Below are 55,477 nucleotides of genomic sequence, written 5' to 3'. Positions count from 1 at the left end.
TCCTACTACTCTGGGAGGCTGAAGAAGGGGTGTAGCAAGATGGTGTGATCATCTATTTGTTTCTAAGTCTCTCTGGCTTCTGTGTGGAGAGTGAACTTAGGAGGGAAGAACTGATGTAGGAGAGAGGACAGAATCCTTTGTGTAGTCGGGAGCCCTATGATGATGGACCAGCCCAGGATGGTGGCATTGGAGATGGTGAGGACAGGATGACCTGGGACACATTAGTAGGAGGCAGAGTTGGCAGGACATGTGCATAATTGAGATGATGGGGTGAGTCCCAGAGAATGATTTTTTTCCCTTCAGTCCTCGAGAGCGAGCTGTTGCATCTGTGGGCCTGAGAGGCTTAGCTTGTTCTGTTAGATTTCTGGATCAGCTGTCAGCTATGTGGAGTAACTGCAGCCAAAGTTTCCAATGCCTGGCACAAAAAATAGGCAGGACTGCTCCCTGACAGTTATTTGGGTAGATGAGTTTTATGTGGCCTTGCTTTCCTTGGGCCTGCCAGGGTTAGATGAGGCTGGATAGGAAAACTTTTGTGGTGGTGGTGTGTATCTGTAGCATCTGTAGCTGTATGTGTTTGAGCCTGCCAGGGAACATTAGTTATTCTTTGAATAGAAATTCAAAACTTGCCCTCGAACTTCACTTGATGAAAATTAAATCCCTTGCTAAGGAAGTCTAGGGCCATCCAAAAGTACTGACAGCTACTTTGAATGTTTATTTCAAGCCATTTAATGTAATTGTTGATATATTTGGGTTGAAATATATCCTTTTATTTTGTGGATTTCTTCCCCTGCCCCTTGTTCTTTATCTTGGTCTTTAAAAAAATTTTAACCCTCTATTTATTAGTTATTTGTAATTCAATTTTCTTTACTTCTAGCTTTGAAAATATATACCTTTATTCTATTTATTGTTTAAGCCCAAAATCACTTATTTAACACATTAGAGCACAGAGTTATAAATACATTTTTTTTCTTCGTTCTGCATATTAAAAGGGGTTTAAAACATTAATTTTTCCCATAGGAATATATGTTTTTCAAGGTATGCATAGGGATTCTATCATTCTAAATCTGTAAGGAAATATTACTCAGTGCTTTACACAATTAGTGACATGTATGTCAATCAACACATGCATTTCTCTCTTCAGTTATCATTCCTTCTGTCATCACTGATCTTTCAACTGGAATTACAATCCATTGTTCATTGTCCTTGAATAGAACTTTTAATGTTCATTATTCTGGGTTAATTGTGCATTAATTTTCTCATTTCAAATCGTTTTGTTTCATCCATTCTTGAAGGACATATTTGCTGTATATAGAAATCTCGGTTGGCAATTTTCTCTTCAGCAGTAGGGGGAGGTCATAGTGACCTTTCTGCTTCTGTGGTTTTCTTAATCTCCTTGAGCTTAAGATATTCTGTATGCCAAGATGCGCTATTTTGATGTACTTTACTCTGAACCTATCAAGATCAAAAGGAAATAGGGAATGACTCCCCTCCCCCGCCCCACCTCCTTAGTAGCACAGCGAGTCCCCCTATGGGTTTATTCTTACAGGAGATGCAGAAACACAACCAGTTCCCTTGTAAGGGGTTCTAACCTTCTGCACTCTAGTCCAAGTGATTTTCATCTGTCCCATTCTGTAATTGTTGATTGTTGGTCTCCAGCAGCTATTTACCTTCATGGATTTCACCACTTCTGGGTGCTGCTTTTCCAGACACCCTGAATTGGGAAGACGCTGGGGGTTCCGGGGTTACTGAGTTCATGCCAGTTCTTGTGGTTTCTCAGAAGGACTCAGGCCCAGGAGTGCAGGGTGGAGGGTCCTATGGGCGCCCCACAAGGGCTGGTTCGCTCGTGTCTCTTCCTGCTCCCGTGTACTAGAGGGAACCTGTTGAGGCTTTTTCCTCTGTGGACCCATGTGCACCAAGTCCAGGGGCGCCACGTGTGATCTGAGATAACCTATCAGAGGAGACAGTGATAAAGGAAGAGAGCTAGGTGGTCTCCAGGGTGGGGGATAGGGGAACCACAGACTCCCAGAGGAGGGCGGGGTGGCCTGGGGACACGGGGGAAACTTGGAGATGGTGGCGCCACACGAAGGTGGGCCATATGAAAGACCCCTGGGCTGGGACTCCTCCCTGGTCCCACAGGCTGTGTTCCCTATGCTCCCTCAGGCTTGGTTCAAGACACGAAATCCAGAATGTTTGCCCAAAGGCTGAGTCCTTCCTTTTCACTGCCGTGGCCCGGCTCCCTCACAAAAGTGCACCCCTGAGTGGCGGTGACCAATCTCCCTCCTCCTGGCTGAATCCTCCTTCAGGGCCCAGAGGCCACGTGCGCTTTGATGAAGAAATAAAAGAAGCTTTGCGGCACCTGGGCCCACGCTCTAGGGTCTTGGTCCACTCCAGGACCCCCCTGCCCTCTGCGGTCCCGATGTGGGGTTTCAGCCTCGGAGCCATCACTTCCACACTCCCGTCTGGACAGCCTTAAGACAGTCTCCCAGGACAGGAAGCATCCTTGACACTGGCCTCAAGACACCTCCCCATCCCCCCTCAGTCAGCCACAGGAACTGATATTTGTCCTGAGGCTGAGGAGGTAGAAATGCGGCCTGACCAGCAGAGATGGACCCCTGGGCATCTGCATGCAGTTTCTGTGCCTTGAAGGAGTGACTCTGCAGGGAATGAGGGGCCTTTGGTTGCTCAGAGCCAGACTCTGGTGTATACAGACAAGGGACAATAATGCAGGCCCTGAAGGAAGGGGGCCGTTTTTAAATAGACAGGTGGTCTTCCTAAGGAGCTGTCAGGTGCAAGATGTATTGCTAAATGAGTGACAGAGACATCAATGGTTTAATGGATATTGGATCTAAATCATCCAAAGCAAGGTCCTGGAGAGACAGCCCATCTTGGTAGGCAGGCAGCAGGCAGGATGTTTCAGCAGTTTTAGCTTCTGGAGAAGGAGGTTACCAGCTTTAGCGGGAATTGACATCATGCTGGCTCATTGGTTATCAAGGAAAGCAGCAGAGGAGCATGCTCCTCACATCCCCTCTGGTAACACTATCAAAGTGGAGAGTTTCTGATCTAAAGATTAATCACTAGCTGAGGCCTGGGCAGGTACCCAGGTGTTTGCTGATTAGGCTTTATGTTTAAGAGGGAAGGTCAGCCATGTGAGTAGGGTGCAGGTGAATCAGACTGCTGGACCAGGGGATGTACAAAGAGCAAGAGGACAGCCATGGTGGGTGGCCTGATCATCCGTCTCTTGCTGAGTTGTGCAAGTCATTGACTATGCAGACAGGAGAGCCATTTCTGACGTGACCAGAACCAGCTCTCTCGCTCTTGTCCAGCTGCTTCAGGGCTGCCCAATATCTCCTTTCCATATTCCTGGTCAGTGTCCTGTCTTTTCTCTTGTCCCTTACCAAAGCTTACAAGATGACTAACGCTTCAGACCGCATGCGTTTCAAGAGCAATAGGATAATGTTTATTTGCTTCCTGTTACCAGTGGATGTCAACTTGGGTTGGCTTCGTGGAGTCTGAGATAACATCCAAACACTTCAGCAATCAGTAGCATTATAGAGCCTTAAATGCTCAACACTCACCGGAAAGTTTCCCCGCCCCCATAAGAAGAATGGAGCTTCCTACCCCCACCCCCGCCCTAGAAGTCGTTTCCCAGCGCTCCTTAGGGGCTGCTTGGCTGTTTTCAAAGTGATTCAGGTGTGGGGCCCCGTGCTTCCTTGAAGTCTTTGCACTACATTACCCAGGACAACTTGCGTTAAGGCAGCAACGTTGATCCAATGAAAATCCAGAAAGGGTGCATTTCCGGGAGGGCGAACCTCCGGGAGAGGGCCGTCTTCGTGGCGGACATTTTGATTGCTGTGGAGTCTGAGGAGTTCGTCAGAAAGTCGAGGTGTGCGGTGTTGGGGGTCAGTTGACGGGGCAAGAAGGCATAGAAGGAGGTCTTGTGAGCACTGCACAGGGGCGGGTCTCGGGGCCGGGGAGACCGCGGTCTGCGTGGAGTATCCACGCCGAGTCCGACCTGGTCACTGGGCTGTGGCCTCTCCGCTTGGGGACTCGGTGGCGGCGGCCGTGCTGAGGGACCCGGCTAAGGTAAACGCTGCGTGCTCCGGGTTCTCCCCTGCCCGTTTCCCCACCCAAATACGAACGGCCGGCGTGATAGGCGCCTGTTTACGTCTGGTCCAAGACAGTGAGGCCTTCAGGTGTCGTGTCCCTATTTCTGACCACCAGTGTAATGTGGTCTGGGTGAGCCTTGTAGACGCAACTAAAGGAGGAACATTCGGAGCCTGGAGTCCATCCTGTTTCTGGGAGGAACAAAGTTTGAGACCAGGCTGCACCTGGAGTGGTAGATGAGAGTTGTACTTTTCTCTTTGGGCCCTGGGAGTGGTGGAGAGTTGTTTTTTTAAAATAAATAAATTTATTTATTTATTCATTCATTCGTTTATTCATTCATTTAGATTGATTGCTGAGTTGGGTCTTCGTTGCTGCGCGCAGGCCTTCTCTAGTTGCGGCGAGCCGGGGCTACTCTTCCTTGCGGTGCTTGGGCTTCTCATTGCGGTGGCTTCTCTTGTTGAGGAGCCACGGGCTCTAGCCACGTGGGCTTCAGTAGTTGTGGCTCGCGGGCTCTAGAACGCAGGCTCAGTAGTTGTGGCGCACGGGCTTAGTTGCTCCGCGGCATGTGGGATCTTCCTGGACCAGGGATCGAAGTGTGTCCCCTGCATTGGCAGGCGGATTCTCAACCACTGCACCACCAGGGAAGTCCCTGTGGAAAGTTTTGAGCATAGGAAGGACATGATTTGAGTTAGGGTTTTAAAAATACTCCAAAGCCTGCTCAATGGAAGAACATAATGTAGGGGGGTGATGAGGACAGTGAGGCAGAGGGAAGCTGTGGCTTTTCCAAGGTCCCAACTGGTAAGCGGTAGCACTGTGGACTGAGGCACAGAGGAGAGGTTTGCTAGTCAACCTGAGGTTACCTCGTTCTGGTACTGCCAGGGGGCCAGGGAAGGCCTGTGCCCCTGGAGCACCGCCCTGGTCACTTTTCCTCCGTCGCCTGCCTTTTCCCACAGATTCCAAGGGCCAGAGAAGCACCTTCGTTAAATGGAGGTTGTCCCAGTCCCTCACATGTTGTGACCCCACGCACACATTCTCTGTATTTGAGAAGGGTCTTGGGGTTATTCACTAGTCATTTTCCCAGCCCTTTGGTTTGGGAACCCTGGAGAACCCCATGTTCAGGGTCCTGAGTGTAGGCCGGTTTCTATGGAGGGGGTCCCATTCCCCACCTCAAATGGAAGGAGTTGTGTAAGGTTACTTCTTGATTCGATACCAGTTGTGGAAGTGCGTCAAGGTGAGGCTGAGCTGGTTTAGGTAAGTGCAGGTCTCTCTCTTTTTTTTTTTTTTTCTAGTGGAAATAAACAACACAGAAAAGCAGGATTTCTGCTTTAAACGTCTGCCTGTGTATTCTGGAGGCAGTGGGAGCTTCAGATTAGAGGAGGGAGGTTTTCCTCCCAAGGTCTCAAGAGTCTCCATCTGGTCGGGCAGTAGGGGAAATGTGTGGGAAGATGGATTGTGGGTTTTCAGGAGTGAGACTGTTCATGGTTTTATTTGTCCCTGTTTACCAGGGCAGTGTGACCTTTGAGGATGTGGCCGTGTACTTCTCCTGTGAGGAATGGTGTCTTCTTAATGAGGTTCAGATACACCTGTACCTTGATGTCATGCTGGAGAACTTTGCACTTGTCAGCATGCTGGGCAAGGCTCTCACACCCACCTCCATCCTCTGACCTAGGCTCTGCTTTTCTTTTCTTACCCAAGGACAGCTCTGTTTCTCACATCTGGACCCGGGCACACCTTGTTAAATTCCTTGGTTATGTGCTGCGGTTACTACAGCTAGGTTAGTGCCTCCCTACTCCTTAGTGCCTGGACACCTGTAGCCCCAAAGTCTTGCAGGTGATGCTTCAGGGTCAGTAGTGTTGCAGTCAGCCTGGTAGCTCTCTCCTTGCTTGCCCTCTCTGACCAGGCGAATGTCAAAATCCATGGTACCGAAGTTTTGCTTCATTCCTGAACCTGATATTTATTTGTGCCTGACTGTACAACAGTCACTGACTTGGTCACTACTGAAACAGACCATGAACCTTTTTCCAAGTTTCCAATTTCTCTCCATTCACACCAGCATGTGTTATTTTGTTTTTTTCATAATAGCCGTCCTAATGGATGTGAACTTGTGTATCTTTTCCATTTCGATTGCATTTCCATAATGGTGTGCTCATTGGTGTGTTTATTGGTATATCTTTAGAAAAATTCAGGTCTTTTTTCCATTTTTTAATCAGGTTGGTTCTTTGGCAGTTGTTGAGTTCAAGGCATTATCCATGTATTCTGGATATTAATCCCTTGTTGTATACCTGATTTGGAAATATTTTCTCTCATTCTGTGGTTGCTCTTTTACTGTGTTCATAGTGTCCTTTGATGTACAAAAGTTTGTCTCTTTTTTCGCTTTCCCCCCCGCCCCCAGCTTTATTGAGGTATAATTGACACATAATGTTGTGTAACTTAAAGGCATCCAACAAAAATTGTTCATTTTTATTAGGTGCAGTTTTTGTATTTTTTCTTTTGTTGCTTGTGCCTTTGTTGTCATAGTCAGGAAATCATAACTGAATCGAACATTTTGAAGCTTTTCCCCTTTGCTTTTTCTAAGAATTTTATAGTTTTAGCTCTTATATTTAGGCTTTTGATATATGTATATTTAAAACTTATTATTTATTTATTTGGTTGCACTGGGTCTTATTTGTGGCAGCTGGGCTCCTTACTTGTGGCTCACAAACTCTTAGTTGTGGCACGCATGTGGGATCTAGTTCCTCGACCAGGGATTGAACCCGGGTCCCCTGCATTGGGAGTGCGGAGTGTTAACCACTGCACCACCAGAGAAGTCCCAAGGCTTTTGATATATTTTGAGTGAATTTTTCTATGTGGTATTAGGTGAGTTCCCAACTTCATTCTTGTGTATGCAGGTATCCAGTTTTCCCAGCACCATTTATTGAAAAGGCTGCCCTTATTGAATAGTAATGGTCCTTTGGTCAAAAGTTATTTGATCATAAATATGAGGGTTTACTTTTAGACTACTCCCTGTTCTATTCCATTGCTGTGTATATCTGTCTTTATGCCAGTAGCATAGTATTTTGCTTACTGTAGCTTTGTAGTAATGTTTGAAATCAGGTGGTATGAGTCCTTCAACTTTGTTCTTTTTCATAATTGCTTTGGCTATATGGAATCCCTTGAGAGTCCATCTGAATTTTTGGAAGAGTTTTTCTATTTTTTGAATATGTCATTGGGAATTTAGTAGGTATTGTATTGACTCAGGAATCCCCCAAGCAAGTATTAAAATTGATGCGTCTATACTGACACATTATTATCACTCAAAATCTGAAATTTACATTAGGGTTGACTCTTGGTATTGTACATTCTATGGGCTTTGATAAATGTTTAGTGATTCGCATTCCCCATTATAGAGTGGTTTCAATGGTTTTCAGTGTTTCAATCCTTTGTGCTCCACCTGTTCATCCTTTCTTCCCCTGTACTCCTTGGTAAGCATTGATTTTTTTTTTTTTTTTTTTACTGTCTCTATGTGTTTTCCCTTTTCTAGAGTGTCATATAGTTAGAATCATACATTATGCAGCCTTTTCATCTTGGTTTCCTTCACTTAGTAACATGCATTTAAGTTTTCTGTTTCTCTTTTCTTTTTAACCCCCCGCCACGTGCCTTACAGGATTTTAGTTCCAGAACCCGGGCCATGGCAGTGAAAGTGCCGAGTGCTAACCGCTGGACCGTGAAGGAACTCCCTTGCATGTCTTTTCATGACTCGATAGCTCATTCCATTTCAGCTCTAAATAATGTTCCCGGTATCTTGATATATCTTGATTGTCCATTTGTCTGCTGAAGGAGTTCTTAACTACTTCTAAGTTTTGGCAGTTATGAATACAACTACTGTGAATATCTGTGTGAAGGTTTTTGTGTGGATGTAAGTTTTCAACTCCTTTTTTATAATACGAAGGAATACAATTCCTATATGATGTGTAAGAGTTTAGTTTTGTAGAAAACTGCCACACTCTTTCAAAGTGGGCTGTACCATTAAGCATTTCAATGGGCAATGAATGAAATTACTGTTCCTCCACACCCTTAGCAGCATTTGTGTCAGTGTTTGGATTTGGGCCATTCTTTTTTTTTTTTTAATAAATTTATTTCATTTATTTTATTTTTGGCTGTGTTGGGTCTTTGTTGCTGCATGCAGGATTTCTCTAGTTGTGGCGAGTGGGGGCTACTCTTCGTTACAGTGCATGGGCTTCTCATTGTGGTGGCTTCTCTTGTTGCAGTGCACAGGCTCTAGGCGCGTCGGCCTCAGTAGTTGTGGCACGTGGGCCCAGTAGTTGTGGCTCATGGGCTTAGTTGCTCCGAGGCATGTGGGATCTTCCCAGACCAGGGCTCGAACCCGTGTCCCCTGCATTGGCAGGCGGATTCTTAACCACTGTGTCACCAGGGAAGCCCAACGTGGGCCATTCTTATAGGTATGTAATGGTATCTCTTGAGTTTAATTTGCATTTCTTTGCCTCTTTGTATACGCACGTACATTTTCTTTTAATGAGGCTTGTCTATTAAGGTGTTTGGCTCATTCTGTATTTGGGTTTTTACTTGCTGAGTTTTAAGTTTTTTTGTATTTAACATCTATGTCTATGATCCATTTTGAGATAATTTTTTTGTGAAGGGTGTAAGGTTTGTGTTTAGATTTTTTTGTGTGTGTGGTATATGATGTTCAGTTGTTCCAGTACTGTTTATTAAAAAGACTTCCTTTTTCTCCATTGTATTTCCTTTGCTCATCTGTTAAAGTATATTTAACAGATGAGTATATTTCAAATATTTGAGTATATTTCTATGGGTATATTTCTGGATTCCAAATACTGCTCATTGATCAGTTTTTCTATCCCTTCAACAATAGCAAACAGGCTTGATTACTGGACATACGAAGTCTGGAAGTTGAGTAGTGTGAGTCTGCAAGCTTTGTTCTTCTGCAGTATCCTGTTGGCTATATTTGGGACTTTTGCCTCTCTATATGAACTTTAGGATCTGTGTATTTATATCCACAAAATAACTCACTGGGATTTTGATTTTGATTTCATTGAATCTATAGATGAGTTTCGGAAGAACTGACATCTTGAGAATAGTGAGTCTTCCTATTTTAGAATGTCAAATATTTTTCCATTTATTTAGTCCTTTGAATTTGTTCATCAGAGTTTTATAGTTTCCCTCATGTAGATCTTGTACATGTCTTGGTAGAGTTATAACTAAATATTTCTTTCCTTTCTCTCTCTCTCTCTTTTTTTTTCTTTTTTGATGCTATTGTGCATGATAGTGTGTTTTTAATTTCAAATTCACTTGTTCATTTCTGGTTTATAGGAAAGTGATTGACTTTTGTATATTAACCTTGTGTCCTGAAACCTTGGTATAATTGCTTTTTGGTTCCATGATTTTGTTCGTTTGGTCTATTTTTCAGGTTTTTTACATAGCTGATCATATCATCTGAGAATGAAGACAGTTTTATTCCTTCCTTCCCAAGCAGTATACCTTCTCTATAACCTTGTCATCTCATTGCATTAGTTATGACTTCCAAAATAAAGGCAAAAAGGAGTGGTAAGAGGGAACATTTTTGCCTTGTTTTTCATCTTAGTGAGAAATCTTGTTGCTATTCTGTAGTAAGTATGATGATAGTCATAGAATTTTATTTGGATTAACAAGTTGAAGTTTTCCTCTTTTTAGTTAACTAGATGTTGGAGATTTTTATCATGAATGGGTATGGGATATTGTCAGATCCTTTTTCTCTATCTATTGAGGAGATCATGTGCTGTTTTTTAACCTGTCGAGAACGTGGATGATATTTATTTTCAAATGTGAAACCACCCTTGTATACCTTGCATCAGTCCCACTTGGTCATGGTGTATGATTCTTTCTGTATAGTTTTTGCATAAATTTCCTAATATTTTGTGAGGATTTTTGCATCTGTGTTCATGAGAGGTATTGGTTTACAGTTTTCTTGTAATGTCTTTGGTTTGGTATTAAGAGAATAATACTGGCCTCTTAGAATGATTTAGGAAGTATTCCTCTGTTTCTGTCTTCTGAAAGAGATTGTAGATAATTGTATAATATCTTCCTTAAATGTTCATCAGAATTGACCAGTGAACCAATCTAAGCCAGTTGCATTCTGTTTTAGAAGGTTATTATTTATTGATTCAATTTCTTAAAGACATGTAGACCTATTCAGATTTTCTATTTTTTCTTGTGTGGGTTTTGGTAGACTGCGTCTTTCAGGCAATTGATCCATTTCATCTAGTTATCAAATTTATGGTTTTGTTTGTTGTCATATATTTTATTGTTGTCCTTTTAATGTCTATGGTATCTGTAGTGATGTTTCTTCTTTCATTTTGATGTTAGTAATTTGTGTTCTCTCTCCTCTTTTTCTTCAGTAGCAATAATAGAATGTTTTTGATTTTATTGGTCATTTTAAAGAACCAGCTTTTCTTGGCTTTGTTGATTTTTCTCTATTGGTTTAAATTCTTTCTTTCTTTCTTCCTCTGGATTTAATTTTCTCCTAGTTTTGTAAGGTGGAAGCACAGATGATTGATTTAAAATTTTTCTTTTTTGTTAATATAAGCATTCAATGCTATAAATTTTCCTATAAACACTGCTTTCACTTCATCTGCATATTTTGAAAAGTGGTATGCTTGTTTCTTTCAAAATACTTAAAAATTTATCTTGAGATTTCCTCTTTGATCCATGTATTATTTGTAAGTGTATTCTTTAATTTCTCAGTATTTTGGAATTTTTCCAACTATCTTTCTGTTACTGGTTTCTAGTGTAATTCTGTTGTGGTCTGAGAACAGATGTATGATTTCTGTTCTTTTTTACAATACTTATTTATTATTTATTTATTTTTATCTTTGACTGTGTTGGGTCTTAGTTGCTGCACACGGAATTCTCTCCAGTTGTGGTGTGCAAGTTTTCTCTCTCTAGTTGTAGCGCGTGAGCTCCAGAAAGCACGGGCTCTGTAGTTTGCGGCCCTCAGGCTCTCTAGTTGAGGGTGTGGGCTCAGCAGTTGCAGCTCATGGGCTCAGTTACCTTGCAGCATGTGGGATCTTAGTTCCCCGACCAGGGATCGAACCCGCCTCCTTTGCATTGGAAGGCAGATTCTTAACCACTGGACCACCAGGGAAGTCTCAATGATTTCTGTTCTTAAATTAAATTTGTTAAGGTGTGTCTTTTGGCCCCAGATGTGGTCTATCTGGTGAATGTTCTATGTCAGCTTGAGAAGACTGTCTCTTCTGCTGTTGTTGGATGGAGTAGCCTAGTAGTCTGTAGGTGTCATTTTATCCAGTGCATTGATGATGGTGCTCCTGAGTTCAACAAATCCTTATGAATTTTCAGTTTGCTGGATCTGTTCATTTCTGGTAGAGGGGTGATAAATGAAGTCTCCAAATATTATAACAGATTCATCTCTTTCTACTTGTAGTTCTGCTTTGCCTCATATTTTGACATTCTGGTTTTAGGTGCAGATATGTTAAGGATTGTTGTGGATTCTGGTGAATTGGCGTCTTTATCCCTGATAACTTTGCTTCCTTTAAATCTGCTCTGAGATTAATATAGTTAATACCACTTTTTTTTTTTTTGCCCCCCTCCCGACTACCACTTTTTTAAAAAATTAGTGTTAATCTATCTTTCTCTATCCATTTACCTTTAATCTACATGCATCTTTATGTTGAAAGTGGGTTTCTTGGACGCAACATATGTTACCTGTTTTTTGATTCACCCTGGTAATCTTTTAATTGGTGCATTGAGACTATTGAGGTTTCATACATTGATATAGTTGGATAAATGTTTAACATATTTGTTAACATGTTCAATTCATTCTCCTCCTTCTTTGTTCCTGTTTTAATATTCCACTCTTCTTTTTGTGTTTTTTATTGCATATTTTGTGTGATTTCATTTTCTCTCCTTTGTTAGCATATCAGACATACTTGTTTCTTTCCATTTTTTTTTAATGTAGTTGCCCTAGAGTTTGTGGTATGTATTTACAACTAATTGAAGTCCACTTTCAAATAACAGTATATGGCTTCATTGGTAGTTTGAATACCTCATAATTTTAAAAAATCCTAATTGCTTTCACTCCTCCATTGTATGATTACTGTTATTTGTTTTAATATTACATAAACCTACCTAAGTGTGTTGTATAAAAATGTATAATGGAGTGCACTGTTGCTATTGTTGTTTTGAACAAACTGTTATCTGTTAGATCTGAGTAGACATTTTTGTAAAGAAGACATGCAAATTGTGAAGATACTTGAAAAGATGCTGACTATCACTAATTTTCAGGGAAGTGCACATCAAAACCACAATAAGATACCACCTTACACCTGTTTTAATGTCTGTTATCAGAGAAGAAATACGTGTTGGTGAAGATGTGAAGAATAGTGACCCCTTGTGCACTGTAGGTGGGAATGTACATTGTTGCAACCACTGTGGAAAAGAGTACGGAGAATCCTTAAAAAATTAAAGAAGGAACTACATTATGATATAGCAATTCCACCTCTGTGTACTTCTCCAAAGGGAGTAAAATCATTATGTCAGAAAGATATCTGGACCCTGTGTTTATTGCAACATTATTTACAATATCCAGGACATGGAAACAAGCTAAGTGTCCATTGGCGGATGAATGGCTACCCAAAATGTGGTTTGTGTGGAATACTATTCAGTGTTTTCAACCATAAAAAAGAAGGAAATCCTGCCGTTTGCAACAGCATGGATGGAGCTTCGGCAAATTATGCTAAGTGAAATAAGTCAGACAGGGAAAGACAAATACTGTTGTCCCTCCGTTTCTGCTGAGGGTTTGTTCCAGGAGCCACTGAATATACTGAAATTGCAGATTCTAAAGTCCCATAGTCAGTCCTCTGATTCTGAAGTTTTACATTTTTGGATTCATCCAGCTACAGATCATTTACTGCTGTGTGTGTTTATTGAAAAATATGAGTGGACCCTCGCAGTTCTAACCCATTTTGTTCAAGGTTCAACTGTACTACATGATTACACTTAAATGTGGAATCTTTAAAACAAACAAACAAAAAGCCAAACTCAGATACAGACAACAGATTAGTGGTTGCCACAGTGGGGGAAAAGGAGGGGGTGGATAAAATGGGTGTAGTGTGTCAGAAGTGAGAGAATTCTAGTTATAAGATGAATAAGTCCTGGTGATTTAAGCACAGCATAGTGACTCTAGTTAGCAATACTGTGTTGTATATTTGAAGTTTGATAAGAGAGTAGATCTTAAAAATTCTCATCAGAAAAAAAATTGTAACTATGTTCACTAATTGTAGTAATCATTGCACAATGTATGCACATGTCAAATCTCCTTATACAGCTTAAACAAATACAGTGTTCCATGTCAATTGTAAGAAAATGAAATTCTTTAAATTCTCTGATGTTCTCCCCTTCTCTATGAAACCCAAATTTCTGATCTATATCTTTTTTCATCTCTCTGTAAAACTTCTTTTTATAAATTCCTGCAATTTTTTTGTGTCACAGGAAGTCTTTATTTGAACATAAGTTTTGAAGGGTAATTTGGCTGGATACTGAATTCTAGGTTGGTGATGTGTGTGTGTCATCTCCACTCCACCCCCACATTTCAAATGTTTCACTCAATTCCCTTATTGTCTGGGTGAGTTCTGAGGAGAATTCAAATGTAATTCTTTTTGTTGCTCTTCTGTGGTTAAGGGGTTTATTCCTCTGGCTCTTTCAGGATTTTTTTTCTACATTTGAATGTGATATGCCAAGGTGTAGGGGTTTTTTTTGGTTTTGTTTATTAGTTTTTGTTTTTTTGGTTTTTTTGCATTAAACCTGCTTGTTGTTTTCTGAGCTTCCTGGATCTGTGGGTTAGTACCTGACATTAATTTGGTGCAAATTCTGTACCATTATTTCTTCAAATATTTCTTCTGTTCCTTTGTCTCTTTCTCATTGTGATGTTTCCGTGTGTGTGTATTTTTTTAAATATTTATTTATTTATTTATGTGGCTGTGCTGGGTCTTAGTTGCTAGATGCGGGATCTTTGTTGTTGCATGCAGGATCTTTAGTTGTGGCATGTGGGATCTAGTTCCCTGACCAGGGCTCTAACCGAGGCCCCTGTTTTGGGAGCACAGAGTCTTATCCACTGAACCACAAGGGAGGTCTCTCCATATGTATGTGTTAAACCTTTTGTAGTTGTCCCACAGTTCTTGGATATTGTGTTTAATTTTTTTTTTTTTTTTTTTTAGTCCTTTCTCTTTTTTATTTTTTCCCAATTTTGGAAGTTTCTCCTAAGAGGACATCAAGGTCAGAGATTCTTTCCTCAGCTGTGTCCTATCTTTCTTTATCCATTCACATATAATCTGTAAGCATCTATGGGTTTAAAGTGGGTTTCTTGGAGACAACATATGATTGAGTCATGTTTTTAGATCCACTCTGGTAATCTCTCTTTGAATTGGTGCACTGAGACTATTTATGTTTAATTTATTGATATAGTGAAATAAGTATCTAATGTATTTGTTACCATTTCCTATTCATTGCCTTTGTTCCTGTTTTAATCTTCCACTCTTCTTTTTATGATTCTAATTGAGTATTATGTACGATTTCATTCTTTCTGCTTTGTTAGCATATCAGTTGTACTTCTTATCTTTTTTTATGTAGTTGCCCTGGCATTTACAATATGTTTTTACAGCTAATTGAAGTCCACTTTCGAATAACACTGTATGGTTTGACAGGTAATTTGAGTACGTTCTAATTTTTAAAAATCCTCATTACTTTCCTCCATTGTATCATTGTTGTCATTCATTTCACTTTTACAGAAGAATACATACTGTGTGTGTGTATAAAAATGCATAATGGAGTACACTGTTGCTAGTGTTATTTTGAACAGTGTTATCTGTTAGATTTGAATAGGCTTTTTCCAGAGAAGACATGCAAAAGGCAAACAGCTACATGAAAAGATGCTCAATATAACTAATGGTTGGGGAAATGCAAATTAGAACCACAATGAGATACCACATCACATATCATGTCTGTTATGAAAAAGACAAGAAATAAGTGTTGGTGAAGATGTGGAAAAAAGGGACCCCTTGTACACTGTTGGTGGGAATGTACATTGTTGCAGCCACTATGGAAAAGAGCATGGAGAATCCTTACAAAATTAAATAAGGAACTACCATATGGTCTGGCAGTTCCACCGGTGTGTTTATCCAAAGGGGCTGAAGTCATCATCTCAAAAAGATATTTGGGGCTTCCCTGGTGGCGCAGTGGTTAGGAATCCGCCTGCCAATGCAGGGGACACGGGTTCGTGCCCCGGTCCGGGAAGATCCCACATGCCACGGAGCGGCTGGGCCCGTGAGCCACAACTACTGAGCCTGCGCGTCTGGAGCCTGTGCTCCGCAACAAGAGAGGCCACGATAGTGAGAGGCCCACGCACCGCGATGAAGAGTGGCCCCCACTTGCCGCAACTAGAGAAAGCCCTCGCACAGAAACGAAGACCCAACACAGCCATAAAAATTAATTAATTAATTAATTAATTAAAAAAAAAAAAAAGATATTTGTACCCCATGGTTATTGCTGCATTATTTACAATATCCAAGAGGTGGAAACAACCTAAGTGTCCACTGATGGATGAATGGATAACAAACACGTATATATGGAATACAACTCAATATTATTCAAACATAAAATAAGGAAATCTTATCATTTGCAACAACATGGTTGGACTTTGAGGGCATTCTGCTAAGTGAAATAAGTCAGACAGGGGAAGACAAAGTTGTCCCTCCATTTCTGCAGAGTATTGATTCCAGGAGCCTCTGCACATCCTGAAATTTGTGGATGCTTAAGTCCCATAGTCATCTCTCTGATTCTGAAGTTTCACATTTGTGAATTCATCCAACCACAGATCATGTAATGCTGTGTGTATTTATTGAAAAGTATCCATATGTGAGTGGACCCATGCAGTTCTAACCCATGTTGTTCAAGGGTCAGCTCGACTACCTGATTACACTTACATGTGGAATCGTTAAAAACAAACCCCACCAAACTCAGATACAGATAACAGATTAGTTGTTGCCAGAGCTGAGGAAGTGGATTGGGTGAAATGGGTGAAGGGTGCCAGAAGCTACAGAGTTTTATTTATAAGATGAATAAGTTATAAGGTTATAAGTTTATATATGGATAAGTTATAGTATGAATAAACCTTTTGCAGTTGTTCCAGAGTTTTTGGGTATTCTGTTTTTTTGTTTTTGTTTCTGTTTAATGGAAGTATACTTGATTTACAGTGTTGTGTTAATTTCTGCTGTACATCAAAGTGATTCAATTATATATACATTATTATTTATGTATTATTTCCACCATGGTTTATTACAGGATATTAATTATAGTTCCCTGTGCTTATACAGTTGACCTTGTTGTCTATCCATTCTATATATAATTGTTTGCATCTGCTAAACCCAAACTCCCACTCCTACCCCCCCACAACCCTCCCCCTCCCCATTGGCAACCACATGTCTGTTCTCTGTGTCTGTGAGTCTGTTTCTGTTTTGTAGATAAGTTCATTTGTGTCATATTTTAGATTCCACATATAGGTGATATCACATGGTATTCATCTTTCTCTTTTTGACTTCAACTAGAGTATGATAATCTCCAGTTTCACCTATGTTGCTGCAAATGGGATTTTTTTTTTAATGGCTGAGTAGTATTCCATTGTATATATGTACCAGATCGTCTTTATCCATTCATCTGTCGGTGGACATTTAGGCTGTTTCTATGTCTTGGATATTGTGAATAGTGCTGCTATGAACATAGGGGTGCATGTATCGTTTGTCTTTTTTAAATCTTTAAAATTTTTATTGGTCGATGTTTAATTACGATATCAGGTGACTAATTTAGTAGATTATCTTTTTTTTTTAATTTTTGAATTTTATTTATTTTTTTATACATATATACACTAACATGTATAAAATGGATAACTAATAAGAACCTGCATGTATCTTTTTGAATTATAGTTTTTTCTGGATATATGCCCCAGAGTGGGATTGCTGGATCATATGGCAACACTGTCTTTAGCTTTTTGAGGAACATCCATACTGTTTTCCATAGTGGCTGCACCAGCTCACATTCCCACCAACAGTTCAGTTGGGTTCCCTTTTCTACACATCCTCTCCGTCATGTTATTTGTAGACTTTTTAATGATGGCCATTCTGCCCTGTGTGAGGTGGTACCTCATTGTAGTTTTGATTTGCATTTCTTTTTCTTTCCTTCCTTCCTTCCTTCCTTTCTTCCTTCTTTTAGTTCTTTTCCCCTTTGTTTTCCAGTTTTGAAAGTTTCTACTATGAGAACATCAAGCTCAGAGATCTTTCCTCAGCTGTGTCCAATCTATGAATAAGCCCATCACAGTCATTCTTCATTTCTGTTCTGGTGTTTTTGATCTCTGGAATTTCTTTTTGGTTCTTTCTTAGAATTTCCATCTCTCTGCTTACATTGCCCTTCTGGTCTTGTATGCTGTCTGCTTTATCCACTAGCAGATACTAATTAGGAAGTTAATTGTAATTCTTTTATATTCCCAATATGATCATTCCAACATCACTGTGTTATCTAATTCTGGTTCGGAAGCTTCCTTTGTCTCTTCAAACTTTGTTTTTTGGGGCACTGCAAATGTTCAGTAGAATCCAGGGTTGTAAAATAGTTACCTCAGTTATATTCTGCCCGTACAATTGTTGCTTAGGTGAGGAGATGGATTCCTAACACTTGGTTCTCGATCTGCTGTACATCCTTCTCTCTGGCTGTACTGGAGGTTCTTTTTGGAACACTTAAATATCATTTCTTTGTTGTGCGATGAATTCCTCTGGGCCAGTGTTGGCCACTCACCTGTCCTTACTTTCCATTAGGACTTGTATCATTTGCATCCCATGTAGTTTTTCAGCTGGGGGTGAAGAGTGCTTGATGCTTCATGGGATGGACATGACTCTGGTCTCAGGTTAAAGAGTTCAGAGGTAGCCTGGATAAGATGAATGGCAGCTAGAAGAGGGCTTGACATCAAGTCTGTGTTCAAGTCATATCAGGAACGTTATCTTGTGTGACTAGTGTTTTAGTGCCATTGCCAGTAGCCCCAAATCACTTCTCTACTCCTTTCTCCTTTCTTGACACTTTGCCAATTTGTTATTTCTATTACTCCCATTTTCAGTCTGACGCTAAGCTAGAATCTATTCCCTGCCACCTCTCTAAACCACTTACCTCGTGTGGTCTTCACACTGTTTTCCCTGTAGTACTTACTGACATTGTTATGTTCTCAAACACGCAGGTATCCTTTAATATTTCTTGGACACCAGCTATCTGTTCCAGTCAGATTTTCTTGGGGCTGGACATACACTTCTGCACAGTATTGTAGGTCACCAGGAGATGTGGTCCTGGTAAAAGCAACTGACAAAGGAGTGAATTGTAGAACTCGCTTTTTGTCTTGGGCCTCATCCAGTCCTTGTGCCCTGTACTTGGTGAGAGCAGCTGCTTCCTCAGTGTGACCCCAACTTCATTTCCTGAACACGATCCCTTGGACTGTTTCCTTCACGTGTCAGACATACAATTGTGATGGTGTCACTACCCCCAGTGGAGTCAACAAGAACTTCACCATCACTTCTTTGTTTTCAGGTTCTTGGTGTGGAGTCAAGCATGAATAGAACATATCTGAATAGAACATATCTGAGGATGGAGTGTCAACAGGTGAGGACTCCCAGGGCAGGTTCATCTCCTGAGAAGGCCCAGCCCTGTAAGATGTGTGTCCTAGTCTTGAGAGACATTTTGCACTTTGCTGAAGAGCAAGGAATAAATAGGGGCCAGAAAGCATACACATGTGGGGCATGTGGGAGAGAATTCTATTTCACTGCAAACCTTCAACAGCACCAGAGGCAGCACATTAGAGAGAAACCCTTCTGATGTGATGTGGGGAGACCTTCGTTTTTGAAGAGCTGCACAGTCTATGCATCAGGGAATCTCTCTACCTACATGGAGATTGGGAAGGACTTCATGGCCAACATGGGATTTCAGCAAGAGGCCACTAATACCAGGAAGCAACAAAACAACAGTAAGGAGTGTGAAGCTGTTTTTCACAGTGGAAAAGGTCATCACAGCTGGGGAAAAGGCAAGAAAGCCTCCAGCCAGACAGAAATACTTGTTGAGGATGAGAGAGTCCTCACTAGTGAAGGGTTTTGTGAGTTCAGCAAATGTGGGACAGCCTGCACCCGAAGAACTAACATTATTCAACACCAGAAAGTTCACACTGGAGAAAAGCCTTATGTGTGCAGTGAATGTGGGAAATCTTTTATCTAAAGGTTCCTCTCATTCTACATCAGAGAGTTCACACTGGCAAAAAGGGCCGTATGAATGCAGTGATTCAGGAAAATCTTTTATCTGCCAGTACGGTCTCCTTACACATCAGAGAGTTCACACTGGAAAAAGGCCTTATGAGTGCAGTGAATGTGGGAAATTCCTTTAGTTGAAGCTATGACCTCAGTAACCATAGGAAAATCTACACTGGAGAAATGCCTGGTAAGTCCAAAGAACGTGGAGAATCTTTCAGCCAAAGTTCAACCTCATTTATCATCAGCGTTCCCACTGAAGAAAGGCCTTATAAATGCAGCAAATATGGGAAACTGTTTAGCTGGAACTTCAGCCTCATGCAATGCCAGAGAGTTTACAGTCATGAGAGGCCATAGAAATGTCGTGAGTATGGGAAATCCTTCAAGCATAACTCGAGCTGCTTAGCTCATCAGAAAGTCCACACTTGGTAAAGGCCTATGAGTGTGCTGAGTTTGGGAAATCCAGCCTCATTCAACACTAGGAAGTTCATACTGGAGATAAGCCATTTAAGTCCAAAGAATGTGAAAATCTTTTAGCCGGAGGTTCACGCTCATTCAGGACTGAAGAGTTCACAGTGGAGAAAGACCTTATGAGTATGTGGGAAATCTTTTATTTGAAGCTTCAGCTTCAACCAATACCAGAGTGTTCACACTAGGGAAAGGACTGAGATGTACAGGGATGCACAATTTCTTTAATAGAATTACACTGGAAGAGAATCCCTGTGATGGGGATGTCTACTTGAATTGCCTTTCATATACCTGGAGGTGTGTCTACGGTGGGGAGATTCCTCATACATCCCAGGTATATGGGGAGCTGTAAGGATCTGAGTTGCACTTTCTAACCTGCCCAGGTCTCTTAGCAGATTTATATTGGTGCCAGTTTCTGTGGCTACAGCGATTTCACCTCTGCCACCTGGCATATCTAAACAGTGTGCGTTCGTCATCACCCCATCATGTTTAGGGAAGCCGATCTCTGCCCCCTCCCCATTTGTTGGAGGAAAGCATCAGTAGTCTTAGCTGTTCTGGGATTCTTATTCCCTTCTCTCTGATGATATTGGGCGGGACCTGACCCAGATTTGGACGAGATGCCGCAATTTCAGTTCTGTTCGTGGCTTGCTGAGAAAGACTGCCTTTTCAGGGAAATGTTTCATGTGATACTTCCAGCTTCCAAATCACCAACCTGAGAATTTTCTGTCTCACAGTGCCTTGGGGTTTGCAGTAAAATAGATATTGTTCAAGCTGCCTTTGATCTTGGTGTTCTATTCGCTGTGTGAGGTGGTTTCAAAATAGAATTTGGCTCTGCCAGTGTTAAGGGATGAACAGCTTTTGGGGGAATTCCATACTTTTTCTCAGAGGTGAGATAATGATGGAAGAATATAGCTGTCTTTCCAGTTTTGGCCTAGATCCAAAAGCTGCTCCCTTGGGCCGCATTGTTGCCCAAGGCTTCCTAGGAAGGACTGTAGGATTTTGTGTTTCTACTTCTGGGCTGGATGCCAGGATTATTTTGTGGGCTCAGAAAACATTTTGAGGAGGTGGGAAGATGTTGTGACAATGAGTGCTTCTGGGAGCAACATGAATCGTTTTTCTTGTTCACATAATGCCCATTACTGCTGCTGGGAATCCCTACCCCAAATACTGCAAAGGAAGCATGTATCCTGATACCCAGAATTCAGTAGGCTAGTGTCACTGTAAAAGTACAGAGGTAAGGGGGCGCAATCATTGGTACAGAAACACTTGATTAATAGAGAGTGGAGGAAACTGCAGCCCCGTAGATGGTATGTGTCGCTTATAAAAGTGTATCCACAAATGTTCCAGTGATTGTGACTGCAGGATCAATGTGCACAGAAGCTATTAGGACCTCTAGGCATGTTCATCTTTTTTATTTATTGTCAGAGAAGTTTTTGTGGATTCCTGTAGCTTCTGTGGGATGTTCACGTCAAGGCCATTGATGCACAAGGAAGAAAACAGGCTTAGATAAAAGGGAGATCCCTTAACCCAGCCGTGTGGATTTGGGATGCAGCCATCATTCCTGGTGACTGAGATGGAAAAGAACTTCATTGCTCACCAATATTTGCTGCTACTGAGGCAAGTCTCCCCCTCTTTAGTTTATCAGGAACGAGAGTCAATACAGGGTTGCCCAAGCTGATTTTATGAAGAGAGTGGAGGTCTCAATGTTATTTTGAACCCTGAAAAGCTTTTTTCAATATAGGTGGTGTGTAATGAACTGCAGTTGTTTAAAGTGTAAAAATTTTTTGGACATACATATGAACCCATGAAATCATCATCATGGTAATGAATATAGCTGTCACCCCTAATTTACCTCATGTCCTTTGGAAACCTCTCCTTCCCCTCCTCAGCCCTCTAGGCAACTATTAGTTTGCCTTCATTTATAATAGACTAATCTGTATTTCTAGAATTTTATATGAATTAATTAATAAAATGTTTTCTTATTTTCTGAGTTCGGTCATTGTATATAATTATTTTGAGATTTCTTCAGTGATGCTTATGAGCAGTTCTTTCTTTTTTTTCCTGAGTAGTACCTTTTCTGTGGATAACCATTTGTTTATCCATTCACCAATTTATGGGCATTTGGGTTATTTCCAGCATTTTGGCTATTGCAAATGATGCTGCTATGGACATTTGTGTTTAATTCTTTATATGTATATACGTTTCACTTCTCTTGAGCCAATAGTTCAAAGTATCCGGAGTCACAGGATAGATGAAGGCTTACTTGTGACTGCTAGACAGTGGTCTAAAATGGTTGTTCGATTTTACATACCTATTAAGAATGTATGACAGTTTCAGTTCTTCCCTATTGTTACCAATACTTATTATGGTCAGTCTTTTGAAATTACCCTTTTAATAAGTGTGCAATAGTTTCATTTCCTTAAGGATTCATGATGTTGAGCATTTTTTCATGTGTTTATTTGCCACCTGTATGTCTTTTTTAAAATATCTGTTTATGTTTTTTCTCTATTTACTTTTTTGTGGATTGTGGCTATTTCTCTCTTCATTAGCAAAGAAACAGGTCATATTTTCCTCATGCTATGCACAGTGTAATGCTCACATACACTGTACACTTTTATTTATTTTTTAAAAAATATTTATTTGGCTGTGCTGGGTTTTAGTTGTGGCATACGGGATGTTCATTGCTCCATGCAGGATCTTTGTTGCGGCATGCGAACTCTTAGTTCTGGCATGTGTGATCTAGTTCCCTAACCAGGGATCGAACCCAGGCCCCCTGCATTGGGAGTACGAAGTCTTAGCCACTGGACCACCAGGGAAGTCCCACTTTTAAGTTAAATCTGTATGATTCACATATTCTCCATCATGTTCCTGACTTAAGACATTAAATAATACAGTACATTAAATCCTGGTTTGTAGTGTTTGCCAATTTCCCTGGTGTAAATACTCCCACCATGACCAATTTCAAACTGCCAGTGTGGCATCACTGAACATGGAGTTGGGTAAAGTTGCCAGTAGCCCACCATTATACTTTTTTAAAACTTTATTTATTTATTTATTTTATTTTTCACTGTGTTGCATCTTCGTTGCTGTGCATGGGTTTTCTCTAGTTGTGGAGAGTGGGGGTTACTCTTTGTTGCCGTGTGCAGGCTTCTCATTGTGGTGGCCTCTCTTGTTGCAGAGCACGGGCTTCAGTAGTTGTGGCTCGTGGGCTCTAGAGCGCAGGCTCAGTAGTTGTGGCCCGCAGGCTTAGTTGCTCCGTGGTATGTGGGATCTTCCTGGACCAGGGCTCGAACCTGTATCCCATGCATTGGCAGGCAGATTCTTAACCACTGCGCCACCAGGGAAGTCCCTTGAATATTTGTTTTTAAAACAATTTAGTGGAAGTGTAATTGACTTAACATATAAACTGCACATATTTAAGGTGTACATTTGATATTTGATACATACTTACACTCTGAAACCAAAAATTTCCTCCTGCCTTTAAAAATTCATCTTTATTAACATAAAATGATGATAAAAGGACATTCTACCATTTTTAATGACTATTTTCAAATAAATACAAAAAGTGGAAAAAAATTATGAAGTCTTGTTAATCCTTCCCCCAATACTCCATCTTTATTTATTATATCTTTATCTCTGTTTTTTAAACTTTATTTATTTATTTTATTTATTTATTTTTTGGCTGCATTGGATCTAGTTGCAGCGAGCGGGGGCTACTCTTCATTGTGGTGCATGGGCTTCTCATTGCGTTGGCTTCTCTTGTTGTGGAGCATGGGCTCTAGGTGCACGGGCTTCAGTAGTTGTGGTGCTCAGGCTCAGTAGTTGTGGCACTCGGGCTTAGTTGCTCTGCAGCATGTGGGATCTTCCTGGACCAGGGCTCGAACCCATGTCCCCTGCATTGGCAGGCGGATTCTTAACCACTGTGCCACAGGGGAAACACCTTTATTTTTTACTAATGATTATTTCATTAGTTCATTCGTTCATTTTTCATCTGTCTCCATGCAGAGTGATTATTTTATTTTTTGTTGCTTTTTTGTTTTTGTTTTGGCCACACCGAGGGGCATGTGGGATCTTAGTTCCCTGCCCAGAGATTGAACCCATGCCCCCTGCAGTGGAAGTGCAGAGTCCTAATCACTGGACTACCAGGGAAGTCCCTTATTTTTAATCCTAGACATCATGTGATTGCCTCTCCATAGTGCATTTCTAAAATATAAGGCATCTTTCATAACTTCAATAACATCTACAGAAACTTAAAAATATTTTCAAATATAATCCCCCAGGTGATATGTTGCATATATCCTATTCCCTGTAAATTCTGTTTAGTGGTTAAAGATGAAAGCTATAGCAATATGCACTGACCATTTGATCGGGTTTTTGCCTTCAGTGAGGTTTACCAGAAGTGATAGTAGATTGTTATAATTGATAGGGAAGGATGCCAATATTTGTAAAGGTGTACATTCTTCTCAGTATTTGACATTTATTATTTCATTGATAAGCAAGAGTTGTTATTTTATGTCATAATCCCAAAGTGTTTTCTGGTACTGGTTCTGTGTGAATTTAATCTTGATTTGCTTGCACAGACATGGGCATCTTGATTATGATATTAGATGCACATTATGTCTGGGCATTCTTTATTTTAAAAAAATTTTTTAACAATTAAAAAAATTGGAGTGTAGTTAATTTACAATGTTGTGTTAGGTTCTGGTATACAGCAAAGTGATTCTGTTATATATGTGTATGTGTGTGTTGTGTGTATTCTTTTTCAGATTCTTTTACATTATAGGCTTTTACAAGGTATTGAATATAGTTCCTGTACTGTACAGTAAGTTCTTGTTTATCTGTTTCATATGTAGTAGTGTGAATATGTTAATCCCAAACTCCTAATTTATCCCTCTCCCCTCACCCCCACTGTCCCCTTTGGTAACCATAGGTTTGTTTTCTATGTCTGTGAGTCTGTTTCTGTTTTATAAATAAGTTCATTTGTATCTTTTTTTTTTTTTTTTTTTTTTTTAGATTCCACATATAAGTGATATGGTATGATCATTGTTTTTCTGGTGGTTAGGACTGCACCTTCCAATGCAGGGGGTGCGGGTTTGATCCCTGGTTGGGGACCTAAGATCCCACATGCCTCACGGCCAAAAAACCAAAACATAAAACAGAAGGAATATTGTAAGAAAGCTAATAAAGACTTTAAAAATGGTCCACATTAAAAAAATATATATGATAATCTCTAGGTCCATTCACGTTGCTGTATTGGACCTTTTTTTTTTTTTTTTTTTTTTGGTTGCACTATGCAGCTTGAGGATACTAGTTCCCTGACCAGGGATCAAACCCAGGCCATGGCAGTGAAAGCGTGGAGTCCCAACCACCAGACTGCCAGGGAAGTCCCTGTATGGGCAGTCTTTAAATGAGATTCCATAGGTACTGAATCTTTACTTGTTTGATGGAATTGGTTGGTAATATTGTGTTTAATCTCATTTGAAACAAGATTTCACCCATGGTAGTATGGAGACATGTGTGGCCTATAGGCAGTATCATGGAGGCTGACTTTGGTAGAAGAGGAGTTATTAGTGGCAATAGAGATAGGAAGTGTACTGGCCTCAGTGTTGATATCTATCATTGTGGTTGGTGGGAGTGATCAAGCCAAATAGCCAACAACATGGTTCCCATTGATCCTAATCTGACGCTTGTGTGGTTCCCTGTGGTGTGTATGAAGAGAGTGTAGCTTACCATGGATCGGTTAGTCCACCAGTGGATGTGTAGTCCACACAGGGTTGGAATTTCTCGGATAAGGAAGGGGTATAGCAACAGAGTAAGGATTAAAGTAGGGGGTCATCCAGAGGCCAGTAGTAGGGCATTTGTTTGTCCCTTGGGTATCACCCAAATGGTGTCACTTGTTTTGGGGGTGATTAGTTCCACTTCTTGATGTTGAAATCAGATCCAGGTTGTTCCACAATGCCTTTAGTGGAGCAAAGTACATGCTTGGCAGATTAGGTTGCCTCTTCAGAGAGTAGTGGTGGGGTGTTTTTGGCTTGCACTGGATGATAAGTGAACACAGGCTGAGGATGGTCCCAGAGCTAGTGGTGCACTTAAGGTCCTCACTGGGATCCAGGGAGAAGCGACTGGGCTCTGGACTCTCTATGAGGGAAACGTGAAAGTACGAGGTGGATGTTCCCTTGCTGGGGGTAGCAATATCAGGGCTCTCATGTCTGGGAAAACTGGAAACTGCATTTTATGGCGTGGATGTGTGCATCAGCAAAGGTCCCCATGGCTCAATTGGTGGTCTCCTCATTTCCCATGCATTTAAATATAGTATAATTATGTGATAGGTGTCTGGATTTAATGTAGTGACAATTATGGACAGTATTCTTGACCAACTGGGGGATGGTCTTCCAAGTTCTCTCAGCAGCCCTGTTTTAAATGCCCATTATATCATTCTGTGATACCAGCTGCTGTACAATGATAGGGTAACTGAAGAACACAGGAGTATTTTTTTATTGAGGTGTAATAGACATATAGATGTGTATTAGTTTCAGGTGTAACATAATGATTTGATATTTGTATATGTTTATTGCAAAATGATCACCACACAAAGTCTAGTTAACATCTGTCACCATACATAGTTAGAAAATTCTTTTTCTGTGATAACTTTTCAAAATTCTCTTAGAAACTTTCAAATATTCAATACAGTATTTTTTAATAAAGTTTTTGTTTTGTTTTGTTTTGTTTTTTTAAAAATAAATTTATTTATTTATTTTTGGCTGTGTTGGGTCTTCGTTTCTGTGCGAGGGCTTTCTCTAGTTGCAGCGAGCAGGGGCCACTCTTCATCACAGTGCACGGGCCTCTCACTGTCGCGGCCTCTCTTGTTGTGGAGCACAGGCTCCAGACGCGCAGGCTCAGTAGTTGTGGCTCACGGGCCCAGTTGCTCCGCGTCATGTGGGATCTTCCCAGACCAGGGCTCGAACCCGTGTCCCCTGCATTGGCAGGCAGATTCTCAACCACTGCACCACCAGGGAAGCCCTCAATACAGTATTATTAACTACAGTAACCATGCTGTACGTTATATCCCCATGACTTATTTATAAGTGGAAATTTGTACATTTTGATCCATTTTACCCACCCTCCACCTCCTGCCAGTGGCAACCACTGATCTATTCTCTGTATCTATGAGTTTGGTTCTTATTTTTGATGTCTTTATTTCTTTAGATTCTGCATATAAGTGATATTATATGATGTTTTTCTTTCTCTATCTGACTTATTTCACTTATCATAATACTCTCAAGGTCCATTTGTGTTGCCCGAAATGGCAAGATTTCCTTCTTTTTTGATGGCTGAATAATATTCTGTTGTGTACGTGTCTGTGTGTCTGTGTTTGTGTATGTATCACATTAAAAAAAAAACATTTATTATTTGTTTATTTGGCTGCATTGGGTCTTAGTTGCGGCACGCGGGATCTTCTTTGTGGCCCACCGGCTTCTCTCTAGTTGTGGTGCAGGGGCTCTAGAGTGCTCGGGCTTTGCCGTGCATGGGCTTAGTTGCCCCACGGTATGTGGGATCTTACTTCCCTGACCAGGGATTAAACCTGCATCCCTGCATTGGAAGCGTGGAGTCTTAACCACTGGACCACCAAGTAAGTCCCCTGTATCACATTTTCTTTATCCATTCATCCACCAGTGGACACTTAGACGTTTTCCATGTCTTGGCTACCGTAAGTAATGCTGCACTGAACATGGAGGTGCATATATCTTTTTTCATTTTTTTTTCCAAATAAATACCCAGAAATGGAATTGCTAGATCATATGGTAATTCTATTAATTTTTTGGTGGAACTCCATACTGTTTTCCAATTTACATTCCCACCAACAGTGCACAAGTGTTCCCTTTCTCCACACTCTCACCAACGCTTATTTGTTTTATTGATAATGGGCATTCTAAGAGGTGTGAGGTGATAAATCATTGTGGCTTTGATTTGCATTTTCCTGATGATCAGTGGTGTTGAGTATCTTTTCATGTTCCTCTTGGCCATTTTTATGTCTTCTTTGTAAAAATGTCTATTCAGATCCTCTGTCCATTTTTTAATTGGATTGTTTGACTTTTTTTAAATAGTTGAGTTATATGAGTTCTTTATGTATTTTATTCTTTTTTATGCAATTGTAAATAGGATTGTTAGATTAAATTTTCTCTTTCTGATCGTGTATAGAAATGCAACTGTTTTTTGCATATTGATTTTGTATACTGCAACTTTACTAAACTTGTTTATTAGTTCCAATAGGCTTTTTGGTGTTTAGTCTTTAGGGTTTTCTATGTATATAATATGTCGTCTGCAAATAGTGACAGTTTTACTTCTTCCTTTACCATTTTGATACCTTTATTTCTTTGTCTTGCCTACCTGCACTGGCTGGGACTCTCAGTACTATGTTGAATAAAAGTTGTGAGAGTAGGCATTCTTGTCTTGTTCCTGCTCTTAGAGGAAAAGCTTTCAGCAATGCTTTTTTAATGGCCAGTGTTGTGTTTGCCTTGTGGTGACGTGGGAGCCTATATCTAACTGTATAACTCATGGAAGTTCTCAAAGGGTATAAAAGCTGTTTTGTTATCTCCTCAGTAATATTATCAGAGATTTGTGCCTTGCATGGGTAGGCCAGGAGGAGACCAGAATAGGAATCTCCAATTGTTAAGGCATGTTTAATGGCTCCTTGTGCTGTAGGAAGAGTACCCATGAAGTCTTTTTGTGGCATTTGGTGTCCTGTCCACTCTGAATTTATGCTCCCATATAGTAGGCCTAGTGTCTAGTTTCCTGGGATGTTACACAGTCTCTAATGGCTTTATGTAAATCATGCTCTGTGGATCAATTCCTGTATTAACAGTCTATTTCCATAATCCCCATAATGCCCCATTGCTCTGATCTCGCATGTGCTCATAGATAGAAGAAACATGGTGGTTTGTCCTAAAGTTCTGTGGCTCCCCTCTACCAAGAGGCTTACCTGCTTTGGTGGTTTATTTAGTTTGCCAGCTTTGGCCTTGTATTGTGCCTCCTGCATGCCTTGTTCGGTGTGAGCTGACATGTGTTGCACCAGGATTGGCAGAGGGGGAGCCACTGTGGTGATTTCTCCCACCCCATTTCGCCTTGTATTTTCCTGCCCTAATTTTGCCAAAGTCTCAACCAAATAGTTAGTTCACTATCCACTGACTAGAAGTCAGTAAAAATATGAACGTTAGGGAAATGTTTATCCAGAGCATGTGGTACCAGTAGGAGAATTACATGCACTCTGCTTATTCGACACTGTGGTCTATTCCCCACGTGGAAATCGGAGTGAGTGAATAGTGGGGATAGACTGCATTGTATGAATTCCTTACACCCTGTGCTTGCTCCATTGGTAAAGGAAGACCATTGTCTTCCTTATTTTGAGAGCACTAATGTTCATCCTCTGGTCCCCACTGAACAAGAGGTAGAGTCATTACTGGAGGTTTTGGCAAGTTACCGTCTGTGGTGTAGGGTATGTTGCTACTTCCTCTTTGAGTGCCTCATGCAGCAGGGCCTGCTTTAGCTTGGTATATACATATTATTTTTTATTTTATTTTATTTTAATTTATGTATGTATGTATGTATGTATGGCTGCGTTGGGTCTTCATTGTTGCACATGGGCTTTCTCTAATTGCTTTGAGTGGGGGCTTCTCTTGTTGCAGAGCACAGGCTCTAGGCACCCGGGCTTCAGTAGTTGTAGCACACGGACTCAGTAGTTGTGGCTCACGGGCTCTAGAGCGCAGGCTCAGTAGTTGTGGTGCACGGGCTTAGTTGCTGTGTGGCATGTGGGATCTTCCCGGACCAGGGCTCAAACCCTTGTCCCCTGCATTGGCAGGAGGATTCTTAACCACTGCACCACCAGGGAAGTCCCCCCCAAACATCTTTTCTAAGTTACTTAAAGTCTTACTATGTTCTGTGGATAGGCCACATACCTATTACATAATGAGCCTTATATGTTTTATCATAAATTTGCCTTTGAATTTTAGGACTTTTTAAATTACATTTTAAGTGAAGTGAACTTTTAGTTCTTATTAAAAGTAAAAACTATAACACATGATCAACCCATATACATCTAGTTTTCATTTCTGAACCTCCAAGCTTGTATTGTTTATGCATCTCTATGTCATTCATCTTATATGGGTTTGGGGTTCATTCTAATATGGATTTTTAAAGCAATTTAATACATATACATGTGTGTATTCATATTCATTCAGAACCCTAAGAAAATTGTAGCATACTATGCATTCTCTTCCCCATCTCCTCTTCTCTTCCAGAGATAACTTCATACACATGTCTAGAGAGGTTCTTCATTCAGTTTTACAAATGTTGATATTCTGTTGTGTGAATGGTGCATTATTTATTTAAACATCCTCTTTTAGTTGTATGTTTGTTTCCAACATGGGATTCTAATTACTAGGCTTTGAATCCATAAACACATATTAATGCCCATTTAAAATGAGAAGGTGGGGGACTTCCCTGGTGGTTCAGTTGTTAAGAATCCACCTGCCAATGCAGGGGACATGGGTTCGAGCCCTGGTCTGGGAAAATCCCACATGCCACGGAGCAACTAAGCCTGTGCTCCACAGCTACTGAGCCTGCACTCTAGAGCCCACCAGCCACAACTACTGAGCCCACATGCTGCAACTACTAAAGCCCATGTGCCTAGAGCCCATGCTCAGGAACAAGAGAAGCCACCAGAATGAGAAGCCCGTGCAGCGCAATGAAGAGTAGCCTCCACTCGCCGCAACTAGAGAAAGCCCGCAGGCAGCAACGAAGACCCAATGCAGCCAAAAATAAAAATAAACAAATATTTTTTAAAAAGATGGAGTTGGGTGGGGCCTGCGGATACCGGAACCCAGATGTGCGGTTGCCTGGAAACTACAAGTTTTCCGCTTGAATGTATTCGCCCCTGTTTTGTGGGCCTATGTCTGCCCATATTAACTACATTCCCATCTTCCCTTGTAAGATTACATTATGTACGGAAATGAAATGAGCCTTAAGGCTTAGACTTGCCTCCTTGGAATTCTCAGTGGGAGGACAGAGACAATATGAAGATTTGAGAGCTGCTGCTGAACATACATAAAACTTTTTATGGAGGTGCTCCTACAATTTGCTGATTTGCCATAGTAAAGCACATTATGCGAAAGACAGGATGTAAACATGAACATTTTAACAGGGGTTATTTGTGTCTGATGGGGCAAGGAGAGTGCCAGTTACACTATTCACTTGTATTTAAATTTCTTCACGCGGTAGTGTTGTTCTGTGTTTGAAATGAAATTAACTATGATCACCTCTGAGTGGACAGAGCAGAGGAATGTCTCACATTACTTACTGGATGTGAACTTTTGAAGACAGGGATCTCACCTCGGTCACTCCCTGCTCTTTCCTCTGCAGGGCTGACAAGTATAGAGCCCTCAGGAATAGGAGATTTCAGTTTCTTGCATTTCAGACTGCAATTTCAAATTGCACAGTCAGGGTTCACACTTCCTCAATTTTATCAAAAGAAAAATTTTTTAAAGGTTTACATCATTTGAATCAGGATCTCAGCATTGTTAGCTACATTGCATTTACCTGTTTTGTCTTTTAGGCCTCTTTTAATTTCTGTCTCTTCTTACTTTTTTTTTTTTTTTTTTCTTTTTTGAAGAAGAAAATGGGTCATTTGTTTAGGATCATTTCCACCAGTATACTGCCCAATTGCAACTTTTTTTGGGGGGGAGGGGGGCACACAGCCCAGTTTGTGGGATCTTAATTTCCCAACCAGGGATCAACCCAGGTCCATGGCAGTGAAAGCCCAAGTCTTAACCATTGGACCACGAGGGAATTCCGTAACTACTGCCTTTTGATGTTGCCTAACGCATTCTCTCAAATTGCCAATAAATGCAGAATTAGCTCTAGAGGATAATATAAATCAGATTCAGCTTTTTGTCAATGATACTTCAGAGGTGGTGCAGTGTCTTTCTCATTGCCTACAACTGGGTGCCATTATGACATATTGTACATAGCTCTTTCTGTGATGCGACGATTGATCAGTCCATGTGCTTCCCCAAAACCAGTTTCCCACCAGCTTGTTGTCTGCTGGTTTCAGTTGTTACTGATGATCATTCTGTAGGTCTACTATTATATTAGAGGAAGCAAAATGTTGATATCCTATTTCTAGTTGTGAATTTTCACTTAGAATTCTGGAAAGAAGACCTTTTCCTCATTCTCTATTTGGTTACCCTGAAGTAGTCTGTACTGGAAAAGCAGGAGAAATGATTCCTATTTTCCTTTTATTTTTCATATTCCAGAATAACTAGTCAATTCCTTAAACAATGTAGCTTTCTATCAATTAGGAGAATATGGATATTAAAATACTTGCTGTGTTTAAATCTTGTTCAGGTGCTTTTCTTTGATGCTTATTGGGGAATGGGATTCTATTCAAGTTGAATCTTGTGGCATCCTCATCCTCAAGTGACCCGAGTCCTCTGATAGTTTCCTTGTGTCCTGGTTTGAATAGATGTTCTATCTTGAACATTTCCTGCTTGAGATCTGGAATTGGCAACTTTTAAAAAGACACTATATTCTTTTAGTGAGAAATTGCATTTGAATAACACAACCTGAGTAATTGGGATGGTAATTACTCCAGAGAAGACCATCATATGTAGATGTGTTTAATGGAAAGAGGTAAAATAAATATACATGGCTTAAATCAAATACAGATCAAGTTAATATTTATTCTTCCAAACAAATTTAAAGTTATACAGTGTTTACTTAAATTCTTTTCAATTTCTTTTTTTCCCTTTTGATCAATGCCCCAGTTTCCACTGTGTACTGTACTTACTTATTAATACCAAAATATTAATATCAATATTTTATGAAAAATAAAATTACACATAAAATGTTAAGATCTTTATAGGTATTTTCAATGCATATATTTCAGTAGAAATATACAATCAAAATTTATTTTTTTAAAATATACTTGAAATATTACAATTTTGTATGGATAAACTACAGATTTATTACATGGTCAGTTTTATATGTTTTGTCATAATTTTGTCATTGAATTTGATTGTTCTAATTTCATTTTGATATATTTTTTGATAATTATATATAAAATATGTATTTTTGTCCAAAATTCAAAACTATAACTCAGGTAAATTTGCATATGTCTAGATTCTATTACTGTTCCTCCATACTGTTTTGTCTCTGCCCCATCACTCTTTTAAGATTCTAGTTAATTCTTAAATATTTTAAAATATTAAAATATGTAAGTACCTAAAAATGCAGTTGTATATATGTGCATGTGTGTTTATTTACATTTATTTATATTCTTATTCCTTCCCAATCATAAGAATAATTGTAGAATACTATACACTCTCTACCTGAGGAAGTAAAATTTTTTTTTAATAAATTTATTTATTTTATTTATTTATTTTTGGCTGCATTGGGTCTTCGTTGCTGCGCGCGGGCTTTCTCTAGTTGCAGTGAGCAGGGGCTGCTCTTTGTTGCAGTGTGCGGGCTTCTCACTGCAGTGGCTTCTCTTGTTGCAGAGCACGGGCTCTAGGCACACGGGCTTCAGTAGTTGTGGCACACGGGCTCAGTAGTTGTGGCTCGCGGGCTCTAGAGCGCAGGCTCAGTAGCTGTGGCACACGGGCTTAGTTGCCCTGCGGCATGTGGGATCTTCCTGGACCAGGGCTTGAACCCGTGTCCCCTGCATTGGCAGGCAGATTCTTTACCACTGCGCCACCAGGGAAGTCCCAGAAGTAAAATTTATACTTTAAGATTGGACAAGAAAAATTACACATAAAATTCTCTTTGTGTTTTTTTGAGCCTCCTCCCTCCCTCCCTAATGTGCAGTGTGCATCTGCATTACACATTAACCAGAGCTCCTCAAGGTGGAAGTGACTGCTCAATCGTAAAGATCAATTTTTTCCTTTCTTCTGCACTTAACAGTGTAACTTCTTAAAATGGTGTTCATTCCCAGCTCTGCAGGGGGTCATGGTGACTTGCTGTTTGCTTTGTATGTGCTTACCTGGACTTTGTATCCTTGGTGGACTTTATGTAAAATATAAATATGTCATTTTGATGTACAATCCTTTCTCTCAAAAATGTATATGACTGTGCCTTCAACTTCTAACAGGCAGAACAGTTCTCAGAGCTTTCTGAGAATCTGCTTCCCAGCTTATAACCTTCAGTTTGGCTTGAATAAAATTCCCTTTTTTTTCTCTTAACTTGATAGTTAATTGAATTTTTGTGGACATAACTCACCTCCCTTTTTTCACTTAAGAATATATCCTGGGGATTTCTCCAGCGGTCCAGTGACTCTGTGCCTCCACTGCAGGGGTCACAGGTTTAATCTCTGGTCAGGGAACTAAGATCCTGCATGCTGCATGGCCAAAAAAGAAAAAAGGAATATATCCTGAAGGTAACATCATGCATGGGCATGGTAAGGAGGACCTTCATTCAAATTATGCCTGTAGAGAAAGATAGTATGTGAATGGTGCATCATTTATTCAAACAGCAGCCTTTATGTAAAAAAATCAATTTAGATGAATTTCATAGGGATTCCAGTTAATTTTTCATATGGATTCCAACTGATTTTTTAAAATTAATTAATTAATTTTATTTTTGGCTGCATTGAGTCTTCGTTGCTGCATGTGGGCTTTCTCTAGTTGTGTTGAGCAGGGGCTCCTCTTCGTTGCGGTGTGTGGGCTTCTCATTGTGGTGGCTTCTCTTGTTGCAGAGCACGGGCTCTAGGCATGTGGGCTTCAGTAGTTGTGGCACATGGGCTCAGTAGTTGTGGCTCACAGGCTGTAGAGCGCAGGCTCAGTAGTTGTGGCGCATGGGCTTAGTTGCTCCATGGCATGTGGGATCTTCCCGGACCAGGGCTTGAACCTGTGTCCCCTGCTTTGGCAGGCGGATTCTCAACCACTGCACCACCAGGGAAGCCCCCAACTGATTTTTAACAGTTACATAATCAATTAAATGGAGGAATGACATCCTACACAAAATTCAAATGTAGCTGGAGCAATTGGACGTTCATAGGGAAAAAAAAAAAACAACCCACCTCAACCTAAGCCTCAAACAATATACAAAAATTAACTCAAAATAAATCACAGGTTTGGATCTAAATTGTAAAACAATTTAAAGGAATTTAAAAGAAAACATTTAAATTTCTAAAAAATAATAATAATTTAAAAATTTAAATAAAAAAATCTTTCTCACCTACAGCTAAGCAAAGAGATCTTAGACATGGCAGCTGAAGTACAATCTATGGGGAAAAAAGTTAAACTTCAAATTTAAAAACTTCTTCTCTACTGAAGAACTGTGAAGAGGGTGAAAAGGCAAGCTACAGAGTAGGAGAAAATATTTGCAAACAAAATACTCAACAAGAGCCTTGTTCTTAGAATATATAAAGAGCTCTTAAAATTTAACAGCTGTCCAACAGGAAAATAAACAAAAGACAGAACCTGAAGAAGAGAAACAGATGGCAAATAAGCACATAAAATGATATTCAATATTATTAGGCATTAGGGAATGCAAATTAAAACCAGGATCAGATACATATATCAGAATGGCTAAAATGAGAAAAAATAGTGATGACGCCTAATGCTGGTGAACGTGAGAAAGTGAAAGGTTTATACCTTTCTGGTGAGAATATAAAATGATGCAGCCACTGTGGAAAGAGTTTGGAAGTTTTTTACAATACTAAAAATGCACTGCCCCTATGACACAGCAATTGCATTCCTGAGTATTTGTCCCAGAGAAGTGAAAACATAATAACACAAAATCTGCACACTGTACAAATGGCAGCTTTATTTGTGATAGTCCCAAACTGGAAATAACTCAGTTATCCTTCAACAAGAGAATAGTTAAATGAATAATGATATAGCCATAGCATGGAATACTACACAGCAGTAACATGGGATGACTGTTGATACATGCAATGACTTGGCACGGATCATAAGTCCATTACACTGAATTTAAAACCCAAGCTTAAAAGGTCACAAACTATAAAATTCCATTTGTATAACATGTGTAACACAACCAAATTATAGAGGTGGAAAACAGATTAGTGGTGGCTTGGGACTGGGAATGTAGGGGCGGCGGCGGGGGGAATAGGTAAGGTGAGGCTATAATGGTAGCACAAAGGAAACTTGTGGTGACAGGAAAGTTCTACATCTTGAATTTGGTGGTATTGCATAGAACTATACACACGTACACATACACATATACACAAATACATATAAAACTGGTGTAATCTGAAAAAACCCTGTGGATGGTTGCAACATCCTTGATATTTTAGTACATTTTTACAAACTGTTGCCATTGCAGAAAACTGCACAAAGGTACATGGGACATCCCTGTACATTGTTTGTTTGTTTGTTTTTGCAATTTCATATGAACCTACAATTATTTTAAAATTTAAAAATAAAAATCATATATATGTGCGTGTGTATATGTACATATATGTGGATATACACACATACACATACAGGATGATGGAGAAGCAAATGTGATGTATCCAAATAACATATTGTTACTTGGCAGTGAAAAGAGATGAACCCAGGAGTTCCCTGGCAGTCCAGTTGTTAGGACTCCACACTTTCTCTGCCGAGGGTCCAGGTTCAGTCCCTGGTTGGGGAACTAAGATCCCGCAAGTGGCATGGCGCGGTCAAATAACTAAATAAAATGTTTAAAAAAAAGAGAGAGACAGAGATGGACCCATGATCTACATTGATATTGATGGATTTCAAAACTGTGCTGAGAGAAAGGAGCCTTACCAACAAGAGTACATAACAAATAATTCCATTTATATAGAGTTCTGTAATAAGTAACCTAATCTTTGATGGAAAAATAAATTCAAACCGTTGTTTTCTTTAGGACTGGGGGTGAGGGCTGACTGGGAAGGAGCATGAGAGGACTCCCTGGGTGATGGTAATGTTCTATATAACTCGGTAAATATCCATTTACAATTAGAGCATTTCACTGTATCTATATTTTATATCAAAAGGATGGACTGTTAGGAATTCCCTGGCGGTCCAGTGGTTAAGACTCTGGGCTTCCGCTACTGGGGGCCTGGGTTCGATCCCTGGTCGGGGAACTAAGATCCTGCAAGCCGCACAGCAAAGCCAAAATAAATAAATAAATAAACTGTAAACAAATATTGAACTCCGTGATTAGCATGCTGAATTATTTAGGGGAAGTGTACAGATGTGTGTAATTTACTTTGAATGTATAAAAAAATAAGATGGATTTATGGGTGGATAGAGGATCATATCCAGGTGCTAAGTTTACAGCTGTCCCTTATGAAGTTTATACTATTTTACTGTTTATTTGAAACCTTCACAATAAAATAGGGGAAAAAATCAATTGCAGATGGATCGCATATGGATTACAGAGGGATTTATCTTTAAATGGAAAAACCCTCAATGGATATAATTCATATGAACATAAAGCTCTTTGAATTTCTGAATTACATTTAAGGGTGTAAAAAGTGTTCTGAGACCAAAAGTTTTGAGAACTTCTATCCTAGAAAAATATTTGCTTATATGCATTATAATACATAGACAAAAACGTGTATAGTATCATTGTTGTACCTGTCCCAAACTGGAAGCAACCCAAAGGCTCAGCAGCGGGAGAATGGCTAGATAATTTATGACAATAGAATTCTTAACAGCAGTGAAAATGAGTAAGACAGAGAACATGCAGTGACGTGGATGAGTCTTACAGAGATTTATTGTGTGAAAGAAGTTAGACCAAACAGATTCCATAAGATATGATTGCATTTATAGAAAGGTATAATACAGGAAATTTTCGACTATATGTCGCAGAATTATACACTACAGGGAACGCTATCAGGAAAAACCATTAAATGATGTCCTAAAAAATAGAGGATTGGGGCCTCTCTTGTGTCTCTGGAAGCCACTTAAGAGGCAGATAGGGCCGAGGGACATCCCCTCCCGCCACTCTGAGAAAATAGAAGCCTTTACAGGAAGTATTTCAATCCAAAAGCTGCCATTCTGTGAGGGATCCTTTTTGAGAAAATAACTAAAGGTCTGGCTGAAGCAACTTGATGAAGAATCAAGTTTGTTGGTCTCCCTTTGTGCCCAGTGAAAAGCATGTTGTATATTATGGACAGTTGTGCAAATCTGAATCTTTCTTTAATGCAGGGGAGAAAGAGTTCATGCATTTTACTGTTGTCCATTCCATACGTAACTAAACGTAAATTTAAGTTCATTAGTTTTAAATATTATTTGTCAGGCTTAATCAAATTTCCGTTTTGCTTCACAGTCTATACAGGGTCATCGCAGCATGTGTAACAGCAGCGTCTCCTGCAGTGCCTTACCTTACTGAGGATTCTCAAAAAAGTGATTCTGAGAGTTGTGACCCCTATACCATGAGGAAGAGCTTTGATTACACCCTGAAAACCTGGTACTGTGTCTTGGAATCTAACAGGATGAAAAAGAGCAAACTATAGGGCACCCCACTAATCTCCAAATACCAGGTAAGTTTTGTGTGATTTTCCAAATTGACAGGAACTACATCTGAGAGGTTTGTTTTTTTTTTTTTTTTTTAATATTTATTTATTTATTTGGTTGCACTGTATCTTCATTGTGGCAGGTGGGCTCCTTAGTTGTGGCATGCACACTCATAGTTGTGGCGTGCATGGGGGATCTAGTTCCCTGACCAGGGATTGAAACTGGGCCCCCTGCATTGGGAGTGCAGAGTCGTACCCACTGTGCCACCAGGGAAGTCCCCTTTTTTTTTTTTTTTTTTTTTGATGTGGACCATTTTTAAAGTCTTTACTGAATTTGTTACAATATTGCTTCTGTTTTGGTTTTTTGGCCCCAAGGCATGTGGGATCCTAGCTCCCTGACCAGGAATCTAACCCACAGACCACCGGGGAAGTCCCCATCTGAGATTTTTTTTTTAGATCTCTTTTGAGCAGATCTTGTTGCTGCTGGAAAATGTAAAATGAACAAGGAAAGGATAAATAGAAGCAAGGAGTAGCAAGGACTGAGTAAGAAGGGGTCTGAGCAAAGTCAGTATTTACTGTTACTTTGAGGTGGTTCCGCCTGGGAGGGGATCCCATCAAGGTAGGGTAGGAATTGTTTCCTCTAGGGGTGCGTCATGTTCCCATGTAAACTGAGATTAATCAGAGCGGGATCAAGCCCTAGACCACAATTTTCATTTTATAGTTATGAATTGGAATAGAAAGTGACCCAATGTTTGCAGTCTGCAAATGTCAGCTGGCAACCTTGGTTTACTAACTGGAAAGCATTTGGATTGGTTTGACATGAAAAGTACTCACCCCTTTCCCAAACCTAAGTCCTGTGAGAATTGAAGTAATGGGAGAATTAAGGATTCTTCTTTGTCTACTGTGTATTCACAGGCAAAATGAATATTAGGGATAAACAACCAGGACCTACTGTATAGCACAGGAAACTATACTCAATATTTTGTAATAACCTATAAGAAAAAGGAATCAAAAAAAAATAGATACATATTAATATGTATGTGTAACTGAATCACTTTGCTGCACACCTGAAACTAACACAACACTGTAAATCAACAATACTTCCATTTAAAAAAAAAGAATATTAGGGAATATATGAATTTCTATTAAAAAAATGGGAAAGGTAAACCCAAAATAGTGTGAGCAAGCTTTATAGTGGAAAAATTTGGTGCACAATTGTATACACGTGTGTATATACATTCTCAAGAAATGAAATATATTGCCTCTGCATTCAATCTGATACAATAGGATGTTTTGTTTGAAATACATAGAGGAATTCCAGCCTCACACAGTTAATTGTGACTATCCCATGAAGTCTTTGGAAGACTCCCCTATACTTTCACAGGAGAATAAAACTGAGTAAAGAAACTTAAAAAAAAAAAAAAAAGAAATGAAATATAATTCCAGTGGTAATATAGAAAAACCAAAAAAAAAAAAATTAGTGCCATAAAATCCCTGAGTATCTTACATAAAATAAAATCTTAAATTGAAATTCTTTTTTTCTTTTTTTTTTGGCAGGGGAGGCCCGCACTGTGTGGGCATGTGGGATGTTAGTTCCCCGATCAGGGATACTATTTCTGTTTTTATTTATTTATTTATTTATTTAGGCTGCATTGGGTCTTCGTTGCTGCATGCAGGCTTTCTCTAGTTGCGGCGGTGGCGTGGGGGGGCTATTTTTTGTTGCGGTACGCGGACTTCTCATTACAGTGGCTTCTCTTGTTGCGGAGCATGGGCTCTAGGCACATGGGCTTCAGTAGTTGTGGCTCACAGGCTCTAGAGCGCAGTCTCAGTAGTTGTGGCGCACAGGCTTAGTTGCTCCGCGGCACGTGGGATCTTCCCAGAACAGGGCTCAAACCTGTGTCCCCTGCATTGGCAGGCAGATTCTTATCCACTGTGCCACCAGGGAAGTCTTATACTATTTCTAAATATCCTCAGCCATTCCTGAAGGACGTGGTAAAACTAGGTTCACGGTCTTTGTATAACTATTTACATATAGGTCCCAATTTGGCTAAATCTAATAGGGCAGTTTCTGGGTTTTTTGTTGTTTTTTTAAATACACTTTTTAATACATTACCTTAATCAAAACTGCCTTGGAGATGGGACTTCCCTGCCGGTCCAGTGGTTAGGACTGTGCTTCCACTCCCGGGGGCATGGGTTCGACCCCTGGTTGGGGAACTAAGATCCCACAAGCTGCGCGGTGCTACCTCAGAGAACTGGCACTTGGTAGACATTTGCATATGAATAAAGAAGGAAATGGGTAATTTAGTGCCCTGTAGAGGACAGATTTATTACACCCCATGAAGAAAAAAGCAATCTTTGCAAAGCTGCAAAGCGTAACTGAGAGACAGGCATGTCATGGGTGATGAGAACGAAGGGGCTGAGAGTCGGGAAACATAAAAGCCACGAACGCAGATGTGTTCACCAGCCATAGGGCTGGATTCACACTTAGGACTACACAGAAAGTCAAAATGGAGGAAAGAGAATAAAGTAAAACAAAGGAGCTCACCAAGATCAGGATGGTGCGTGTGGCTCTGGCCTCGTGGGAAGGTCTCGGGGAGAGACCTTTGCCTCTCGGGGAGAGGCTGTTGCTGTGAATGTGTTGGACTCGCTGCTTGTGTCTGTGCAGGACAAGGACCATGGAGCCACTAGCCCAGACTATGAGACACAAAAATACAGTCAATGAAAAATATTATGCTTGCCAGCAGTAAGCTTGTAAGTTTGTCTGGAGTGGGCCCAGAACAGTATTCATATACTTTTTCCAAACTTATATTTTTGGTGTTGCTTGGGCCATGCACCTTTATAGCAACATGCATATTTACTAGGAGATTCAGGATCCAGCAAGAGGAACAGCAGAAGCCATTGTACTTTGGGATTCTAATTTTGAGCTCCATCCACTTAGAGCTACTGGGACAAAGTTGTTTTTTTTTTTTTTTTTTAAATATATCTTTATTGGAGTATAATTGCTTCACAATACTGTGTTAGTTTCTGTTGTACAACAAAGTGAATCAGCCATATGCATACATATACCCCCATATCCCCTCCCTCTTGAGCCTCCCTCCCATCCTCCCTATCCCACCCCTCTCGGTCATCGCAAAGCACCGAGCTGATCTCCCTGTGCTATGCTGCTGCTTCCCACTAGCTATCTGTTTTACATTTGGTAGTGTATATATGTCGATGCTACTCTCACTTCGCCCCAGCTTCCCCCTCCCCTCAAGAAGCCACCAAGGAGGCAGGTAGTGCTGAGGGAAACCCCTCTGGCTACTCTATGAAAATAGAAGACAAGTTTATATCCAGCAACCACCAGAAAATATTTCAGTCCAAACGCTGCCATTTCCTGAGGGATCCCTTTGGAGAAAAGAACTAAGAAGTTGGCTAGGACAAGTTGGTTGAGGATTTGGTCTGTGGGTCTGAGACTTCGTCCAGTGATCAAAGTGAAAGTATAAAAACAAAGAAGTGAGGCGTTTCCCAGGATCCCAACTTTCATCTGAGTGAGGAAGGTAATCACCCAGTCTAGGTTAGTAGAAACCATCACATCAGTACCTGAGGGATAATGTTTAATTGTAGTCAGAAGAATCTGAAAAAGAAAAGAAAGACTATATTAAATCTTATTCCCAGAAATGTTCAATGCTTAACCTGACATTAAAAACAAACTGAGGGCTTCCCTGGTGACACAGTGGTTAAGAATCCGCCTGCCAATGCAGGGGACACGGGTTCGATCCCTGGTCCCGGAAGATCCCGCATGCCGTGGAGCAACTAAGCCCGTGCACCACAACTACTAAGCCTGTGCTCTAGAGCCTGTGAGCCACAACTACAGAAGCCCGCGCACTTAGAGCCTGTACTCCACAACAAGAGAAGCCATCACAGTGAGAAGCCCACGCACCACAACGAAGAGTAGCCCCTGCTCACCGCAACTAGAGAGAAAGCCCGTGCACAGCAACGAAGACCTGGTGCAGCCAATAAATAAATAAAATTTAAAACAAAAAAACCTGAGAATGTCTTTATGAAAGCAAAGGGTTTTTTTTTTTATTGAAGTACTTTATGTAAAAGCACAGTTCTGAAAACAATGTAAAAGTAGGGTACCAGTAAACATACTCTGCCATATACACAGACTGTAAAACTTTGCAGCTGTAACAAATGAATCTGGAAATTATCTACACACTGCTATGGAGTTATCATCAAAATGTACTTGAATTGCAATAAAAATCAGGGTGCAGGGAACTTCCCTGGTAGCGCAGTGGTCAAGAATCTGCCTGCGGGCTTCCCTGGTGGCGCAGTGGTTGAGAGTCTGCCTGCCAATGCAGGGGACACGGGTTCGAGCCCTGGTCTGGGAGGATCCCACATGCTGCGGAGCGACTGGGCCCGTGAGCCACAATTGCTGAGCCTGCGCGTCTGGAGCCTGTGCTCCGCAACAAGAGAGGCCACGATAGTGAGAGGCCTGCACACCGCGATGAAGAGTGGCCCCCGCTTGCCACAACTGGAGAAAGCCCTCGCACAGAAACGAAGACCCAACACAGCCATAAATAAATAAATAAATAAATAAATAAATAAATAAATAAATAATTTAAAAAAAAAATCTTTAAAAAAAAAAAAAGAATCCGCCTGCCAATGCAGGGGACAAGGGTTCGATCCCTGGTCCGGGAAAATCCCACATGCCATGGAGCAGCTAATTCCATGCGCCACAACTACTGAGCCTGTGCTCTAGAGCCCATGAGCCACAACTCCTGAGCCCACGTGCCACAACTACTGAAGCCTATGTGCCTAGAGGCCATGCTCCGCAACAAGAGAAGCCACCACAATGAGAAGCCCGTGCACCACAATGAAGAGTAGCCCCCACTCCACGCAACTAGAGAAAGCCCTCGTGCAACAATGAAGACCCAACACAGCCAAAAATAAAATAATAAATTAATAAAATTTTTAAAATGCTGTGGAAGGGGCTAGGTGGAAGCACAGAAACCATGTAGAAGATTCTGAGTGTGAGATGATGGTGGTTCTGACTCAGAGGGAGCAGGGTGGGTGATGAAAAGTAGTCAAACCCTGGTAACTTCGGAAGGTGAAGGCAACGGGACTCCTATGTGATAGATGTGAGGAGAGAAACAGAGGCTTCGAGGATGAGTCTGAGAATTTTTGCCTGGGCAACTGGAATATGAGATGCTCTTGAAAGAAATAGGGGAGGTTGAAGTTGGAGTAGGTTTTTATTATTTTTTAAATTTTTTATTATTATTATTATTTTTGCCCACACCACGTGACTTGCAGGATCGTAGTTCCCTGACCAGGGATTAAACCACTGCCCTCGGCAGTGGAATTGCAGAGTCTTAACCACTGGACTGCCAGCAAAGCCCCTGGAGTAGGTTTTTAGGGAAGTAGAAACTTTGGTTACATTTTTGTATGGTACATGTGATGTATACAGAATTAGTACTTTATTTTTAAGTCTTTATTGAATTTGTTACAATATGCTTCTGTTTTATGTTTTGGTTTTTTGGCCCCGAGGCATGTGGGATCTTAACTCCCCAACCAGAGATTGAACCTGCACCCCCTGCATTGGAAGGCCAAGTATTAACCACTGAACCGCCAGGGAAGTCCCAGTACTTTATTTTGTTTAACAGGTAAAGAATTATGTTAGGGGGAAAATTAGGGTTGGCTTCCAAAAATGTATTTTCTATATTAAAAAATAAAGTCAAGATTTGGAAAAATAACAGAAGGAGCTTGGTTATGAACCTATTCAGTCTCAGGTACCTGCCAGACATCTAAGGATAATGCCCAGTAGGAATTAGGTACAAGTCTGAAATTTGGGAGAAGTAACTTGGCTGAATACATCCATTTGAGAACTGTTAGATGGTATATCAGTCATAAGACAGGGTGAGATCCCACAGAAATGAAATAAGAGTTCAGGATAGGAAAACAGGGAGTACAGAAAAGTCTCTTGAAAAACTGTCACACAAAACTAAGAGACATGAAAGAAGCAAAGAGCATATTTGGCCAAGGAGTAGGCAGACTATTGTTTATAGAAAAGACAGTATTTACAATGCAATTTGTAAAAGAAAAAAACAGAGCATCAGTGGTTCAAATCAACGAGATCTGATCAACCACAGGGTCAGATCCAGATTGGTCATTTTCTCCAGGAAGTTCTATCCCTTGTGCTTTTCCCATGTGAAGCTGTTTTGGTACATGCAGATATTGTATTACCATGTTTTCACAGTATATTGCATCTTTAATCACCTGAAAGATGATCATCTCTATCCCAAATTATGACAGGGTTTTGAATTTCCTAAAATTTTGTTAAGGATGTTTTGCATCTATGTACATGTGGGTGTTGGTCTGCAGTTTGCTATTAACAGTACTGCCTGATTTTGGTATCAAGTTAAAGCTAATCTCGTAAAACTAGCTGAGAAGACTCCCATCTTACAAAAATAATAATTTGAGTGGAATTGGAATTATTTCTTCCTTAAATGTCTAGAAGAGGTCACTAGTCATCTTGGCATGAAATCATAGTAGGAAAAAATTTTTTTGAATTTTTTTTTGATTGATTGATTGATTTTTGGCTGTGTTGGGTCTTTGTTGCTGTGCGCAGGCTTTCTCTAGTTGCGGCAAGTGGGGGCTACTCTTTGTTGCCGTGTGCGGGCTTCTCATTGCAGTGGCTTCTCTTGTTGCAGAGCATGGGCTCTAGGCACGTGGGCTTCAGTAGTTGCAGCTCGTGGGCTCAGTAGCTGTGGCACACGGGCTTAGTTGCTCCGCGGCATGTGGGATCTTCCCGGACCAGGGCTCGAACCCGTGTCCCCTGCATTGGCAGGCGGATTCTTAACCACTGCACCACCAGGGAAGGCCCAGAAAATTTTAAACTACCAATTCAATGTCTATAATAGAGGGCACTTCAGATTACTCATTTCTTCTTCAGTGAACCTGAGTAGTTGGAGTATTTCAAGAAATTTTTTGTCAATTTCTGGTTTTTGTAGAGTTGTTGGAAAGTATTTTAAATATCACATATAGGTACTTCCCTGGTGGCGCAGTGGTTAAGACTCCATGCCCCCAGTGTAGGGGGCCTGGGTTTGATCCCTGGTCAGGGAACTAGATCCCACATGTATGCCGCAACTAAGAGTCTGCATGCTGCAACTAAGGAGCCTGCCTGCCACAACTAAGACCCGGTGCAACAAAATAAATAAAATATCACATATAATCCTTTTAATGTCTTTAGTGCTATCCCATCTTTCATTCTTCATATTGGTAATTTTTTTTCTTTTTTTCTGATCAGTCTACCTAGAGATCTATCAATTCTGTTGATCCAAAGGACAGTTTTGGAGTTCGCTGATTTTTCTCTATTTTCTATTACCTATTTTATTAATTTCTGCTCTTTATTCTTTCTTTCCTTTTGCCTACTTTGGTTTTTAAATTTTTTTTTTTTTTAAATCAAAGGGCATGGTTTATTTATTTATCTGTTTATCTATTTATTTATGGATGGCTGCATTGGGTCTTCATTGTTGTGCACGGGCTTTCTCTAGTTGGAGTGAGCGGGGTATACTCTTCATTGCAGTGCATGGATTTCTCATTGTCCTGGCTTCTCTTGTGGAGCACGGGCTCTAGGCATGCAGGCTTCAGTAGTTGTGGCACATGGGCTCAGCAGTTGTGGCTTGCGGGCTCTAGAGCTCAGGCTCAGTAGTTGTGGCACACGGGCTTAGAGCGCATGAGCCACAACTCAAGCCCACGTGCCACAAATACTGAAGCCCACATGCCTAGAGCCCATGCTCCGCAACAAGAGAAGCCACTGCAGTAAGAAGACCGCACACTGCAATGAAGAGTAGCCCCCACTTGCCTGAACTGGAGAAAGCCCGCGTGCAGCAACGAAGACCCAAGGCAGCCAGCCAAAAATAAATTTAAAAAAAAAAAAAAAAAGAAATGTCTTAAAAAAAAAAGTGCTGAGAATTTCCCAAATCATCAAGTCTTGGGTCTTTTCTGTTTTTCACGTCTTCCCTATATTTACTTTTCCCTATCACATTTTACTATAATCAGTAAGAAACGAGGCCACAACTTTCAACAATTTTTAGAAATTTCCTCAGCTAAATGTCCATAAAAATACTTGCACATGAATATTTGCAGTAGCTTTATTTTTAATATTTAGAATCTGGGGGGGGGGGGGGAAACTCCAAATATCATTTAAGATAAATTGATATGGTGTGGTATATCCATACAGAACATTACTCAGAAATAAAGAGAATGAGCTATGGATGATTCTCAAAATCATCATGTTGCAAGACAGCAGACAAAAATAAACTTTTAAGGTTCCACTTAAATATAATTCTAGAAAAGGCAAATTTATCTATACTGAAAATCAAACAATGGTTGTCTAGGGATGGTAGGGAAAGTATTAGGAAAGGCACTGAGAAAGGGTGATGGATATATCCAATATCATGACTAGACGATTTCAAATATGTATACATATATTAAGGCTTACCAAACTGTACAGTGTGTGCAGTATACTGCATGTTGACTACAGTTCTATTCTCAGTCCCAGGGTTCCTGCCCATGCAGCAAAGGCATCAGCTGAAGAGCCCAAGGAGGCACAGAAATTGAGGAAAACTACATTCTTTGCTCTGCCACTGACCCTGGTCATAAGAATGAGACAGCCCCAGAGAGCATGACAATCTCCATACATGATCTCATCCAGCAATAGTGACTTGAATGTTTATGGATGTGTTTTTAGCATGGGCATACCCATTCTCATTTGCAGCAGTCTCTCCAATCCCAATTATTCACACCCAGTGTTTCTGTATCAATTTTGTTTCCTTCCTGGACACAGTAAGTCTTACAGCCAGTGACTCCTGTACCAGTTTCTGGCCTTCAGGGCATATGGCACTTGGCAGGTCCTGAGGAACAGCTGCCCCTCAACAGTGCCAGGGAATGTGGGATATATGGTGAAAACAAGACACTGAAGCCATGCTGCTCCCAAACATGTTGTAAGTTGTTACAATACCACCCTCCTCAAGGTGATGTCTGGACCCTCTAATAACTCTGAAATCCAGACAAAATCCACAAAGCCTTGAATTCTCACCCAAGTTTTTGTCAGCAATGAAAATTAACACCAAGATTGGACTGAGAACTGTTCTCTGCCAACCTGCTGTTCCATTTGAGGCACACAGTTGAGAGCCCGCCACAAACAGTTTACCTCTTCAGTTTGGCAGAGTCTAACGGTTTCTAAACCACTCCAGACACTAAAAAGAACCTCCGAGATTAAAGGTGGCTTAAATAATAAGGTATTTATTACCACACAAACCAGAGCAACATGAGGCAAGTAGTTATCCAGCCTGGGTGACTTGGAGGCTGGAAAAATTCATCACAAGTATCACATGAGACCAACAATGTCCATGAATAAAGTAAACCTTTTCTGCTACCAGAACACAGCTCAGGTCCTCTTGGCTAAAGGTGGATCATGTCCACACCTTTTCTGGTCAGAAGGGAGCAAATGAGGACCACCATTTAATTCAGGTTTCTTATAATTTCCTCCAGGGATTGAAGAGAGTATGAAGTTCTGCCTCCCTTAAGAATATTAGGGTAATTAAGCTGGTAGAGCTGAGATGGTTTCAGCCACAGGCACTGACACTAACAAATTTGGCAAGGAACCTGAGCAGGTCTGAAGGTGCAACATAACCCCTGAAAGCTTTCCCTGCACCTGGCATTCATAAATACTCCACAGTATTAATGTCGATATATGTGGTTCGACACGATTGATGTCTCCCTCTCTAAAGGCAGTCACAGAGTTCCTCGCCATGAGTTCTGTTGTGTTGGAAGCACTCCTAAAGCCTTCTGGCAGTGTGAACTTTCTGGTGCCTAATGAGATGGGAGCTTAAGCTATACGATTTTCCACATTCATTGCATTCATATGGCCTTTCTCCAGTGTGAACTTTTTGGTGCCGAACAAGGTGGGAGGTTCTGATGAAATCTTTCCCACATTTGCTGCACACAAAAGGCCTTTCACCTGTGTGAACTCTCTGGTGTGCAATAAAGTCAGAGCTTCGACTAAAGAATTTCCCACATTCAATGCACTCAAAAGGCCTTGCCTCAGTATGAATTCTCTGGTGTTTAATGAGGGTGTATTTGTGGCCAAAGGATTTCCCACATTCACTGCAAACATAAGGATTTTCTCCAGTGTGGATACTCTCATGCTGAACAAGTGTGGATTTGTGTCTGAAGACTTTCCCACAATCGTGGCACTTATAAGGCCTTGCTCCATTGTGAACTCTCTGGTGTACAATTAGGTTGGAGTGATGGCCGAAGTATTTGCCACATTCGCCACACTTATAAGGCATTTCTCCAGTGTGAATTCTTTTGTGCTGAGTAAGGTTGTCCTTGCGGCTAAAGGCTTTTCCACATTCGCTGCACTCATAAGGCCTTTCTCCTGTGTGGATTCTCTGGTGCTGGACAAGTGTGGCTTTGCGGCTGAACGCTTTCCCACATTCACTGCACTCGTAAGGCTTTTCTCCAGTATGGATTCTCTGGTGCTGGACAAGTGTATCTTTGCGACTGAAAGCTTTCCCACATTCACTGCACTTGTAATGCATTTGTCCAATGTGATAGGCCTCCCTGCTCTCAGTGCTCCTTGTTTTCCTCTTGCTGTGGGTGGCCTTTTGCTGGTGACTCCCCAAACTAGTCTGGAAGTTCTTCTGCTCCTCCTCACATGCAAAGGGCTTCTCTGACAGGTGAGGTTCTTCACAAGCCCTACAGTTCTTCACAAATGAGGTCCTGCCTTTGTCTCCTCTTAATAGTTTCTCTACATTGTACAGCTTCTGGTGCTGGTCAAAGTTTGCACTGAACCAGAATTGTCTCCCGCATGCCCCACATGTGTAAGGTTTCAGTCCATGGTGTGTTTCTTGGTGTTCATCCAGGTGCAAAATATCTTTCAAGATTGGGCCACATAAGTCACAAGGGTGAGCCATATGGTTCAATGAATCTGCCTTGAAAGTATGAACATGTGACACTGCTACAGAAACACTCTGTTCAGAAGGTGCCTCTTCATTCTCCACTCCATGCCAACAACCTGAAAGCAGAAAAATGCTGCTGAACAGCATGCTGACTTCAGTGGGAGATACACGTCACAAATGTGTATCTAGCATACCCAGGATTGAGTCCACAGGGTTGCTGGCAGGACAACAGCTTTGGGATTAGGTTAAAGAAAGAGCTGCTGTGCAGTACTGGACTCTGTGGGTCACAGAATGGGGAAGGCCTTACAACAAAGACAGAGGATGGGGTGTAGCTCAGGGAGAAGAGGCAGGCAAGCTCTCCAACTCACACCTTGCAAATGACTTTTAGAAGGGCCTTGACTATCGGTGACAGGTGAGTACTATCCAGAAACGTTATGTCCAGGCCCAGAAAATGTGATTTAAAATGAGTAACTGGTATTCAAAAACTATTTAAGGACATGTTTATGTTTCATGACACATTAGCATTGTCCGACAGATGAGAGCACCACAGAGGGAGCAGTAGAGAGCACTGATGAGTGGGGTGGGCAGCCCTGGGTCACAGACCAGAATAGAAGTGACAAGTATGTAGAGTCCAGAATGGGGAGGAAAAGAGAGATAAGGTATGGCCTATAGCCTGGGCACCAAACAGCAGTGGGCATAGGACAGGTTTCTGGTGTTATTTGAACCCATCCTTGATGTTACATCCTGCCCAGGCTCCCACTCACCAGGGCCTGTCCATGCCTCTTTTGCTGTGGCTAGTCAGGACCTCTCAATCAGGCACTCATCTTTCCCCTGCTACAGTTCAGCAACCACAGAGGATCTAGAAGATACAAGTCACACAGGAAAGACAGGGCAAACGAATAGGAAAGCAATGGCCCAGGGTAGCCCACCCAGAAGAGATTAAATACAAAATGAACATCTTAAAGGAACAATCCAGTGGGCCCCACAAGCAGTGACCATAACTGTAATTCATGACAGAGTTAGGCCCAAGGGAATGTCAATTAAAGAAAAGGGACATAATCTGGAGCAAAAAGGCATCATGAGTGTAGACAGAGCCATCCACCCAGAAAGAGGCCGGGAAGGGTAGTATCCACTGGGCTGACCATAAGACTCTTGACCTTCAAATCCTTCCTGGCAATTTTGGGGCAACAGAAGTCGGGAAGCATAGGGAGCATACCCAGCCAAGACCTGGCACCCAGAGGATGTATGTGAGGGAGTGCCCACGGTCTAGCTATAGGAAGGAAATCACAACTTCTAGGGGAAACAGGAAGAGCAGAACACAGCCCAGAAAACTGGGATATGCAGGGCCTTACCCAGGAAAACCGTAAGAGCAAAGCATAGAAGGCACTGCATTGTGATACGAGAGTCTCTGAGTTTTATCAAGAGGCCCCCATTGCTCCCAGGAAAAATACACAAACACACCCTCAAAAGTCACATGATCCTACATGAACAGGACAACAGCACAAGGGCAGCCTCTCTCCCCAGAATTTCCAGTGTATCCACCACACTTTCACATTCCTCCCCAGCTCCCCAACTCAAAACAAGACAGCAGGCCCTGGTGTAACTGATGCCTCCTCTTTCCTCATTTTCCATTAATCATTTCGCCCAGCCTAGAACAACAAGCAAGTGGACAGACAAACACTGTATAGTCTGGGCCTGGCAGGCAGGAACCAACCCTTCTCCAGCCAGCTAGTTCCCATGGGATCCAGAGATTATGCCTCTCATACACAAATTTGAGCTCTGCGTTGCCCTTAAAGCCCTCAGTACCAGAGCCCCCAGGCCATGAAGTCAGATTCCATCTCCATGGACACATCACTCTTTAGATCACACCTCTCTCGTTATCTAAGGAGGCTCCCAGAGTAGGTACCTCCCAGATGTAAACCTGCACATGACATCCAGAGAATGCTTGGTTAATGCATCCAGGATTACATCTAGCCCCAGTCAATGGCCTCCACTGCCAAACTCAGCTTTTAAATTCTTCCTTCCTTGATTAAACTTCAGCAATTCGGAAGCACGTGCAGATTATCAGATAAAGCCAGACCTTTTCCACCTTGCTACTGCATGCTGGGGATACTATACCCTCCCTCATCAGTCACAGGCTTAACACTTACCACTAAACTCTCGTTCAAAGCCCATACCCACTGGCCTTCTACCCCAAGCATAATGACTCTGCAGCTGACCCAATTTAGCTCTGAACTAACCTACCAGCTCGACTAGAACTCCCCAGGTCCCCACCAAAGGTCACCACAAAAACCTGAAAAGCACACGGAGAGGGGAATAAGCACCAGCTTTGGTCTTTCATGTCATCTCTATTACTGCTTTACCTCAGCTTTCATCTCATGTCTACTTTCTCCCTTTCATCAACTGCCAGATCCTATTTTCCCTGCTCACCATGGACACTAACCTCCCTTTTCTTGCCTCTAAGGTAACTCTTACTTCCACTCCACTGTGCCCACTTCCTTTCCAGACCCCCAAAGGCACTGCCACCATGACATAAAGGTTCTCTCTAAATCTGATACACAGCTCTACCCTAATCACATATTGGCTGTCACCCTGTGGATGTCTCCAACTTGAAACCCTCCTCTGAACTCCATACCCATGTGTCCAGCTGTCCACTTGATATGTCAACTCAGATGTCTTTGGACCACTGCAGATTCAACATGATCAAAACCTAACTCTGGATATTACCTCTGAAAGTTACTCTCACCACCAACTTCACTATTTCAATTGAGAATTTTTTCTTCCTTATGTCTTCTCAGGCAAAAAACTGTGGGGTCATCTCTGACTCTTCCCCGTCTTTCTCTCACACTCCACATCAGAAAATCTGGTTGGTCCTACTTTAAAAATAAAAACAAACAAACCCCACCAGAATCCAAACACTTGTCTCTTACCCCCGTAGCCACCACTCTGGCCCAGCCATCATCAGCAGTCCTCTTTACTACCCCCATAGTCTTTTCTTCACTGTGCAGCCAGAGAAACCCTGACCAGAATAAGATCACTCCCTTCTCTGCTCCAAACTTTCCATGGGTCCCATCACTTTCAGAACAGAAGCCCAGCTCCACAGGCTGCCATTTCAGAGCTGAATCCTGTCCCCTGCTCTCTGATCACTAGACATAATGGAGAACTAAAGTTCCCTGAACAAGACCAGTTCAGTCTCAAGTGATGTATTTGCATATGCTGGTTCCCATGGGCACTGTTCCATACTTCTTCCTATTGCTTGCTGGAAATGGAAATCCTTCCATATAATTCCAGAATAGTTTGCAGGGCACAAGGCCTTTGGTGACACCAGGATCCCCAAACCCAATGGCAGGCAGAAGGGTAGGTTAAGATTCCCAAGACACCATTATCTGCCATAATGGGTTGCTAAGATCATTGAGAGGTAGGCAAGGCTGACTGAGGACCTGTACACTTTGCACTCACCTATGCAGGGATCATAAGCGCTTCTGCCACCACAGCAATCTGGCAGGAAGAGGGAACTGGGAGTGGCAGGTTACCATAGTGGGATCTCAGAGACTGAACTGTTCCTCTCACCCCTGCCCTGCCCTTTGGTGAGGATGATTTCAGATTATCTAACTTAAGATACTCAGACCTTAGTGCTGCCTCCTACCAGCTATGTGACCACGATCCAAGATTTCTCTGTGTTCTCACGTACAAAGCAGGGATAATGGTGGTATCCACCTAATAGAGCTGTTTATATCAGACGTGTTAGTATGCGTCAAGCACTCTTTGAATTAAGTTTTACCGTCCACGTGTTTAACAGTTTTGCAAATGTTTTTGGTTCAAATGAAGTACGTAATAGGTTCTTTTAAGTTCTGGGTTTGTTTTTAAATCTTTAATAAAACTTGGTATTTAAGACTTTTCATTGTAATCAAATACTTAAGAGACAAGTTTTTCAATCAATTAAGCAGTGGTATAAATTTATCATACCTAAATATTTTAAATTTTTAACTGCCTGCTAATGTATACTTGCCAGGTATACACTAGATCCTTTCACCAAACCAGCCTACCTGGTATATATTCCTCTAAAGGTGAGCATGCTGGTGGCCCTTCATTAGAGGTGTTCATCATCTCTCCTCACCTGAGGAGTCAGGGAACTGATGTAACAGTGCCCTGGATTGGGGTGGGGCTGCTCCACTAGCCTGGCTGACTTCTCCTCGGCTCCACAGAGGGGCATGCTGAGTCCACAGAGTGGCAAATTTATAGCACCTTACACCTTGCTCTCCATCTCAGGTCAGGTTCCTAATACCCTACAACCCTCTCCTCCTGCTGACTCCAGCCACAACCCTTTCATATTCCAGGAACTCTCCTTTCTGGAGGAAATCTCAGGGACGTCCACCCCTTTTCCCTGTACTCTTTCACCTCAGGGACCACATAAAATAACAACCTTAACATTCTCCCCCTAAATCTCATCTCCAGACTTTGATAAGACCTCACTCCTCAGAGGTCTCCAGCCCAGCTCGCTCTGCAGAACTCCAGACCAGCATATCCAAATGCCCATGTGACGCCTCTACTGTGAAACACTATGGATTTACCATGTCCTAAGTCCAACTCCTGATCCCCCTGAAAGGTGCTTCCCTCGTCCAACTTACCCATTTCCATTCTTTCAGATGTTCAGGGGAAAAACAAAACTTAGGTGGCCCTTCACATCCCATTTTCACTCACAGCCGTATCTAACGCACCAGAAAATTCTGTTGGTTCTATCTTTAAAATCTCTCCAGAATTTAATGATTTATCCAGTCCCAATCCCTCCCCTGCCACTGTTCTGGCACAGCCACCACCACAACGTTCCTGGAGTTTGTGGCCTCCTGACCGGTCTCCCTGCCTCCATCCTCATCATTTCCACCCCACCCTAGTTTGTTTTCCCCTGAGCTTTGGGAATACTTTTAAAAATCCCTGATCACATCATGTCCCTCCACGGCTCCCAACGTCCTCCTAATGAAAGCACTCGCCTCACCCTGACGTTCCAGGCATGACTACTACTCACACTCTCTGCTCCCTGATGTGAGCACCCCAGTCTCCCGAAAGTTCCCGGCTCAGTGACAACCCCAAGTCTTTGCTCCTGCTAGTGGCTCGGAGGGGTACCACTCTTAAACGTCTCACCACACTGGCTATTAGAAATGGCGGCTCCATCTGCAAACGCCCTGGAGTCTGGGCCACAAGAGCCTCAATAGGCACCACTCACTCGGGGTCCTACGATTCGAAGGTGGGGGGCGAGACGCGTCAAGACCCAGGGAACGCAGCACCCACCTAAGCGGGTCCGTCCCCAAGGCCGCCGCCATCACAGTCTGGACCACACAGATTCGGGAGGGATCCCAGGTCGGTAACCAGGCATAGCCGTTGCTCGGCCAGGCGGCAGAATTCTCGCGAGCGCTGCCACCACCGAGCCACTCTGCATCGAGAACAGTGTAGCCTCTCGCGCCTTCTCACTTTCCGTCACCGCTGAATCGAACCTCAGCTCCCGACGTTATGCTCTGATGGGTCGACCAGGAGGCAACAAAATGTCCGCCGCGAAGAAGATGCCGGAAGTCCCTCCCAGACGACTTCCGCACGTACGGAAATGCCCTTAAGAGTGCCGCCGCTGCGCGGCGCACGGGCTTCTGGGTAATGTAGTTCCCGCTGAGCCATCTGCCGCAGCGACTGGTTGACGCCCTCGCGTGGAACCACAAGGGACGCTGGGGCCTCACGGCTCCGAGGACGGGGCGGAGCTTCACTCTTCTTAAGAAGCCCGCGCCCAGTTTCCGTGTAGTGTACTCTGCAAGGATTGAAGAAATGTTTAGAAATGTTCTCTCAGATATTCCCCAAAGCTACAAAACCTAATGGACACACCACATCAAATGTCACTTTGAGTCCACTCATAGTCCACTCATATTTCCTTGTTTTTTAAATACTTACAGATGGAAGAGAGAAGCAAAGATGCAATTATGAAAAAATAAGTAAATTATACGATATGCTGTATGATGATAGGTGCCTTGGGGGAAAAAAGCTGGATTTCGGGGAAAAGCAGGGAATGAGACGATGTAATATTAAATAGAATAGTAATGAGAAACCTCATGGATACTTCAGGCAAGACTTGAAAAATGATGAAGAATTAAGTCATGTGGCATTTTTGT

General features: G+C 41.5%; 1 protein-coding gene and 1 long non-coding RNA gene across 3 annotated transcripts; one reads left to right on the top strand and one right to left on the bottom strand.

Moving 5' to 3' along the window:
• Nucleotides 1-3,851: 3,851 nt before the first annotated feature.
• On the top strand, nucleotides 3,852-47,428 carry LOC137753621 (uncharacterized). 2 transcript variants are annotated; one of them, XR_011071525.1, is made up of 4 exons: nucleotides 3,852-3,883; nucleotides 38,196-38,409; nucleotides 43,909-44,024; nucleotides 46,919-47,019. It is a non-coding gene; the product is annotated as an uncharacterized lncRNA (long non-coding RNA). The 2 variants fall into 2 exon arrangements; XR_011071523.1 differs by lacking the exon at nucleotides 43,909-44,024 and having other exon boundaries at nucleotides 46,919-47,428.
• Nucleotides 47,429-47,652: 224 nt separating this feature from the next.
• ZNF134 (zinc finger protein 134) lies at nucleotides 47,653-55,119 on the bottom strand. The gene is made up of 3 exons (XM_068528904.1): nucleotides 54,615-55,119; nucleotides 50,093-50,187; nucleotides 47,653-49,444 (listed from the first exon to the last, which is right to left on the bottom strand). Exon 3 carries the CDS (start codon nucleotides 49,341-49,343, stop codon nucleotides 48,204-48,206), a length of 1,140 nt encoding a protein of 379 aa, XP_068385005.1. The 5' UTR covers nucleotides 49,344-49,444; nucleotides 50,093-50,187; nucleotides 54,615-55,119; the 3' UTR covers nucleotides 47,653-48,203.
• Between the last annotated feature and the right edge of the window lie 358 nt (nucleotides 55,120-55,477).

Source organism: Eschrichtius robustus, chromosome 19 (assembly GCF_028021215.1).
Source record: "Eschrichtius robustus isolate mEscRob2 chromosome 19, mEscRob2.pri, whole genome shotgun sequence".
NCBI classification, from domain to species: Eukaryota; Metazoa; Chordata; class Mammalia; order Artiodactyla; family Eschrichtiidae; genus Eschrichtius; species Eschrichtius robustus.
Note: the sequence above shows the minus strand (reverse complement) of the source record. Positions and strands in the feature narration are given on the sequence as shown.

Bases quoted from the DNA above. Each gene is read 5' to 3' on its own strand.
- ZNF134 (XM_068528904.1), bottom strand. From the start codon at position 49,343: ATGGCTCACCCTTGTGACTTATGTGGCCCAATCTTGAAAGATATTTTG.